This window comes from Podarcis raffonei, chromosome 9 (genome assembly GCF_027172205.1).
Source record: "Podarcis raffonei isolate rPodRaf1 chromosome 9, rPodRaf1.pri, whole genome shotgun sequence".
NCBI lineage: Eukaryota > Metazoa > Chordata > Lepidosauria > Squamata > Lacertidae > Podarcis > Podarcis raffonei.
Window position 1 is genome coordinate 23656082 of NC_070610.1, and position 71514 is coordinate 23727595.

General features: G+C 43.1%; 2 protein-coding genes across 5 annotated transcripts; one reads left to right on the forward strand and one right to left on the reverse strand.

Moving 5' to 3' along the window:
* The first annotated feature begins 11040 nt into the window (after nt 1-11040).
* Nucleotides 11041-34627, forward strand: GUF1 (GTP binding elongation factor GUF1). 4 transcript variants are annotated; one of them, XM_053403364.1, is made up of 18 exons: nt 11041-11112; nt 14588-15003; nt 16466-16577; nt 18583-18731; nt 20392-20472; nt 21770-21847; nt 23877-23960; nt 24306-24370; nt 25387-25590; nt 26722-26861; nt 27761-27884; nt 28061-28193; nt 28267-28410; nt 30410-30543; nt 31565-31666; nt 32617-32736; nt 33812-33848; nt 34257-34627. In XM_053403364.1, the coding sequence occupies exons 2-18, from the start codon at nt 14779-14781 to the stop codon at nt 34392-34394; spliced, it is 2070 nt and encodes a 689-aa protein (XP_053259339.1). In that variant the 5' UTR covers nt 11041-11112; nt 14588-14778; the 3' UTR covers nt 34395-34627. The 4 variants fall into 4 exon arrangements, with proteins under 4 accessions (XP_053259339.1, XP_053259341.1, XP_053259337.1 ...); XM_053403362.1 differs by lacking the exon at nt 11041-11112 and adding an exon at nt 11337-11532; XM_053403366.1 differs by lacking the exons at nt 11041-11112; nt 31565-31666 and adding an exon at nt 11321-11532.
* A 418-nt stretch (nt 34628-35045) lies between these two features.
* GNPDA2 (glucosamine-6-phosphate deaminase 2) lies at nt 35046-41960 on the reverse strand. Its single transcript, XM_053403369.1, has 6 exons — nt 41708-41960; nt 38742-38843; nt 38414-38596; nt 37722-37906; nt 36368-36542; nt 35046-35945 (listed from the first exon to the last, which is right to left on the reverse strand). The coding sequence occupies exons 1-6, from the start codon at nt 41829-41831 to the stop codon at nt 35884-35886; spliced, it is 831 nt and encodes a 276-aa protein (XP_053259344.1). The 5' UTR covers nt 41832-41960; the 3' UTR covers nt 35046-35883.
* Between the last annotated feature and the right edge of the window lie 29554 nt (nt 41961-71514).

Sequence of the window (71514 nt, forward strand, 5' to 3'; positions counted from 1 at the left end):
GCAGCGCATCTGGATGCCTTCGTCTGCCCCAGATGCAACAAAACATGTTTCTCCTGTATCGACCTCTCCAGCCACAGCAGGCGCTGTAACCTTCCAAGAGTTTGCCTTCACCCCAAAAAGCGCACTCCTCCATTGTCTCCAAAGACAGACGGATGACAACCAATGCTTCTGCCCAAACACACATAACAATATAATAACTGCATTGGTTATTATTTCTGTTACAGCTACAAAAGAAGTCCTTTGGGCCTTCTCGTCTGGATTCCTTGTGTATGCCAGAATTCCTTTCACCAGTTGGGATAGGAGAATGAAAGCAACTAGCACACCTCGGAAACTGTGCGGCAACTGCTGTTGGGAATGATGAGAAACACTGCAATGTCATGCTTCCCGCTTCCTCCCAAATCATGACACAGGCCTGATGCAATTGCTCCATTTCTCGTCAACAGCAACATTCATCATGGTTGATGACCTTCCTTGTACTTCTGCTCCTTAGGGCTGCCTGGACTTCACAGGTCCTTTGTTGCCAGTGTAGGTGTATATAAATTGTTAAAGATCGGGGTAGGGGGGCACCTAAATCCTAGAAATTAATAAATGGCAAAAAGGTAAAGGTAAAGGGACCCCTGACCATTAGGTCCAGTCGTGGCCGACTCGGGGTTGCGGCGCTCATCTCGCTTTATTGGCCGAGGGAGCCGGCGTACAGCTTCCGGGTCATGTGGCCAGCATGACTAAGCCACTTCTGGCGAACCAGAGCAGCGCACGGAAACGTCGTTCACCTTCCTCCTGAAGCAGTACCTATTTATCTACTTGCACTTTGATGTGCTTTCGAACTGCTAGGTTGGCAGGAGCAGGGACCAAGCAACGGGAGCTCACCCCGTCACGGGGATTCGAACCACCAACCTTCTGATCGGCAAGTCCTAGGGGGTTTAACCCACAGCGCCACCCGCGTCCCATAATAAATGGTACGATTTTGATTAAATGGGATATGGATGAAAGTACAAGCTTCAGAACTGTGCCAGATAAGGAATCCCTGGGCTGCCTTATGCAAAGCAGCCTGGCTGGCTTAGCAAAGAGCAAATCTGTTAACATGACAGAAAGGGTTGATCGGGCCATCGGAGAGGAATCCTTTGGCCTGGGGAGATAGATGTTGCCAAGGTGTTTGAAGTGACAGGAGAAGAGAGTTTTTGTTCTGGGAAGGATGAAGGAGAAAGAAAGACTGGGATCCATCTTGGGCAGGCTGGCTGAAGGCTGGCTGAGAAAGCTGCACTGCTGTGGGGCACAAGCCCCTCTTCAAATGACCATGCTGTCAGATCTGGACTCCCTCCATGCAGACTGAAGGTGTAAAAAGGTGAACAAACCATATTTCATAAACCTATGACAGTTTCTCCCGTGTCTCTATTCTCCAAAGGAACACAGACCTGATGTGAGTGCCTGGAACCCTATGGGATGTTGCTACCGCTCGCCAGAGAGTTGGGGTGGCACCCAACTTTTGTAAGGGTATATTGGGGGAGGATCCGTCAGAGGGCAAGGCCTGTAGCTCAGAGGCAGAGAGCCTGCTTTGTGTGCAGGAAGTTCAGGTTGAATCCCTGGCATTTCCGCGTATTACTGCAAATGTCCCCTGCCTAATACAGTGGTACCTTGGTTCTCAAACGCCTTGGTTCTCAAATGCCTTGGTTCCCCAAAGGCAAAAACCCGGAAGTAAGTGCTCTGGTTTTCGAACATTTATCGGAAGCCGAACGTCTGATGCGGCTGTCGACTATTGTTTCCTGGGCGCCTGCACAATCAGAAACTGTGCCTTGGTTTTTGAACATTTTGGAAGTCAAATGGACTTCCGGAACGGATTAAGTTTGGCGCTTTTGTTTTTGCTATTTATTCTTGTTTTCATTTTGGAGGCTTTTTCTGTTACAGTCCTACATCGGGTTATAGACGCTTCGGGTTGTGTGATTTTGGGTTGCGCACCCTGCCGAACCCTGAAGTACTGGAACGGGTTACTTCTGGGTTTCAGCGCTTGCGCATGTGCAGAAGCACTAAATTGAACCTTGCGCATGCGTGGAAGTGCTGAATTGCGACCAGCGTGTCTGTGAACGCTACGGGTTGTGAATGTGCCTCCCGCATGGATCACGTTTGCAACCCGAGCATCCACTGTAGTTTGTTTTTGCGACTGTGTGGAACCCAGTTCAGCTACTGATTGATTGTATGGCTGCGGAAATGGATAAAAGCCCCCAATCCAAACCATGACTATCATATGTGCAGGTAAGAAAAAATAATAATTTTAATTTTTATCATCTACAATACTGTCTTACTTATTTTATAGTACAGTACATTGATTATCGCTTTCATTTTATGTATCAATGGTCTCGTTAGATAGTAAAATTCATGTCAAATTGCTGTTTTAGGGGTTGTTTTTAAAAGTCTGGAACGGATTAATCCATTTTGCACTACTTTCTATGAGAAAGCGTGCCTTGGTTTTGGAATGCTTTGGTTTTGGAATGGACTTCCGGAACGGATTAAGTTTGAGAACCAAGGTACCACTGTACCTTGCAGTAGTGATACTAATCAGTGTAGGTCATGCTGGATGGATGGACAACTTCCTATATTCTGCAGCACAGCTGGGGAATTGTGCTTTTTCCTCAAATCGTGCAGGTGCTCAAACTCAAGATTCAAGTCAGGGTGTGTGTGTGTGTGACTAATCTTAAGGCAATTTAATCCTTTGTGCTTTCATCCAAACTACTGATTTATCTCTGTGCCATTTTGCAACACATCGTATGCAAACTGTCTCGAAGATTCAGAACCTTCTTGAAAAATTAATGCCATCATGCGAGAAGGAAAACACACTTTCAAATGTCACATTACCATGTGGGAGAGGAAATGTGGGGGGAGATTCATTAGCAGTAAAACTCTCCTCATCAATAATATTTAGGTTTTTTTCTTTTTTCTAAAAAAAAAAATTCACTTTCAATGTGAAACGTCTTTAAGATGATGCTACCTGTCATTTCAAATAAATTGCCTCGGCTTTTCTTGTGATTTAGCCTGGCTCTTTGTGTACCAAATTGTCAGGTGGAATATCGTTGTGCAAGACAGTGGTGAGGAGACTCCAGCCTAGTTTGGCCCACACGGCTGCTTCCCAAAAAACATGCGCACCTGCCTTGCACCTGATGTCATATGGGACATCAGGTGTAGGGCAGGTACAGATGGAGCTACAAAAGGAAAAACTGACAACTCAAAGCGAGCTGCCAGTTGTTAGGACTGACAGGGAGCCCCTGTGAAATGGTTCACAAACATCAATAGGCCATTGCGGGGGATGCATTCTTAATTGCCTGGTGGAGCAGAAAAGTTTCCAGTAGGAGTTAACGCCCGTCACACAAATTTTAAAGTGTGTTTTGCATCACTAAGCATTATGGGAATAGTTGACATCGAGTGATTGAGGCATATAATGACACCATCCATGCAATACTCTTCTTTAATCCAGCAAATGAAACAGAACCTACGGGGAAGGGCGCCACTTTGCAAGTTTGTTGTGGTGCCTAAATTTCATTTTCAAACTTCATTTGGAAGAAACTGAAATTCACTGTTGAGTCCGAGCCAGCTGCTTAAGGAAGGAAATGTTGAGCAGTTTCTTTCGGTGACCCGTTCATTAGCTTACACGCTGACACAAGGACTTGTGATGCCATCCTGAGATTTTGCAAACGAGGTCCTACACTAACTTGATTGACGGAAACCTTTTGATTCTGCCCTTGGGAACCTATTCCTGCAGATGATTATGTTCAGGCACTATTCTGCCTTCAGCCTTAATCACACCTGCTTGACCAGATGCTGATGAGATGCTTGAAGCACATTCGTAGGCGACAGAACGTGCCTGCTAATAACATTTTGAGCTTTCTCTTGAAGGGTAGAATTATATTCATATTGTGCACATTACAATGCCATTTCATTTTATCATATACTCAGTCAGGTGGCTGGTTGGGCTAGGGAATGTTTTGTGGGAAATGAACACCAATGACTTAATTTCAAATGCTTTTTTGACTGGTGCCCATTCAATCTGAGTAGGAAGAAAAAACATTTCAGCCTTTCTGTGTCTCTCTCTCTCTCTCTCTCTCTCTGTGTGTGTGTCTGTGTGTAAATTATAACAGCATATTAGTTAGCAGAGACACTGGCTCCTATGTGGTCCACCTTCAGTTCTATGCAGTGCTTTCCCCCCTAAACAAATATTTAGGGGTACTCTCATTTTCCTACTCAGATTGAAATACTGCCCCTCAATGAGGCCAAACTTAGATTCACAAAATATTTAGGGGTATGCGTACCCCTGCGTGTGCCCCAGAAAAGAAGCACTGGTTCTATGAATACAGTGGTACCTTGGGTTAAGTATTTAATTCGTTCCGGAGGTCCTTTCTTAACCTGAAACTGTTCTTAACCTGAGGTACCACTTTAGCTAATGGGGCCTCCCGCTGCGCCACCAGAGCACGATTTCTGTTCTCATCCTGAAGCAAAGTTCTTAACCCGAGGTAGTATTTCTGGGTTAGCGGAGTCTGTAACCTGAAGTGTCTGTAACCTGAAGCCTCTGTAACCTGAGGTACCGCTGTACTTGTTCCATGTCATCTGGTTTTACCTTGTGCACAGTTGACAAAATGCAGAGCAGAGTTTTCCCTCACCTCATTTGTGTTGAGTCCAAGTAAGTACAGAGTGGGATGTATTAACTGTTAGGTAGCAGACACAGTAGTGTCCCAGTAGTGATGTATGGAAGTGAGAGCTGGACCATAAAGAAGGCTGATCGCCGAAGAATTGATGCTTTTGGATTATGGTGCTGGAGGAGACTCTTGAGAGCCCCATGGAGTGCAAGAAGATCAAGCCTCTCCATTCTTAAGGAAATCAGCCCTGAGTGCTCACTGGAAGGACAGATCCTGAAGCTGAGGCTCCAATACTTTGGCCACCTCATGAGAAGAGAAGACTCCCTGGAAAAGACCCTGATGCTGGGAAAGATGGAGGGCACAAGGAGAAGGGGACGACAATGGACGAGATGGTTGGACAGTGTTCTCGAAGCTACCCGCATGAGTTTGACCAAACTGCGGGAGGCAGTGGAAGACAGGAGTGCCTAGCGTGCTCTGGTCCATGGGGTCACGAAGAGTTGGACACGACTAAACGACTAAACAACAACAACAAAGCAGATACATATGTTTTATCACAACGTCATCAAAATGATGAACAGCCCCAAATTTCAGCCAGGTCGTATTCTGTACACAGTTGATCCTCATATTCTTTACAGGGCTTTGCTATCGCAGAGCCACCTTCTCCACAATGTTTTCTGGAATGGTGTTAGCGCTACATATTGTGGGACTCTACATTAGTACCAATGTGAGCATCTTTCTCTCCCCTCTCTGTGAAGCCTAACAGCAGCCCGGAGAGTGGAAGTGGGTGGGTTATTTTGTTAGGACTTTGGTGGAGAAGAAAAGGGTTAAACCCTCCACATATGCTGTGGTCTGGATGAAAATCGCCCCCTCCCCACTTTCACTATTAATTAAGAAAAATAATCAGTGATTTGCCTCTATGTGAGCAAGGTTACTTGGCACCAATTCTCTGCTACTAATGAACTTAGGAAAAAGAATTATTTTCTGCCCCACATCACTAGGGTTAAGCACTGTGCCCCTGTTGTTTTTATTCTGCTTCCATATACAGATAGGATGTGTCATGTGTGTAATATAGAGTTATAGCAATGCAAAAAAGGGGTGGTTTGACAGATGTGCTTATTGACAACCTCTCCATATAACTTTATCATACATTTAGAGTCTGGCTCCAGGAGAATGGTGCATAATGCAATTATGTCTCATTCAAGGTTCCTCATCACCGACATATAATGGATGTTTTGAAAACTGTAGGCAGACTATATTGTTTCTTTGAAATCTCTGGACATTCTCCTGTGTAGACATTTTTATAGGGCCAGGTGTTAGTAGAAGCAGGTGCAATAGCAATAGCAATAGCAATAGCACAGAGCTAGTGATTTGTATAATGTTTGCTATAATATTGAATCACATTCTTCAGCTTTATATTTTGCTATGCCAGGCAAGATATTATTCCTCACCTTGCATTTCTACATTCAAAGCACCTTGTCATTTACCTCATGCTCAGGTACATAAAGTCTCTGGCATATACTCATGAATTAATAAATCATCACTTGAACTACCTTTTGGTTCTTCAGGGAATTTTATCTAACAAAATAGCTCAGATAAAGGCAGAGAGTGTTTGAGGTGACTAGTGTTAGCTGTGGGAATCTTGATTTGAAATCAGGATTTGAGTAAGAGTGATGGGCAAATCATGCTTAGCAGCCTAGTCTACCTCTCTGTAGTGCAGGATAAAGTAAGTTAAAATATGTGTCGCATCCTCAGCAATTTGGAGAAAAGGCAGGATCTAAATATCACAATGGACAAACCATCGTTCTGTTAAAAACAACAGCCCGCTTACAGTTATTTACAGCTGTGACTCCAAGCACAATTTAAGTCTTGTGCTGGCTAAGCTAAAAATTGTTTACCTATGCATTGTTTTAATGACCCGGTTCATTTCTCAATCATGCCCTTGGCCATTCTGTCAGAAGCATTAGCAGGCCATTACTGTGCACACCAAGGCCACAAGTTTATATTGGGAACCATAAAACCAACCGGCACGAGCGTAAATTCAATTTCTGCTCTAGAGTCTTTTCTGCATTTACAACAGTCACACGGGACACAGATCTGCAACTCTCAGGCAGCAAAATAAAACAGACCCTTCAAGTTCCCCTATTTTCCAGGGACAGTACCAGATTTACTGTAGCCATCCCGATTTCTGATTTGATCCAGGAATGCCCCACCTTTCCTTAGGATACCCCTACTTTCATTGGAGAAATGTTGGAGGGTATGGAGTTATATGACCCACGAGCCAAGAAGATAAGTAACTATACAACCTTTAGAAGACATCTGAAAGCAGCCCTGTATATGGATATTTTTTAAAAAAATGTTTTACGTTGTTTTTATATGTGCTGGAAGCTACCCAGAGTGGCTGGGGGAACACAGGGTACAAATAATAAAACTGTTGTTGTTATTGAATAGGACGTCCCTATTTTCATCAGAGGGATGTGGGTGGTGCTGTGGGTTAAACCACAGAGCCTAGGACTTGCCGATCAGAAGGTCGGCAGTTTGAATCCCTGTGACGGGGTGAGCTCCCGTTGCTTGGTCCCTGCTCCTGCCAACCTAGCACTTCGAAAGCACGCAGTGCAAGTAGATAAATAGGTACTGCTCCAGCGGGAAGGTAAACAACATTTCTGTGCACTGCTCTGGTTCTCCAGAAGCGGCTTAGTCATGCTGGCCGCATGACCCGGAAGCTGTATGCCGGCTCCCTCGGCCAGTAAAGCAAGAGGAGCACCACAACTCCAGAGTCAGTTACGACTGGACCTAATGGTCCGGTGTCCCTTTACCTTTACCTATGGGGACCCCAATGCCTGGTCCTGCAAGAAAGGCCATGGTGTATCTGCAGCAGTGCATCCGGATGCCTTGATCTGCCCCGGATGCAACAAAACATGTCTCTCCTGTATCAACCTCTCCAGCCACAGCAGGCGCTGTAACCTTCCAAGAGTTTGCCTTCACCCCAAAAAGCGCACTCCTCCATTGTCTCCAAAAGACAATAGAGAGAAATGTTGGAGGGCATGAATAAAATGGAAGAATAGACTATATCACTTCAGGATGCATGTTTTTTTTTGGGAGGGGTGCTACCCTAGGGTTGCCATATTTCAAAAAGTGAAAATCCGGACAGAAGAGTTGTTGAAGGCAAAATAATGGGATGCTTTTGAGCAAGTTTTGTGGGAAATTGGCAAAAATGAGACTGCCAACATCCCAGACATTTAGCCGAATTCCGCCCGGACTCTGCTTTCGACTGCAGTATTCTGGATATTGTCTGGGAAATTCTGGAGGTATGGCAACAGTATCATTACTGCCCATGCCCCTGAAAAACCCTTAACACATAGTCAGCAGTTGTTCATTGGGGTGGCTGGCTAGAGGTAATGTCATCATTGTAGCAATAGTTGAGCTACTAGCTACTAGGAGGCAGCCATGTTCTGAGTCCCAGTTTCTGGAAACCCCAGGAGGGGAAAGGGCTCTTGCGCTCGAATCCTGCTTGCTGGCTTCTAGTTGGCCCCTGTGAGAACAGGATGCCGGACTACAGTGGTCTGATCCAGCTGAAGGCTCCTCTTATGTTCTTATGCTAGGCTTATCAGGATATTGGGGTGGGGTGAGGCAATGGGGATACAGCAGGGGTGGGCAACCTAAGGTTTGTAGGCCGGATCCGGCCCAATCGCCTTCTCAATCTGGCCCACGGACAGTCTGGGAATCAGCGTGTTTTTACATGAGTAGAATGTGTGCTTTTATTTAAGATGCATCTCTGGCTTATTTGTGGGGCATAGGAATTTGTTCTTCCCCCCCCCCCAAAATATAGTCCGGCCCACAAGGTCTGAGGGACGGTGGGCTGGCCCACAGCTGGAAAATGTTGCTGACCCCTGGGATACAGCAATGGAGGATCTGGTTGGCTCAGTTGGCTAGAGCTGATTTACACCAAGGTTGCAGGTTCAGTCCCCTTATGGGACAGGTGCATATTCCTGCATTGCAGAGGGTTGGACTAGATGATCCTCAGGGTCCCCTTCCAACTGTACAATTCTATGGTCTTCCTGTCCTATCTGCATCCAGACGGTGGGGAGAGGAGCCACTACACTTCCTCCACAGCCCATTTCATGCTGACACTGGTTCTAGCTAAGAGAGTTCCTTGCTGAGCTAGGGCTTTTGAGGTTTGTTTATTTATTTATTTCATCAGATTTATATGCGGCTTGATTGTAAGGGGGGGGGAGCCTCAAGGTGGTTTGTTAAGGGGGAAAAAAGATAAAACAAATTTATCACTAAAAACTTAGAAATTTTTTTCCCCTTCCAGTAGCACCTTAAAGACCAACTAAGTTAGTTCTTGGTATGAGCTTTCGTGTGCATGCACACTTCTTCAGATACACTTCATTTTTTTTTTATAATATTTTTATTAAACAATTTTTATATTCATACAAACAAAACATACATAAACAAACAGAAGACAAAAACAGAACAAGAAACAAGTACCATTTCATGTCCTAATTTCTTAAACCTTTCTTCTTCGACTTCCTCATGCCTCCCGTTTCTGTATTCCAAATTCTAATCAATTGTTCAGCAAATCTTCCCTTATTTTGCTATAAATTTAAGCTAATCATCCTTATTCTCTTTGTCTTAACCATTACTAATAGTAACCATTTACTTTAGTCCAACATCATTCTAACTGTCATTAATTTTGTAATATTTCTTTAAATAGTCCTTAAACTTTTTCCATTCTTCTTCCGCCGCTTCCTTTCCCTGGTTTCGGATTCTGCTCGTCATTTCTGCCAAGCCCATGTAGTCCATCACCTTCATCTGCCATTCTTCCAGTGTGGGTATCTTCAGATACACTTCAGATGCACACGAAAGCTCATACCAAGAACTAACTTAGTTGGTCTTTAAGGTGCTACTGGAAGGAGAAAAAAAAAATTGTTTTGACTATGGCAGACCAACACGGCTACCTATCTGTAAATAAAAACTTAGAACCATAATTAAAAACATAAGAGACCTTTGAGGGTTTGGGGTTGTCTTTTTTAAAAATAATAATAATAATAATAATCAAGCAGTGTATCGATTTTATGAAATAATAAATAAAATTAAAAGCAGAATAGAATGCACCAAAATAAATTAAAGCTTCAGTGACAATTAAAGCAAATGTTTTATGAATCTATTCAAAGATTGGATTCTTCACTTAGCACTGCCCACTCTTAACATTTCTGCACTAGCCCTAATTTTACTCTACGGTCTTTCGCGTGGATTAAAAATAAAATAAAATCCTGCATCACTTGCAGTTTTGAAGGACAGGTCACACTCCCCGCCCCCGCCCCCCGCCAAATAAGGTAATACCCAGCACATGGCCCCGCGCATGCGCCCCTCTTTTTAAAACGAACTGCCGCAAGAGCCTCTCCTCTCCCCAGGACAAGCCCTGCCCGTGAGCTTGGCCAATCAGAGGTTTCCCAGTGCCTACAACGCACGCGCAGTACGTTCCTCTCCCTCGGAGCAGCAAGTTTTACTGCGCAGAGTGGTAGGTTCCTTCCTTTTTACCCCTCCCCTCCTCGCGTATAGCCTGTAGACTTTTAAAAGGTTAGACTGCCAGTTTCATAGCCTGGAAGCGCACTTCCGGGTTAGTTTTCATACCCTTCATCTTCGCCCCTCTCTCTCTCTCTCTCTCTCTCTCTGGGATTAAAAGTGACAACTCCACGTGGAACCTTCGCTTCTATAAGCCCTTTGTCAACAACGAATTGTCGCTGTTTTTTGTGTTGAATATATGCTATATGGTAATTTATGGACCAAATAGGTATCTAAAGCCATTTGCACGTAACAAAATATGTGTTTTATCCAAGTAATTGTTGAACTGAAATACAATTAAGAAGAAGGATATCAATAGTGAAATAATTATTTAGTTCCAACTTAATTGATTTTTTATTCATAACAAACTTAATAATGCAAACACATTGGCATTTGGCAATAACAAAAGTTCCTTTAGAAACACAATTTACAAAGCCTCATAATCTAGTCTCTAGAAACTTGCTATAACATGAAATAATAATAGCAAACCAGTGACATTTTAGGGAGCAGGCTAGCAGGTGGGGCCCATTATTTATACCAAAAGAGCCTACACAACACAAAACACTTGCTGTATGTAGGTTTTATTTTGTTTGTTTTGCATCTTGTATTTTGGAAATGTACATCCCGTTGTTTTTTTCCTTTAAATTTTTTGGGGCCCCCCCAAAAAGTGGGGCCCTAAACTATAGCTTGTTTATACGCCCTGGTCTTATTCCAGACTGTGTTAAGTGGAGAAACGACCATATCAAAACAGCAGAAACTCTAAACCGTGCGCTATGGACGTACGACTCTCTATTTGTATCTCTATGCGCTCCGAAAATCCCATAGAGATAAGAAACAAACAGAATTATTTCCGCCTCTCACTTCCGGTACACATCGATTAGTTCCGTGTCAAGGGTCTCGGAAGTCTGTGATGTCCGAGTTAGTAATGGTGGGTGATCCCCTTTTTCCTTTTCCTTCCTCACCTCGTTGCCTTCATAAGAGGACGGCCAGTATCTTACCCGGGGTGCTAAAGGAGGCGGTGGCCAGGGGTTACTCTGGGGTCTGTGATAAGTGATGCAGGGTTTTATTTTATTTCTAATCCACGCAAAAGACCGTAAAGTTGGGGCTAGTGCAGAAATGTTAAGAGTGGGCAGTGCTAAGTGAAGAATCCCATATTTGAATAGATTAATAAAACTTTTGTTTTAATTGCCACTGAAGCTTTAATTTGTTTTGGTGCATTCTGTCCTGCTTTTATCCGTGTACTTCCATGTCAAGTGCAGATGAGATTGTAAACATGGAAAGGATGGCGAGAAGAACCATGTGCAGCCATGAAACTGCCAGCCCATTTCGCAAAGCTAAGCAGGATCCGGTATGGTTTCACATTGGTTGGATAGGGAACCAACACATGTTGTGATTCCTGCATATTGCAATGGGGGTTGGGCTAGATGACCCTCGGGGTGCGGGTCCCTTCCAAATTTACAATTCCATGATTTCTATATAAACTCCTCCTCCGACTGCCCTAGTCCCTGCAGAAGGGCCCGCTAGCAACTCTTCGCAAAGGCTGTGTGTGACTTTTCATCCCTTTACAGTGGTACCTCAGGTTAAGAACTTAATTCGTTTCAGGGTTTCAGCCAATGCATGTGATACAGTGGTACCTCGGGTTAAGAACTGGAGGTCTGTTCTTAACCTGAAACTGTTCTTAACCTGAGGTACCACTTTAGCTAATGGGGCCTCCCTCTGCTGCTGCCGTGCAATTTCTGTTCTCATCCTGAAGCAAAGTTCTTAACCCAAGGTACTACAGTGGTACCTCGGGTTACATATGCTTCAGGTTACAGACTCTGCTAACCCAGGAATAGTGCTTCAGGTTAAGAACTTTGCTTCAGGATAAGAACAGAAATCGGGTTCCGGCAGCGCGGCAGCAGCGGGAGGCCCCATTAGCTAAAGTGGTGCTTCAGGTTAAGAGCAGTTTCAGGTTAAGAACGGACCTCCAGAATGAATTAAATACTTAACCAGAGGTACCACTGTATTTCTGGGTTAGCAGAGTCTGTAACCAGAAGTATCACTGTATAATATACAGTGCCTCTCCTTGGTGTGTATCTTTATCTCATCCTCCCCTTTTTGTCCTTACAGCAACCCTGTAAGATGTGTTAGGTGAAGAGACATAGTGACCTACCAGCCCAAGCTCACCCAGAGAGCTTCGTGATTTGAACCAGGATCTTTCATAAGATTTATTCACAGCACTTGATTGTAAAAAAAAGACTAAAAAGGCTTCAATGCGGTTTACAAAAGATGAAGCAGTAAAATCAAGAAAAATGTACAACCCTACTTTAAAACACACAAAAAGATAAAATACTAAAATAATCTAATATTACACACTGACTTGATCTCAATAGGCAGGGAGTTCCAAAGTAAGGCGCTGCCATACTGAATGGTTGAGTTCATACAAATGCAGAACGGGTATTATGTGGCACCTGTAACAGTGTTAATTCAGCTGACCGAAGTGTAGTGTAAGGCGATCTCATAGGTAAATTGTTCCCAAGCAGTTAAGGGCTGAATAGACTAATAGTAACACCTTAAACTTGGCTTAGTAGCAAATAGGCAACCAGTGCAGATCTCTGAGTGCAGGTGTTAAATGCTGACAAGGCCTCACTCCCGTCAGCAATCGTGCAGCAGCATTCTGCACTAACTGAGTTTCCAGATCAAGCCCCACATACAGCTAATCCAGTCTTGAAGTAACCTACCCAACCTTAGCCCCCCACACTGTCCCATTATGACTGACCAGATTTGGTGCTTAGAGAGTTCTGATATAACTTGTCTGTGGCCTTTTGTAATGAAAGAAGGCAAGTCGGAGACATGTCTCTGAATTTGCATAGTTTTGCTTCTCTGGAAATTTTATGTGTTGCAGATTTCCTACAAGGATGACGTGTCTACAAGCTGTTTCATATGTTTACTACACCTGCCTAAACCCTGTGTGTTGTTGTCATAAATATGATATATGTGAGCAGTGTAACATAGTGGGAACATGGAAAAAATCATCATCCAATCAGGCTTGCATGTTCCAAATGTATATTTTATCATCCTAGAAGTTGCTGATGCAATCTTCTGTGTGCTCCCACTTTGGTGCTTCTTTGCCCGTGTTGATGCGAACAAAACCATAAACATTATGTCTACACCAGCTGTGAAACAATTCTATGCATTATGCAGAATGTGGTATAACTGTACTACTTCAGACTGCAGAGAGAGAAAAAGAGAGTTCCATTTTAAATGCCTGCCCCTAAACTAGCATATGCAGGAAAACACACAGACACAGAGTTTTATGTGGAGATGCTTTAAAAAATATTTTCCCCCACTAGAATTCTATTGTTTTGCTCTACCACTATAATTTCCTGTTTCCAATATTAAAAGGCTTATTAAAGGACACCACCCACATACAAGAGGGAGATAACAGCAGGTTTGGATTTGCAGAAATTCGTATTTTAAAACCTTAATGGGGAAGATCCCACCAAAAGCCCAGTGAAGGCTGAGTGTGTTCATTGTCTATAGATGATGACAGACTGCTGAGGAATAAAAGAGTCAATGGGATGTGAGCAGTAATGGAGTATTGTGTTGGAGGTCATAGCTGACTGCCTGGAACAATGTTTTGTTTCAGGTCCCTTGTGTTCTGCATAATGTGTAGATTGATTCCTACACAGAAGTCTATTAAATAGTTAATAGGCCATGCATGTAGACTTGTGGAACAAATTCCTGATCAGTGGACTATGAAACTCAAGTCACATAAAATTATGTTTAGTCCAGCCACGGGAGAGTATTCTGAAATAATGCTCATTTCTGCTGTTGTAAACAGGCAGTCTGCATCTCTTGACTCTGCCAAAATTTAAAATAATGTGCATTTAAAAATAATGGCCATGGAGCACATAGGTCAGGATGATAGAAGGCATGAGGGAAATAAGAAAAGCTTAGCAATTTTTTCTAGTCTAGCATTCTGTTTCCAGCAGTGCCTAACCAAAGCGTAGGAAGGGTTACAAATATCAAAGCAACTGCCCTCTCTTCTTTATCCCATCATTTGGTAGTTGAAGGAATATTGGCTGTGACTTGGGAGTTTCTACCTAGCTACCCTGGCAATTAACTGTTGATCGGCTTATCCTTCAGGGACGCATCTAATACTCTGGCTGGTGGGCAGAAGTGAAAGAAAGAGCACTGATGAGTTTGAGTTGCAATAAACCTAACTGTTAGGACAAAAATTAAGTCCTTTGCAATGAAGGATGTAAGTTGATACAGGCAAGGTCTGTCACTTCGAGACTGCTTCGTAAATTGGTTCTCTCAAATATTAGTGGTTTGGTTGCAGCTGGGAAAAGAGCACACTTTGAGAACAAGTTCAGTGTACTGCTTAAAAAACTAAGTTCAACCTTTCTCTCTCTTCACAGGTGTAGCCCAGTGTCTTGGTGCAGAATGGGAATAAACAATGTAAACCTTGGATCTTTCTGCCCTGTACAGAGAACACATGCACAGCTTCATAAAACCAAGTTTCTCCAACTTTTGGAAATGTATTTTTGTTAAGGATTCCTTTGACTGATTATAGGAGCGAGAAAACTATGCTCAGCCAGTGGCTGCATTTATGCCCTGTTCTGAGCACTTTGCTTATCACACCACACTCTGGACGGTGACTGCTTTTAGTTCTCCTAAAAGCATGTCTGCGCTTATGAAAAGGGCATTATGGCTTGCTGTCAGCCTCAAGAGGTCATATCACGCTGGCATTTTTTCATCTCTTTCTCTGGGTTTGGAAAAGTCTCCCGGACATCGTGTCACATTCCTCAGGCGATATTCCTCCGAGACTGGCAAGGTGACAGTTGTCTTGTCTACTTACAAAATACCGTAATTGTTATTGGGTTGATTTCAGCATGATTAAGTTCACCTTGTAAATAATGTAGCTGAGAAGTAAATGGGTGGCCAAAAAATTCCATAGCAAATTGCAATCCAAGTCATTGGATTGGGTTCTGAAGTAGATGACAACAGGTAGCTAATTCCTGCTACTACTTTGCAAACATAATGATGTTCCATGCCCGCCTGATATTTTTCTCCGCTCTTACCACTTTTTTTTTGTTAAATGAGTATCAGGAAGGTCAAAGGTTTATCAAAAATCCCAGTCATAAGACCATATCCTTGGAAGTAAGTCTCATTCATTTCAGTGAAGCATATCTCCCAAGTAGGTATGTTTTGAGTTAGTCTATTTATTTAGTAGGGATGCAGGTGGCGCTGTGGGTTTACCACAGAGCCTAGGGCTTGCCGATCAGAAGGTTGGCCATTCGAATCCCCGTGACGGGGTGAGCTCCCGTTGCTCGGTCCCTGCTCCAGCCCACCTAGCAGTTCAAAAGCACGTCAAAGTGCAAGTGGATAAATAGGTACCGCTCTGGTGGGAAGGTAAACGGCATTTCTGTGTGCTGCTCTGGTTTGCCAGAAGCGGGTTAGTCATGCTGGCCACATGACCCGGAAGCTATACACCGGCTCCCTCGGCCAATAAAGTGAGATGAGCGCACAACCCCAGAGTCGGCCACGACTGGACCTAACGGTCAGGGGTCCCTTTACCTTTAGTTATTTAGTAAATTTGTATGCAACATATGAGTTCACAACAGTAGAGTGGTTCACAGCATGTAGTTGCCACCTGAAACATCTCGGTTAAGAGTGACTATCAATTGACTGCGTAGCTACTGTATGTGTATGCGGTGACGAATAGTAACTCTTAACTGAGATTTTACAAGCTGCAACTTAAAACACATTGTGTGTGTGTAACATAATTCAGTGTTCCCTAGGCTAGTGTTCTCCAGGTGTTTTAACTTGGCTACTGTCTACTTGCCTAATGTGAGCTGCACCACTTTGGAAAGAACAGCACAGTTTAAGTTACTCTTGTTGAGCTATAAAGCCCTAAGTTTCATCTTGGGACCACCATAGGGGCGGTCTTTTCTGTTATGGTGCCCAGTTTGTGAAATCACCCCCATCCCCTGAAATAAGACAACCACCGATTTTATTACTGTTCCTTAAATTTAACAACCTTTCTGTTTGCCTGTGTATTTGTTGCTTATTAATGCAGATGGAAAACAAAAGCTATAAGGGCACTAAAGGGATTTTGCATCAGAACCTCAAACTTTCATTGGCCTGGACCTCCTCCCAGTTTTGTACCTTGGAGCAAAAAATGCGAAATGGTATCTTTTGGGTTTTTAATGAGAGTATAAATACATTGGCAAATACATTGGTCCACCACCCCAGACTATTCATGATTTGTGACCCTTTTTATTTATGTGCTTTAGGATACATTGGACATGTCATTGTTTCCTGTTGAAAACATTAGAAATTTCAGCATAATAGCTCATGTGGACCATGGGAAAAGTACTCTAGCAGATAGGCTGCTGGAGATAACAGGTGAGATAATTTTACAGTATGCTTTATTTCTCATTCTGCTGTGCTATGATTTATTTCTTTGGGTACTGCCTGTGGGGTGTAATCCATTGTAACAGTCAAATATAACATTCCTTATTTTCCTAGAGTGGACACAGGCAAGGGAACATCCAGTCAGTGTAACTTCCTGTTCCACTGGTCTGGAGTGTCTTCCCCCTGCATGTGACCTGGGAGATGGGCATGGCCATGGTTTCCTCCATAAAAGAGCTGAGTCACGCAGCCATATTTTCTCTCTCTTGATGTCTCTCTTGCTCCCCTCTCTTGCTTGCTGCCATGCTGCTCTCCTGCAGCCATTTTGTTCTCTTAATGTAATTTTGCTGTCTGCTGGCTCCCAGCTAGCAGCACATGAGTTCAGTCTCCATGTGAGATGAACTCACAGATTGTTATGTAACTACTAAGTCAAGCCTGCCTATCAGGGATCAAATCGTGAACTGAAACGTGAGTAAACTTCTTGTTACTTTTAGGGAAAGACTCTTGTGTCTTTATTCTATTAAGAGGGATAAAAAGGGACACCAGGAATAATGGGCAAGCCAGATTGGATTACTTAACTCAAGAGATTCAAATGAATCTGCAAACTATCTTCCTGCTATATTGAGGGGAATCTGCTGTGAAGGAAGGATAATACTTATTCAATATATCCTTTCCTGCTATCCTTGACATTCCCACACTGCCTTTCATTTAAAATAAATACCGAGGCAGAACATGTAAAACAGCGACATAAGACAAAACAGAATAATAAAAGCCATATGAGTAAAACGTCAGAATCAGTTACGATAGCGAGGTCCTATTAATAGTCAGGAAAAGCTTGGGTGAAGCAGTCTGATTTCTCTTGCTGTTGGAAGCAAACAACATTTAGCAGCTTCCTGATCTACACAAGGGAGATGCCAAAAGGGAGAAAGCCCTTCTTTCCACTGTGAGGTGGTGACCTGTAGGCCATGGAATGGCTACCAGGACCTGCTTCACAGATTGTGGTAATCGGCTTTGCCTTACTTTGTTATTTGTGCACAGCAATTATGATACTAATGCCAGTTTTATTTTCTATGCTGGCCATTGTTTATTGATTCAGTAGAATACTTGTAATGTTTACTGTTTCCATACCTAAAATAGAATGCATCATGATAAGGGCTCGTAAATTGTAGGTTTTCTTTCACTACCTGAGTGTGCATTTTTGTCACAGAAGTGGGACGCTAAAGTTTCCATTCTATTTTATTGTGTATAATTTGGGGGACATCTGTTCTGTGAAACGGCAGTCAGTTTGCATTTAAAAAACGTGTTAACCTTACTACCAAAAGAAGTATACACATTTCTCCTACCAGCTAAACATTCTCAGATTTTCAAAGCCACAGAGGCAACATATGATATGCACACATATGACTTGTGTAACTTGCCTTGTTTGCTGAATCCGCCTTTGTCCATTGAAAGCGTGCAGCTCTTAGCTCTTTTTTTCATAGGGATCTTCAATACAGACTAGCATCTGTACAGATGACAATGTATCCAGCTCCCTTCCTACCATTTTCATGCGTAGCACCTATTTAGGTCTCTGATTATAGAGAAGTCCTGGTAAGTCAGGACTACATGTACTTTGGAGTTTAAGACAGGACTGGGAAAGGCACGGACACAGGTATTGAGACTTCACTTCAACATTTGGGCATTTGGGCTATGCCACTAGAACTCAAACTCAGGTGTCGAAATTAACAATATATTGCATCAATTTTGAGAGTAGACCTTTCACCAATCAGTTGCTCGAATATGTTTTAGATGAGTTTCCCTGAGTATTGTCTGCCTGCTCTGCTAAACTTTGGAACCCTAGCTTTCTTGAAAGGAATAGACTGAGAAAGATAACACATGAAAATTGATCTTGGTTGGTTTTTTTAAAATAGCCATAGGTCTACGAGAATTAAATATGGCTATGCAAAAATGGACACTTACCACGATGTACATTAATTATGGAGTATTTTTGACCCTCTAGGAACCATTGCCAAAACTGACCATAACAAACAGGTGCTGGATAAATTGCAAGTGGAACGAGAAAGAGGAATCACCGTTAAAGCCCAGACTGCCTCTCTGATTTATAACCACAAAGGAACAAATTACCTCTTAAATCTCATTGATACACCTGTAAGTTAATCATCAATGTTGCTGAAATAATACAAAATTGAACTATTGTTGTTGTTTTGGAAAAAGAAAATATTGAATGCTTCTAGATTATTGTTTTTTGCATTATTGTTACTTCTTGTTGCTGGTTTTTTACTTTGGCTTTATTCTGCTGTTGCTTTTATTTTGTTTAGCTTTTAAGTGTATGCTTTATTTGTTTACTTTAAGGTTTGTCTGCTTTGCTCAGAGGGGAGACCCATTGAAATGAATGAACCGAAGTTAGTAATGCCCATACATTTCAGTGGGTCTGTTCTGCGAAGACCGAACAGTTGGAAAAAACCCTCTGGTTTTCACTTTTTACAGCAAACTACCCAGATAATTGACGCGGGTGGCGCTGTGGGTTAAACCACAGAGCCTAGGACTTGCTGATCAGAAGGTCGGCGGTTCGAATCCCTACGATGGGGTGAGCTCCCGTTGCTCGGTCCCAGCTCCTGCCAACCTAGTAGTTCGGAAGCACGTCAAAGTGCAAGTAGATAAATAGGTACAGCTCCGGCAGGAAGGTAAACGGCGTTTCCGTGCACTGTTCTGGTTCGTCAGAAGCAGCTTAGTCATGCTAGCCACATGACCCGGAAGCTGTGTGCCGGCTCCCTCAGCCAATAAAGCAAGATGAGCGCCGCAACCCCAGAGTCGGCCACGACTGGACCTAATGGTCAGGGGTCCCTTTATCTTTACCTTACCCAGATAATTGGGTGGCGTGTAAATATTGTAAAATAAATATATAAATAACCGCGGACCGGAGCAAATCCATGGCTGTGATCTAGTAACTCCGAATTGGTTGTGTAGCTCAGTTCAGGCAGGGGTACCGTGTTCTGGTATATTAGCGGTGAGAAATCCTTATGCCTGCTTTAGGGGTTGGATAAAGCTCCATTGTTATCAGGCAGGAACGAAGCAGAGCTGCAATTAATCACTGGACACACTGCAGTTGTTAGACTAATGCAACTAATTTATTAAATAGGAGAAGCTGAGTTAATGAGGGGGTTTAGAAAGATTGAAGCAAATGAACTGGATGAGTCATCCAGAAATTTTCATCGCCCGGCACAGGGAGGAATTTGTTGACTCTCACGGTCTCTTCAAAAGAAAGTACAAATACAAGGTGCCACAGGCCTAAGACCCTATGCAGATGCATCCCAGATAACTTGGACTACAATTCCCACCCACCCTAGCTATCTTGGCCCAATGGTCATGCCAGGGATGATGGGAGTTGTAGTCATCGCGGAGAACACCAGGTTGTAGATACTTAGTCCCTCCTATACTTAGTTCCCTCCTCCCCACAAAATAAAAGTTCTGTCATTTCTTCAAGAACTACAGTTAACTAATTACAGGTCAAGAAGCTTTTATAACTAGTTTCCTAAAGGGGGTAGGTTGCCATTTTGATGTTACGAGCCGTTCCTCCCAGATAAGTGAGTCTCTGGCATAGGGGTGTTGTCCGTGGACCCCTAATTAGGAACCACTGATTTTGACAGTATTAACAAAATAGCAGAAACTAGATTCGATGCTTTCTGGTAAGTTGTCAGACAGTGGGTTCCACCATGACTTCATGGTGTTCTTTTGATGGTCTTTTTAACCGGACCTTGAGATGCCAAGTTCTTGAAATGTTTGCATTGCTTGTTTCCCCCCCCTACAGGGCCACGTAGATTTTAGCTATGAAGTCTCACGGTCGTTGTCTGCTTGTCAAGGCGTCTTGCTTGTAGTGGATGCAAATGAGGTAGGGTTTGTAACTGACAACTGTAACTTCTGCCTCGTCTTTGTTCTTCGTGGAGTAATGAAGAGCTTGCCTCTCCCAAATGGTTTGAGGGAAGATTCGTCTATCGTTGTAGATAACTTTTAAGAAATATGGAAAAGACCAGATAGATTTCCACCACAGGCAGTTCCTGATGAGCCAGTTATGGGATTGTTGGCTCTGAGAGTTGGGTCCTGTGTGTTGTCCGATATTATGAGTCTCTAGGTGCTACAAGCGCTAAGGATCTTAGCCTACAATCCTAAACATACTTACAATACAATCCTATAGACTTCTCCTCAGGAACAGGCCCCATTGAGTGCAGTGGGTCTTAACAACAACAACAACAACAACAACAATAATAATTTCTTTATACCCCGCCCACCTGGTTGGGTTTCCCCAGCCACTCTGGGCAGCTTCCAACAGAATATTAAAATACAATAGTCTAGTAAACATTAAAAGCTTCCCTAACCAGGGCTGCCTTCAGATGTCTTCTAAAAGTCTGGCAGTTGTTTTTCTCTTTGACATCTGATGGGAGGGCGTTCCACAGGGCGGGCGCCACTACTGAGAAGGCCCTCTGCCTGGTTCCCTGTAACTTGGCTTCTCGCAGTGAGGGAACCGCCAGAAGTCCCTCAGCGTTGGACCTCAGTGTGCGGGCTGAATGATGGGGGTGGAGATGCTCCTTCAGGTATACTGGGCCGAGGCCGTTTAGGGCTTTAAAGGTCAGCACTAACACTTTGAATTGTGCTCAGAAACGTACTGGGAGACAGTGTAGGTCTTTCAAGACTTACTCCCAAATAAGTGAGTACTGGATTGCAACCCACTAGAGACCAAGCTCTACTAGACCTAATGATCCTTCTGAACGAACACTTCGAGTTTCTGCAGATATTACCTTCGCTTGATAACTGGGGTAATAGATTAGGTAACCTGTTATGCTGCGATAGCTCAGCCCGTAGAGCTTGAGTTTGAGCCCCATGTTGGGCGAAATATTCCTGCATTGCAGGGGGGGTTGGACTAGATGACCCTTGTGGTTCCTTCCAGCACTACAATTCTGTGATTCTAACATCTACTGCTACATAAACAATTTTCCATGACCAGTTGATTTCATGGGCAGGGGTCTCTCCTAACCTACCTGGAGATTGAAACCTGGGACCTTTTATGTGGAAAATATCCGCTCTGCCTCTGAGCTATGGCCATGTCTTTTTTTCCTTTGGGACAATTTGGGGTGGGGTGGAGAGACTACATTCACAAACTCTCAAATGTTTAATAATGATGTTTTTCCTAGGGTATTCAAGCTCAAACGGTTGCGAATTTTTATCTTGCGTTTGAAGCACAGCTGTCAATAATTCCTGTTATAAATAAGGTAAGACTTGCCACGCACAGTATTAAAAATTCTTAGATAACTTTTGACTGTAGAATAGCAACTTGCACTCGCACGTCTGAATGCAGTTGTGACAGAGGTCAGCCACGGAAGGGCAAGTGGCCATTCTGGTTGTGTATCATCTCTGTAGTTGTCTCTTCCGTGATTTACATCATTCCGTCAACATAATGCTGTATTTTTTGCTCTATAAGACTCACTTTTCCCTCCTAAAAAGTAAGGGGAAATGTGTGTGCGTCTTATGGAGCGAATGCAGGCTGCGCAGCTATCCCAGAAGCCAGAACAGCAAGAGGGATTGCTGCTTTCGCTGCGCAGTGATCCCTCTTGCTGTTCTGGCTTCTGAGATTCAGAATAGTTTTCTTCTTGTTTTCCTCCTCCAAAAACTAGGTGCGTCTTATGGTCTGGTGATACAGTGCTTAACTTTTAAGGTCCTTTATGCGCTTCCTTTTTCTTTCCCATGGATTGTTCATTCGTTTTATTTTTTAGAAATCTCTATACCTGCCGGGGTTAAGGAATAATAATAACATCACGGCAGTGGACAGCATGAAATCCACAATGAAATTACATTAGTGAAACAAGTACATCACAAATCTGTAGGTCGGATTGATGCATCCACATAAACACCAATCCAGCAGAGAAAGCCTGGGTGAACAAATGAGTTGTAACCAGGTGACCAAATGCCAATATTGAAATTGCCAGCCTAGTGTTCTTTCAGGACACATGCCAAAGGGTAGGTGCTGCCACACAAGAGGCCCTCCCATCAGATGTCGAGGAAATAAACAACTATCTGATTTTTAGAAGACATCTGAAGGCAGCCCTGTTCAGGGAAGTTTTTAATGTCTGGTCTTTTATCGTGTTTTTAGTGTTCTGTTGGGAGCCGCCCAGAGTGGCTGGGGAAACCCAGCCAGATGGGTGGGGTATAATTAATAATAACAATAACAACAATTTATTAGTTATACCCTGCCACTCCGGGCAGCTTCCAACAAAATATGAAAACCAGGGCTGCCTTCAGATGTCTTCTAAAAGTCTGGTAGTTGTTTTCTTTGACATCTGGTGGGAGGGTGCTCCACAGGGCGGGCGCCACTATGAAAAGGCCCTCTGCCTGGTTCCCTGTAACTTGGCTTCTTGCAGCGAGGGAACCGCCAGAAGGCCCTCAGCGTTGGACCTCAGTGTCTGGGCTGAACGATGGGGTGGAGACGCTCCTTCAGGTATACTGGACCGAGGCTGTTCAGCACTGACACTTTGAATTGTGCTTGGAAACAATTGGAAATTATTATTATTATTTATTATTATTATTATTATTATTTATTTATTTATTTATTTATTTATTGAGAGCATATAGCACTACTAAGTGGTCTCTCTTATTCTTTATATTGTGCTCAATTTAATCTTCTGGGTAGGCCTCCTACTTCCTCAGTGCTGCCTTATCCTTGAGCTCAGAAGTCGCAGTTCTGTGCATTTACTTGGGAGTAAGCCCTGCTGAAAACAGTGGCACTTATTTCTGAGTAAACATGCACACGGTTTTGCTTCACATCTGTCTCCTGATGCCAAAAGAAAAACAGAATTTTGAACCTGCTTATTCTGTCCTGCATTTTCTTTTACAAATACTTCAGCTGGTTTTTTGTTCCGGATGTATTTTTTCTGTGGTTTCCCCCTTTATGCATCCCCTCCCTTCCCCTTCCCTTTGTATTAGGCAGAGGGTTTGTCTTTTAAAAATGGTTTGTCCCGTGCTCAGTAACTTTATGTGCTTTATAAATAAAATAGGGTGACAACGAACCCCAGGTTTCCAATTTTGAATAAACTGCTCTCAACAAACTCCATCTTCTTGACTGTAGGTCCCAGGTCTTGTTCTTAAGTCACAAAAACTTCCCAGGTTACTAGTTTAAGATGAGGAAAGTGAAAGTGTAAATGCAGTTCACATTTTTGAAGCTTCTCTCATTTTTGCTCTAACAGAATTTACTTCTGACTTCTGTTACATTGGGTACATTTTTCCGACAATAACTTTGTTTTGCAGATTGATCTAAAGAATGCAGACCCTGAGCGGGTGGAAAATCAAATTGAAACCGTGTTTGATATCCCCAAAGGCGACTGTATTAGAGTAAGACACCTTTTCTGGTGTATAAATATGTGTGTAGTAGCTGCTGATAAAACTCTCCTACATGGAAACCTTACCAGGTTATTTTTATTAAATGATTATATTCTCACAGTGCACAGTGTTTACTTAGAATTAAGCTCCATTGAGATAAATGAAACTCAGCACTTTTCCCAGAATAAAGTGCCTTGCTTCCTTCTCCTGTAATCATTGAAGAAATGTATTTGCTTACTATTCAGAGTAAAGCATTTTCAAATATAACTGCATGAAGCATAATATATTGAGGTGACAACAGCTTACTAGTTAGTGTGTGCTGAATTAAGCTCTCTTTCCCTTTTTAATTTGCTTTAGATTTCTGCTAAGCTGGGAATAAATGTCGAAAGAATACTTCAGGAAGTTATTGAACGAATCCCTCCGTAAGTTTATTTTTCTGGCATCTTATATACAGTGGTACCTTTACTTGCATTCACTTCCGGTTACGTATCCTTTGGGATATGTACGTGGCAAACCCGAAAGTATTTTTCCAGGTTTCGCCGTGTGCGCAAGTGCAGAAGTGGTCCCTCCAGTTGTGGAAACCTCGGGATCCGACTGGAGCTCCAGAATGGATCCCGTCCGCAACTGGAGGTACCACTGTACTATTGAGAAATGGACTGTCTTGCAGTTACGCTGAGCCATCTGCTTGAGCCAGTTACATATTTGCGTCTTTTTAATAATCTCCTTAATTTAGTGAGTTAACATCTCTCTCGCTCACTCGCTCAAATTTTATGTTTTACAATTTAAAATCTTCATTTTACATCCTTAAGATAGCAATAACTTCCCTTCTTCTCTTTCCATGGTTCATTTTCCATATCATAAATCCCTGCATATTTTACAAAAACTGTACCATTCAGTATTCCATTATTGCATCCATCAAAACTTATTTACACTGTTGAGTTAATCTTAATGCTGCCCACGTTTTCAAGTGTACACAATCTCCCCCATATATTCAATAAACATTTTCCAGTCTTCTCTAAACGTATGTTCTTCTTGTTCTCTTATTCTATATGTTAAATCTGTAAGTTGTGCATATTCTGTCAACCTAAGTTGCCATTCTTCTTTGGTTGGGACCTCGCTCGCTCTCCATTTTGGGGCTAACGAAACACGGGCCACAGGAGTGGCATACATAAATAACCCTTTTTGACACCTGGGAATTTCAGTCTGAATTGAATTCTTGATTGAATTCAGATCAGTAGATTTCTCTGGTAAATATAACATGACGATAAAGCAGAAACAAAGGCATTCAATGTTCTGCGTGCAGTGTGTGTTGCTATTTGCTACAGTAACTGGAACTATATTTATGCGAGCACTTGGAAAACAGACATTTGGTACTGAAAAATAACTCTCAGTATGTAATTACACAGTAACCATGATATATATGTCTTTCTTATAACAGGCCCAGCGCAAGCACACAGGATCCGTTGAAGGCTTTGGTGTTCGACTCCACCTTTGATCATTACAGGGGTGTGATTGCCAATATTGCACTGTTGGGTGGGGAGGTTCGCAAAGGCCAAAGGATAGCATCAGCTCATACGAAAAAGGTTTATGAAGTTAATGAAGTGGGAATTCTGAAACCCAACGAGCAGCCAACGCACAAATTGTAAGTTGCAAGCGTTTGAAATAAATCAGAAACTCTTATTTGTTTGGCCTTTCTCAATATCCGTACCAGAATTTCCCAAACTTGCGTTTCCAGCTGTTTTGGGGACTGCAATTCCCAACATCCCTGACCGCCGGTCCTACCAGCTAGGGATGATGGGAGTTGTAATCCAAAAACAGCTGGAGACCCAAGTTTGGGAAACCCTGATCTGGATTCCTACTGCCAGCAGCAGTAAGACAGATTTCCCATCAGCTTTGCACTTTCCTTTGGCAAAACGCAGAGCGGAAGCATCTTCTTGCTTAGCTCAGCGTGCGGAAGTGGCTAATGACATATAAAAAGGTAAAGGACCCCTGGATGGTTAAGTCCAGTCAAAGGCGACTATGGGGTTGCAGCGCTCATCTCGCTTTCATGCTGAGGGAGCTGGCGTTTATCCATAGACAGCCTTCTGGGTCTTGTGGCCAGCATGACTAAACCACTTCTGGTGGAATGGAACACTGTGACGGAAGCCAGAGCGCACGGAAACGCCGTTCACCTTCCCGCCACAGCGGTACCTATGTATCTACTTGCACTGGCATGCTTTCAAACTGCTAGGTTGGCAGGAGCTGGGACAGAGCAACGGGAGCTCACCCCATGGTGGGGATTCGAACCACCGACCTTCTGATCAGCAAGCCCAAGAGTCTCAGTGGTTTAGACCACAGCGCCACTTGTGTCCCATGATGGCATATAGGAGCTGTTTCATGGTGCCTCTGCCCCAGGACAAAGCACTGTTGACTGACTAATGTATTTTTAATCTTTGCTGGAAGCAAACCCAGCCAGATGGGCGGAGTGCAAATAAATTATTATTATTATTATTGTTGTTGTTGTTGTTGTTGTTGTTGTTGTTGTTGTTGTTTGTTGTTGTTACATTAACATTTCAGGCAAGAGTAAAATGCTCTGCTTCCTGTCCATTTGCCAAGGCTGTGTGGCAAGTTTTGTAAAGATTGCAGCACACAAATATGGGGAAAAGGATTTGACATAATTGTAGGCATTTGATAATGTGCGATTAAATCCCTAAACAGCTTCTTCTTGCCAAGAAAAAAAGGCTTGAAATATCTACTGTGATAAATATTTCCGCATGATGCTGGTTTCGTTTAGATATGCCGGCCAGGTTGGCTATCTCATTGCTGGAATGAAAGATGTCAAAGAGGCCCAAATAGGAGACACAATCCATTTGCATAACCAACCAGTGGAGCCATTGCCCGGGTTTAAGTCGGCAAAACCCATGGTCTTTGCAGGTGAGGCACACACATTCAATGACAGGAAGTACTTTCATGTTTACTTATACCGGTAGAGTGCTTAGGTGCATTTAGGAATCGTCGTTAACTGTAACAGGAATGCCACAGATTCCTGTATAAATTGTACCCCTGTTACAGCACCAACACTTTTTTGTGCTCAGAAACATACTGGGAGCCAATGTAATTCTTTTAGGACTGCTGTTATATGGTCCTGGCAGCCGCTCCGAGTCACCAGCCTAGCTGCTGTATTCTGGATTCGTTGCAGTTTCCGAATCACCTTCAAAGGTAGCCCCACGTAGAGCGCAGAATCTTCTTGTTGACAATGCTTTCATTTTGTGTTGATGGTGGGTTTCTGTAAATTCGGTGAGGTGGTGCTTCAGTGCCCGTCAAGATCACTGCTTATTACAACAGCGGTTTGGGAAAGGTGGTTTATTTTTTGTTGACAGAACAGTGATTTTGTACAGGCTTGTGAATCGCTATGCCTTTTCACAGTTATTCAGATAAACGGCTTTACTTGATCAGATTTAATTTCAAGGAATGATTTCCTCACATGGATGGGTACCTTCGAAAATTTCAGTCAGTTTACTCTGATGGAAAACTTCCAGGAGGAGAATATTTTTGAGACTTCCTTATGTTCATGCAATTGATCTTTCTCTTCCCCTCCTCCCAGAAGAGAAGGATAAGTTATTCAAGCTGCCTACTGCTCAGTCAACCACTGAATTCAGCCCTTATGTGGAACAAGACTGACGACTGATAATTTAAGAACCTGGTATATTATTTGTGGGCTGGCACCTTGTCTCCTACAGAGAAGCGTCTTAAGTGTTTCTGAAGAAAATGCTGGATGAAATATATGAGGATCAGCTGCTTTTACCAGCCTAAGTTCTGTGTTGTATTGACAGGAATGTACCCAGTAGACCAGTCGGAATATAACAACCTGAAAAGTGCTGTAGAAAAACTGACTCTTAATGACTCCAGTGTTTCTGTTCATCGTGATAGCAGCCTTGCCTTGGGAGCAGGATGGAGGTGAGACTTGCCCTATTCAATCTTCAGCACCACAAAGCACAAACATTTTCTCTTGATTTCTTTTGGCCAGGAAGTTTAACATGCTTAGTTGGTGCTTTTTTGGGTGGGGAACACATTTTTTAGCACTTTGTGATTGACAGGGAAGATTGAGTACCGTGTAAACGTTGCATTTACAGGTTGGGCTTTCTCGGCCTTTTACATATGGAAGTTTTTAACCAGCGTTTGGAACAAGAGTACAACGCATCTGTCATTTTGACAGCACCCACCGTACCCTATAAAGCCGTTCTTTCCTCAGCAAAATTGATAAAGGTAATGGTATGGTTTTGATTTGGCTTTTTGAAATCGGGGAGGGGCCATGCTGACTTTTTTTTACCTTTTGTAGGAACATGGGAAAGAGGTGATCACCATAATAAATCCTGACAAGTTTCCTGACAAGTCAGTGGTGGCAGAATACTTGGAGCCTACAGTTTTGGGCACTATCATAGCACCTGATGAATATATTGGAAAAATAATAAGTCTATGCCAGGTTAGTGAAATATTTTTTACGCTTGGGTCTCCTTTCCGCCTTCAGGGTTGAGATGAAATGAGGCAGTTTTAATTTTAACAAGCCAAAAATTAATTTTAATGGGCCGGTCACGCTCTTAGAGAGCCACTTGTCTGCTGAAGAACCTCACCTATTGCAGAGGATTCTGGGGGATATTCTTTGTTAACATCAGAGCCTCAGTCAAGTATCTTGAGCCTCCTTATCCCCGGTGTGAACTGAGCATTTGCCCTAGATCATGCTCAACCCGCAATGCAGAAAACATCTGTGGTGGCAGGCAAGCTTTTCAGAAAACGCAGGTTCCTCACAAGAGAGTTTGGAAAGCCAGGAACATGTTTGATTTGGGCAAACACGTTCACATGGATTAACTTGCCATGTGAAGTTGTTCAGAGCTGTTAGCCTGTTTTATCCCAGTAATCCTTATTACAACCCTGTGAGGCACTAGGCAGCTTCCTTACAGATTGGAAACCGAGCTGAAATAACAGTGGCTGGCCTAAGGCTATATATTCAGTTTGTGACAGAGATGAAGTTTCCGCTGACAACTTCCCGGCTCTCATCGCTCAGACTCTAAGCCACTGAAGTACTCTGTCTCTTCAAATAAAATCCATGTATATGTATAAATTGGTTGAGAGGAAGTTATATGTACCAAAGTTATTCATTTAACTGGTTAACTAATTAAATGAACAAATGTGGATTTAAAATATGGAATTGGTTGATAAATATATTTAGGCTTATGCAGCAACATGATAGATATATATATGAAAACGCTTATGGATGAGTTTTATAGCATGGAGACACTCAGTTGGTTGTCTTGTCCAATGATTTCTCTCAAACAAAACATCCTTTACAAATGCTTGTTTGATCACCAAGAAAGAAGATGCCACCGCTACCTTAGGCTTCTTGATGCAGTGCTGAACTTCCTAGATTAAGTGCAGTTTCTCCTAAGGTTCATAAAAGGTAAAGGGACCCCTGACCATTAGGTCCAGTCGTGACTGACTCTGGGGTTGCGGTGCTCATCTCGCTTTATTGGCCGAGGGAGCTGGTGTACAGCTTCCGGGTCACGTGGCCAGCATGACTAAGCCGCTTCTGGCAAACCAGAGCAGCGCACAGAAACGCCGTTTACCTTCCCGCTGGAGCGGTACCTATTTATCTACTTGCACTTTGACGTGCTTTTGAACTGCTAGGTTGGCAGGAGCAAGGACCGAGCAATGGGAGCTCACCCCGTCGCGGGGATTTGAACCGCCGACCTTCTGATCGGCAAGTCCTAGGCTCAGTGGTTTAACCCACAGCGCCACCCACATCCCTTATAAGGTTCATACTTAGATCTATATTAGTACAGTGGTACCTCGCAAGACGAAATTGCCATCTTAAATTACAATTTATTTCACTCTGTACAACTTGGTCTCCTGAAGCCATTTCTCACCCTGCAGGCAAAGGTATAGGAGATCAAGCAAAATAGATTTCCATTACAGTGGTACCTTGGTTTATGAACTTAATTTGTTCTAGAAATCTGTTCTTAAACCAAAGCGTGCTTTCCCATAGCCACGGGGGACTCAATTTACAAATGGAACACACTCAACAGGAAGCGAAACATGTTCTGCTTCCAAGGCAAAGCTCACAAACCAAAACACCTACTTCTGGGTTTGCAGCGTTCTCAATCGAAGTTGTTCATAAACTAAGCCATTCTTAAACCCAAGGTACCATTGTATTTTCATGAAACTGTTGGTACCTTAGCAATAAGAAAAGTGAATAGTCGGGAGAAAGACTCACAGAAGAATGTGCAAACAAGATGAGAAAATAAATATCTATTCCATAAACAAACACTGGAGCTTTTATTGCTTAGTTATGTTAATTTACCAGGTCCCGGTAATATTGGTCCTTCAGTTTAAAATTCACCCATCATGTTTTAGAATGGAATATTTACTGAAGATTTATATCATGAGAAATTCTAGTTGACTGTCAAAACTACTGTGTTGCTTGTCAGACTCGAAGGGCTATTCAGAAGGACCTGATATACATTGATGACCACAGAGTCATGATGAAATATTTCTTTCCACTGAATGAAATTGTCGTTGACTTCTACGATGCTCTGAAATCCCTCTCATCTGGATATGCCAGGTACAGTAATGTATTTTTTAAAAAATAAAATAAAATTAAGTGGGACATTCATTAATAAAATTAAGTGGGACAATTCCAGTTGTACTGAATTTCAAGGTTTTGCAGAAGAGGTGGAGTCTCTCCAAAGTGCATGAAATAATAATAATAATAATAATAATAATAATAATAATAATAATAATAATTTTACTCCACTCATCTGACTGGGTTGCCCCAGCCACTTGAGGAATACAATGTTTTTGCTGCTGTTGTGGGGCAGAATGGGCAAGTTTATGCATCTTGCAGCACCATTCTATACATGTCTGCTCTGAAGTAAGGCCCATTGAGTTCTGTGGGACTTCTTTGCAAGTACATGTGTATGTAGTCTATTCCTCAGGTTTCCCTGCGACATGTTTGAGGACAAATAGGTGGGGGAGGCTGTCTTTAAGGCCTTGTGGGACATAAACAGGTTATTTCCTTTCTCCACTATTTTAAGTCCTCTAGCAAACGCTAGTAAACACTGGAAGAATATTTTGAAAGGGGAAAAACCCTCCCGAGAAGATTATTTCAAGTACAGTCAAACCTTGGTTTCCGAACGCCTCCGTTTCTGAACATTTCAGCTCCCAAACACCAAAAACCCTGAAGTAAATGCTCTGGTTTTCGAAGCTCCTGCAGCCAATCAGAAGCCAAGCCTTGGTTGGCGATTGTTTTGGAAGTCAAATGGTCTTCCAGAACAGATTACGTTCGACAACCGAGGTTTGACTGTATAGAAATGGAAGAGCAATGACTTATTGGATCAGTGTCTATATAGCTGGGTGAATTTAATATACTAAACTGGGAATAGATCTATATCTGTATGTGATTAAGAATAGGTCATGTATTTATTGTTATTTGCAATGGGGACTTTTTTTTCTTTTTTACTGAGGGACAACAGACCTGTATCTTTATTTGAAGAATTAATGCAAGTATTATATTAAAAACACTGTCTTTAAAAAGCTGAACCCATTTTGAGTGATGAATTTAATGTTTTTCCTCCCCTCTTCAGTTTTGACTATGAAGATGCAGGATACCAGCCTGCAGATCTTATCAAAATGGATGTTCTTTTAAATGGGAACCCTGTAGAAGAGCTCATAACTATTGTTCATAAGTAAGTAAACTAAAAATGCAGCCCTAGACTGCAGAGGGTATCTTTAAGAGATGGTGTGGCTGGAAAAGTCTGTGGCAGAAGAATTGCCAGTCCCTAAACTCTACTGCATTTACACTCACTAGGGCAGAAAGTGGGATGCGGGTGGCGCTGTGGTCTAAACCACTGAGCCTCTTGGGCTTGCTGATCAGAAGGTTGGTGGTTCAAATCCCCGCGACGGGGTGAGCTCCCATTGCTCAGTCCCAGCTCCTGCCAACCTAGCAGCTTGAAAGCACGCCAAAAAGTGCAAGTAGATAAATAGGTACCGCTTCGGCGGGAAGGTAAACAGCGTTTCTGTGCGCTGCTCTGGTTTCGCCAGAAGCAGCTTAGTCATGCTGGCCACATGACCCGGAAGCTGTACGCCGGCTCCCTCGGCCAGTAAAGCAAGATGTGCGCTGCAACCCCATAGTCGTTCGTGACTGGACTTAACTGTCAGGGGTCCTTTACCTTTTAGGGCAGAAAGCAGGCTCTTTTTTCCTTGTAGCAAGTTCTTTTCTTTTTCTAAAATCCCACTGATTACATTGGGAGGGACTCACTTATCAGGTCCATGTTGGAAGTAATGGGAAGGTTTGTGGATCTGAGCCAACCCTTGACCCCACTGACAGCAGAGGAATAATAGAAAATGCCACTGGAAGGCCCATGGTATCTTCTGACCCCTTTCAGGTACCATAGGATTGTGCCTGAAGTGCAATTTCCTGCTTTTGGTTACATTCCCAAAACTACCTGTCTGGATTTTCAGTTTCATTGTACAGGTTGGTGCTGTTCCAGTACAACACAAGTTCTTCATTTCAGCGATTCCATTTCATTGTGGAACATTAATCCTTCTCCCCTTTATATAGTTAAATGGGAAAATCTAATCGTAAACCTTGTTTTAGACTTTGACATCCCAGTCTTTTCCTCTTTTTTTTTTAAAGGGACAAAGCATACACTGTTGGGAAAGCTCTGTGTGAACGTTTAAAAGACGTTATCCCAAGACAGCTATTTGAGATAGCTATTCAGGCAGCTGTTGGGAAAAAAGTCATTGCGAGAGAAACGTGAGTTGTTTTGTGTTTTGCTTTGTTCTAAAAAAGTCATTTGTTAGACAAGTGCTAGTTTTGCAAAGCGAATAAAAGTCCCTCCCCTCCCCCTTTTATCACTTGTAACTATTAAAGTTGTTTCCAATATTTACTTGAGAAAACGACATTCTAGTCCAGGCAGAGGCAAACTCGGCCCTCCAGATGTTTTGAGGCTGCAATTCCCATCATCCCTGGCCACTGGTCCTGTTAGCTAGGGGTGATGGGAGTTGTAGTCCCAAAACATCTGGAGGGCCGAGTTTGCCTATGCCTGTTCTAGCCTCTTAGAAGGTTACAACTAAAGTTAAAATCAGTGTGGTCTTTCATTTAGGCTACCCACTTCAAGAGCATTTCAGAATAGTCTCCATTTGTTCTAGCGGATGCCAGCTTTATTTCAGAGAAGGCATCTAGACAAAGGCTCTGCGTGGAAATCTCAACATACAAGGATATTGGAACGAGAGCTGTTCACAAAGGCCCCCTGGATCTAGGCCGTTTCATAACTTTAAAGATCAGCACTTTGCCTTTAGCCTGGAGACTAAACAGAATTTTGACTTTCTTGTGCCTTAGGTGGCTGATATTAGTCTGCAATTGCAATCTGGATCACCAGAAGTTTCTGAACTGTCTGAAAGGGTAGTCCCACATAAGATGCAGAATACGGGGCATAGTTGAGGCAGTAATCAAATAACTTCCCATTCCGAATTAAAGGAATGGTCTCACGAAAGGAAATATAATTATATTTCCGTCATACCACTTTGTAATTAGGAAGCACATAGTAGACTGAGTATTAGAATTCTCTCCAATTTTCCTCTTGGATATGGGAAAAGTAGCCATGGAGTAAGGCTGACACCCAGTGGTTAAAATGAACTAGAAAATAAGATTTCATTCAAATTGAATACTTGTAGCTGATCAGTGCAAATGGGCATTTGCCATTTGAAGTCACATGCCGATTACAGAGTTGCCTTTTGTGATACAGCACTAGGTGATATCATGTAACATTTTTGCAGGGCATCTTGTGAATATGCACTTTGGTTTAAGCATTGAAACTTATTTCTTCCAGAGTGAAAGCTTATAGAAAAAATGTCCTGGCAAAATGTGTAAGTGTCATTCTTTTCTTTGGTAATGTCTGGTGATTGTAGAATAATGCCCCCGCCCCCTGGTTTTTTGCTTCCTCTATTGTAGGTACTGGTGCTAAGCTATATACTCCTGTTTTTCTGTTATGTTTTAGGTTCGTGTTGATACATGCACATTCAGTAAAAATGACAAGTTTGCTTTTGGTGGCAGTTCCACAGTGTGTGAAGTTAAGAGATCTGGTTTTTATAAGAGTTATGCCACTTATTTCACCCAAAGCTCAGGGTAGCAGTTTTACATTTATCTGTCTTTTTAGTTGCTTTGGGTACTTGAAAAACAGTAGAACTGTTTTGACCAGAGTATGCCGGCCAGTATTATAGATATTCATATTGTAAAACACAGAGAAAATAACCTGTTTGTTTCCCTTTAAACAGTACGGAGGAGATATTACACGGAAAATGAAGCTATTAAAGCAGCAAGCTGAGGGAAAGAAGAAGTTGAGGAAAATCGGAAACGTGGAAGTGCCAAAGGATGCCTTCATAAGTGTTCTAAAGAGACAGACTGACAAGTAGTTGGAAGTCCACAATTACGGATTTTTTAAAGTAAATATTTGACAGACTAGTGTTTACAATGTGGATGCCCTGTCTAGAATCCGATATATCCTGTGTGTACATACGGCTCAAGACTCTGAAATGTCATGAATGTAAATGTACACTTTTGACAAGTGTTCTGATTTCAAGAACGTTTATAAATGACGAGTGGCTAGAAAGCCTGCAACTCTTTAATAAAGCATTCTGGCTGGTAATCAATTTTTTTATGATGGCATTATGATCCTGCAACTTACCGGCTGCCATAACTTCGCTCGCCACCTTTTATTCCATGTGCATTCCTGACATGCTCTGATTGTAGAATTGGACGGGGCCCAAGGGTCATCTAGTCCAAACCCTACTGGAATGCAGCAATCCCGCCCACAGCCATCCTTGGTTGGCCTCAAACCTCCAACCTTCTAGTTAACAGCCAGACACGCTGATCCACTGCACCACAGAGGTCCTTAGTGAAGCGCATTATGTACAGTAGAGGCAGTGACCATTTTGCGCAGGGATTCCATTCCTGGCCCCTGTGCGCATTGGCAGAGCGTACACAAGCCTGTTCCTCCCTCTCCCAGGTCCCAAAGGACCTGTGTGTGCACCAGTGGTTGTGCATCCATTGAATTTTAGACAGTATAATAGCTATGTTAGGCTTTACTTAAGCTAGAATTACAAGAGTGTGGCATTCTTATGGAAAGTTAACAACAAGGAGGTAATACTTCGAGATGTGTATAATTCAGTTTTCTTCCGCCTTGCAGGAAGGGCAGCTAACCTTCAAAAATCTAGCTTCGTTTAATGAAACTGAGTGTTATAGCAGAAAGACAAAGATATACATACACACACCCCATGACTGTCCAAGTTCATATTCAAGGTGCCAAATAATTTCCTTGCTGTTTTTGCTGCAAAAGGCCAATACTGGCTACACCTCCAGAATTCAACAAAACATGGCCAGCAGCTTAGGGATGAAAAGTCTTTCACCTTATTTCTGTGCCCCATGCGGATTCCCAGGTGTAGATTTTAAGGCACGCAGCTGCTGAGGTTTAGGTCTGACAGTTATGTGCAAGTCTCTCAAAGTAAAGTGCGCAATTACCAGTTTGTAGGTTGAAATTACACAGCCCGTGACAAAAAGAACTTTTATATATACTTGAATTTACACAGAGCTCTCCTCCTGCAAACAGCTTGTCTAGAGCTACCTTTAAAGTCTGGACTACTCTTCCATTGGCTTCCAGTAGCATACAGGTAGCGTGTAATAGGCAAAAAAGATCTGGACAAGAAAGCAGAGAACAGTGCTTGTAACAGTGCTAAGAGGAATGTATGTTTGCACATTTGGACCTTTCGAACAAAGACAAAACCCCACAGTTCTTTAGATTCTCCATTTTAGCCAGTATTCCAGCATATTGCATAGCAGTACATTCATCTGCTACCTAAAACCACTGCCAGGATCAGCCAGATGAGTCCAACTTTGATTTCTCCCTCAGTTTTGCTCTTTCATACTGTAAAGTGGGTCCACGAGTTTGTTGTGCACATGCATTAAACCTTGAGAAAAGAGAATCGACGTTAGCAACACTTCAGTGTAGATAAACTCGTTCTGTCTTTTCTTATCCTCTCTATCAACAGGCTGTGGAATCCAGCTCCTATTTATTGCTAGTCACCAGGGCCAATTGTCAGGGAAGGGAATAATAGCAGTAAAGACAATACCAAGGAAATTCTGCAGTACTAATAGGTAAATTTGCACTTCAAGGTTCAAGAATCATGCAATTGTAAAGCTGGAAGGGTGAGCTCAAACTACCAACCTGGCTAACTGCCAGACGCACTGGCCCATTGTACCTCTAAACACCCCATCAAGGAATAAATTGCTGTGTGTGTGTATTAAAAAAATAAGTAAACCATTATTCCTTAAAATAACTTGGGAACGGGAGACTACTCTGGCAGAAGCCTGGTGTACAAATGCAGCTCACCTTTAAAATACTTGACCGTTTTAACTCTTAGTTCTAAGGTGGCGTCTTCATCGCATACAAAGATAGTGTGAGGATGTTGCTGAAAAGCAGAAACTGTCCACATGTGATTGACCCCCTCCTCAATTGCCTTGTACAAGGCAAAAGCTTTGTGCGCGCCAGTGATTAGAATCATCACCTGGAAGAAAAAAGCACCATCATTATGCTAAGGAAGATCTGCAGACAGTTGTTATGGCAGATGACAACATCACCTTCGTTGGACTGGTCACATTGTGCGGATGCCTGATTATCATCTTCCAAAGCAACTATTCTATTCCAAACTTAAAAATGGAAAGCGTAATGTGGTGGTCAACAAAAGAGGTTTAAAGACTGTCTCAAGGCAAATCTAAAAAAAAGTAGTATAAACACCAACAATTGGGAAACACTGGCCTGCGAGTGCTCCAATTGGACAACAGCCTTTACCAAAGGTGTCATGGGCTTTGAAGACACTCAAACTCAGGACAAAAGGGAGAAACATGCTAAGAGGAAGGCACGCTTGGCAAATCCACACTGTGATCAAATCCCGTCTGGGAACCAATGTCCCCACTGTGGAAGGACGTGGGTACAGAATTGGCCTCCACAGTCACTTACACATTGTTAAAATCCGTGTTTATGGAAGACAATCTTACTCGGCTACAAGTGATCGCCAAAGAAGAAGAAAGAAGATGGCAGATATTAAGCACACATTTCCTACTGACACTGTGTTATGCTTCTGTAAGAAGACACTGCCAAAGTCGACCTTGTACAGGCAGTAGAGAACATAAACTTGATGGGATTGAGATGGAGTGTCCCCATTCAAATAAAGTAGTCCACCTAAAGTATGCACTGTAATTGGAGAGAGAAAAATATTTTGTCCTCTACAATCATAGTGTTTCTCAAACTTGGGTCTCCAGCTGTTGTTGGACTACAACTCCCATCATCCTTAGCTAGCGGGACCAGTGTGAAACAGCAGCATCTATTTTACTGAGATTACATGCATTATCGGCTCAAGAGGAAGCCAAATCTAGAGAGTTTTATTTTATTCAGTTCAATCAGGATGTTAATTGACAGTAAGAAGGATACTAATGGATTGGGAATAAAATTACACCTCTAGCCCCTTGTCCAACTTGGGAGGAAAAAATTGTTTACCAACATCATCAGTTACACCGCACAAAATAAATAAACATGCATTATTAGCACAGAATGTTTGTAGCAATGATTCACTTTGCAATTCCATTGTTTTGCAATGAAATGGACCTGCTATGCTTCACAGATACACTTCTTGTCTGAAAGCAGCACACTACAAAAATATCCAGAAGAGATAGAAAAATATTCTTACTTCTCTAGCATCCATCACAGTTCCCACGCCAACTGTTAACGCCATAGTAGGAACTTTAGCCAAATCTCCATCAAAGTATTTTGCATTTGCCAGAATGGTGTCCATTGCTAGCGTCTTCAATCTCGTTCTTGATACCAAACTTGAGCCTGGTTCATTGAAAGCTATGTGACCATCTGGACCAATGCCTTGAAAGAGCACACACAAGGAAGACAATGTAGATGGGAATGTCTGGTAATACTAAATAACTTTATGCAGCAGTAGATTGGTGGCATTCATTCTAAGCTATAGTTGATAGTTTGCTTTTGAGAGCATCAGAACAACACAAAGCATATCTTTATCTTGGTAGTTTAGTTCATAAGATGCGCTCCAAACTGCAAGTTGAACAACTCCGCAGCACAGAACTGAGTGCATATGTAATATAAACAGATGGTGTTTATTATGAGCCAAGCTTACAGGCTACTCCCACTATGTTTAATAAACCATTCCAACTATTTTTGTTCCACCCAGATACTTTTATTAGGTTGCAATCCCCCCCACTTGCCTGAGAGTAAATCTTATTGAACTCAATGGAATTTTTCAGAGTAGACCTGCATACAGAATTTTGTCTGGTAATTATGCATTACTGATTTGAGCACTCACTGAAAAACTCATTTTTTGCCACCACTGTTGAATAATATATATTTATATATTACCTCCAACAAATAAATCTATTCCGCCAGCTTCCTCTATCTTTTTTTCAAACGCATCACACTCTGCCTTTAGATCGGCAGCATTTCCATCGAGAATATGAGCGTTATTTGGATCTATATCAATATGCTTGAAAAAATTGTTCCACATGTAAGAATGGTAGCTTTCTGGGTGACTTCTGGGAAGCCCTGGAACAAAAGATTCAACACAAGTGCTAATTTACATTAGTTATCCAATTACTGGACTGCAAACAATTTTTCTAGGTTTACATGGCATACATGTAAACCACCCAGTCCCACCCTATTTTGCAAAAAACATTGAAGACAAACCTACCCACATATTCATCCATATTGAATGTCTTCACATACTTGAAAGAAAGGTCTCCTCTTTTGTGATATTCTATCAATTTTTTGTAACATCCCAGAGGTGTACTTCCTGCAAGAAGCAAGTTCTCATTATTTCATGCACTCTGAAAAAAATACCTTCACTGTAGTCACAAATTGCAAAATAATCACAAATCTAGTTGATCTCTAAATCTAGGTTTGAAGGGTTGTCGAGTATACGTGTGGCAAAACCTCAATTTATACCTTCCAGTATTTCACAAATGGAAATAGGACATGTGTTTACTTTATTCTTACACTATGTTTCTCTCTTAACATCTACCTTTTATTACTAGTAAGGTAAAAAAGGTAAAAGACCCCTGGACGGTTAAGTTCAGTCAAAGGCGCCTATAGGGTTGTGGCGCTCATCTTGCTTTCAGGCCAAGGGAGCCGGTGTTTTTCCATAGACAGCTTTCCGGGTCACGTGGCCAGCATGACTAAACCGCTTCTGGTGCAGCGGAACACGATGACGGAAACCAGAGCGCACAGAAATGCCGTTCACCTTCCCGCCACAGCAGTACCTTTTTATCTACTTGCACTGGCATGCTTTTGAACTGCTAGGTTGGCAGGAGCTGGGACAGAGCAATGGGAGCTCACCCCGTTGCAGGTATTCGAACCGTCAACCTACAGCAGTAACCCAGAGAAGCAGGAAGATAAATACTTGTTGCAGCAACTTGCTGGCCACAGGACTGGACAAGTTGCCAAGCTAGGTGTAGGACTGTCATGCAATAGCGGAAGAAGTGTGCATGCACATGAAAGCTCATACCAATAACAAACTTAGTTGGTCTCTAAGGTGCTATTGGAAGGATTTTTGTTTGTTTGTTTTGAAATACAGTGTGTGAGTAACTGGACCTCAATGCTTTTTGAAATACATCTGAAAATTTTTAAAAATGGTATCACATATACCTACCCAAAAGCAAAAGAGAAAGAGTGATTTAGGGATCGTCCTTGATAAAACAGGAGCAGTTGGAAGATACTATCCCAACTCAATAATTGCTCTAAAAGTAATCACGGCTACTTTTACAGTAACAGCTGTCTACTGGTTATTATAGAGATACACTACCTCCAAGATCAGAGGCCACATGACTCGGGTTTCCGAAAGACATCTCTGGTTGGTAAGCAGGCTGCCAGACTAGACATGCCCCTGATCTGACGCAGAAGGGCTTTTATTAGGTTTTTATTCTATGCAGTTCGAAAGCATGTCCAAGTGCAAGTAGATAAATAGGTACCGCTCCGGCGGGAAGGTAAATGGCGTTTCCGTGCGCTGCTCTGGTTCGTCAGAAGCGGATTAGTCATGCTGGCCACATGACCCGGAAGCTGTACGCCGGCTCCCTTGGCCAATAAAACGAGATGAGCGCCGCAACCCCAGAGTCGGCCACGACTGGACCTAATGGTCAGGGGTCCCTTTACCTTTATTCTATGCATATTTTTTTAGAAGCTAGTCAGTACACATACCGGATTGCAAACCACCTGGTCCCCACAAAAAACACCTAGGCACAGGTGATTCTCAAAGCTGACTTGCTCTGGAGACTCCACAGAGATAGAACTTGCTCCTCTGCATGTAATGCATCCAGAAAAGAAACCTTTCTTTAGAAGCCCAAGTCGTTTGAAGGTGCTCCTACCATTCTTACTCCCGCCTTCAAAAGCCAGGGACCCGTTGTCGCTACACAAAGTTCAAGGCTTCTAGCCATCTTTTTCGGCAGTCACTAGCCCCCCTCACCCTTCTTTCCATAACAGACTCACTCTGGAGAGCAGGAAGAGAAAGAAATCAACATATGAAGTAACCCTTACACAGAAGCAAGCCCCACTGAACCGTGCAGTAGCTGCCTCCGAGTAAACCTGGTCAGGACCTTGTTGAAACTTTTAAAATGTGCTACTTTCTTGCCACATGAATGTGTAAAGAAACTCCAGAAGCCATTTCCATTAGGCTACTCTGGGAGCAGGCATTTTGCAGTACATGTGTTTATGTGAACCTGCCATTTTCCTTTGGAAAAATGCATCTGGATCCTGGGGAGGGGGGTGGTTTGGAGAAGTTGGAAAAGAAAAACATCCTATGTTCTTTCCTTTACAGCCCCTCCTGAGACTATTGGGCTTACTGGGATATGTGTGTATCTGTGGACCCACTTTAACTGCGTTAAACAAATAGGGGAAGTGAATGTCACATGGTTGAGAATAGATAGCAGGATGAGGGAGGAACTCACAAGCCTGGCCGGAAGGAAATTATCCCACAACAATACACAGGCAGTTGAAGGATGAACAGTGGCTTCCTGCGCAGCGCAGGGTCATGTTCGGTGCCCACTTGTAGAGTTGGAAGGCATCCTGAAGGTCATCTAGCCCAACCATAGCTGTCAACTTTTCCCTTTTTTTAAGGGACATTCCCTTATTCCGAATAGGATTCCTCGCAAGAAAAGGGAAAAGTTGACAGCTATGAGCCCAACCCCTGCAATAGAGGAAACTGAAGCATCCATGACAGATGACCATCCAACCTCTGCTTAAAAACCTCCCAGAAGTCCATCACTTCCAGAGGCAGCACGTTCAGCTGCCAGAAAATTATTCCTGTCGTTTAGCTGGAATCTGCTTTTCTTACAACTTTAATTGCTTGCACAGTATTGGTTTTCATTCTCTGACATTGTGCTAGGAGCGCTGGATTTAGGGCAGTTCCCCTGCACAGGGCGCTGAGCCAAGGAGCCACAAAATAAAATAATAATAATAATATCTATATTTATAGAGGTGGCAACTCAAAGTTGGGTGTGTGCGTCCAATTTTGTCCTCCTCACTCAGGGCACCCTGTTATGTCTCTAGTGCTGGATTTTAATTCAGAGAGCTCCTGATGTGTGTGTGAGAGAGAGGCAAAAAAAACACACAACCCCCCCCCCGCAATTTTTAATAGATAAATGCCAAGCAATTGCATTCATTTACCTGTTGGCAAGCCCAGAGTGAAATACCTGCTCTGGCTCGGTTGGTACTGGATGATGCGGTTGCAGATATACTTCGCAGCCCACTCGCTGGCCAGGTCGTAGTTGTCAAGGATCACCAGCCTCATCCTCCTCCTCCTTCCTGGAAGATGCAGCGGAGAAGCAGCGGCGGCCAAGGCGAGCAAAACAAAACAGCAGCAGCAGCAGCAGCGACTCACTACCCGGCCTATGGAAGAGGGCGGACTTCCGGCGCCCGGCGCGAGCCCCGCCCCTTTCGGCCGCCGTCGCTGCTGCTTCGGCAAGTTCCGCGGTTATGGGAAAGGGGCGCGGCCCTCTTCCCGAGGGGCTCGGAGAAGGCAGCGCGCGTGCGCAAGTTCGGCTATAAATACCTGCCAGCCGAAGCTCGTCGTGTTACTCGCGTGTGGGGCGCGGAGTTTGAGCTTCGGCGTATTTAGAGGGGGCAGGGGCAGGGAGAGGAGCGTTTCAAACGCTGCTTTGAAAGGGGGGAGGCTTTTTAGACGAGTTTACAAACAGTGCAGGGAGAAAAGAAAAATGCAACCTGAGGCAGTGCTAGGGGTGGGAAATTAAACCTTCCTTACCCCCCCCATTGTTTGTTAAACGAGGGAAGAATACTCTGCCAATGCAGATAAAATTGGATTGTTTTACATGTATTGCAAGGGTAGGTGGGGAATTAACTTGGCGAGTGGGCTATATTATGCCAACCCTGCAAAGTTATCTATTCCTTACTTTGCTTTGGTGTATGTGGGGGTGTTAGGTTAGCCCAGTAGTATTTTGGCGTAGTTTATTGGGAGAAGGGCAGACTTTGAACTTAAAACTACATAGCTACTCGGGCTTCAACACTGATGCAATCACAAAATGCTGGAAATATGCTGAAGACTTGTTCTCTGCAGCTAGTTACGTATTTAGTTGTATTGCCTTATGTGTGCGCGCGCACACAGCGCCCTTGCTGCAAAAAAATTCTGTGAATGCTTGGGGGTTTTCCTAATGATGCAAGCAGCTTGCAATATAGTCTCAAAAATAAATAGGATACTCAAACTTGAGCTGAAGGAAACAGCATTTTAAAGTTCAGGGGGCTGCATGACAGGATCTTGTAAAGAACCTAGGTTGCTTTAGGGAAAGGGGTGAAAATGCAGTACCTAATTATTTTTTTGCTGGTAGGCCAATAAATGAAGATTTCTCAATGTTAATTGAATTTATTTGCATGCTACTTTCCTACAGTGAGCTGTGCGCATAGCAGCTGAGAGCATACATTCAAAGCAAAGTACAGTTAAAAGAAAAAGTTTTTTTGGGATATTGTTTGCCTTTCTCTGCTGTCACTGGAAAAAGTAATTTGATAAGACAAACTTATTTGTAAGCTAATAGATTAATCACCATGACTTAAATTGGGCATCCATTATAGAGGCACAAAATAAGAATTTTTGGGACAGATACAAATGGCAATGGAATAACTAAATCCTTGACTTACAACTAGTACTTAGCACTACATTAACAAATAAGAGGGGGCAGAATATATCCTGTTAAACTCAATCTTACGTAGACAAGATTTTGATGGAGTTCTAAAATTAACCATAGTATCTTAGATCAAGATTTGTATGGGCTTCTGCCTGTGTGACAAGCTCTGCTATTTATACTTACTGAGTTGAAGGCTGAAATCAGATTTATGAAAGCTGTGAAAGATTCTTGGAGAGTCTTTGTGTAGTTTTAATTAAATTGCAAAGGACATAGTTAATAGTGTTTCTAGTTTTATGGAATCCAAATTGTGCCTCTGATACCATTGGCTGAAAAAGATAGCTAGAGTAACCATTGCTATTTTTCTAGAAAGAGGCGCCGGAATTCACAAATTCCTCCCTCGTTATCCTATAATGGCAATGGCACCCACCTGAGAGGTGCCAGAAGTGTGTTCCTGTGAGTTGCAGCTGAAAAATATTTTTATTTGAGGGATCTTTCAAATACCTTTTAGGGGCATTAGGGAAAGGGACTTCATTGTGTCCTTCATCCTGGGAGCGGTAGAATTTAAAGAATCTGTTGTCAAGTCTTACGAGGTTTGTTTTCAAAAACTCTGGGTCTGGGAACCAAATACAAGAAAGATTTTCATGTGGAATTATTGTCAGCAATTGAATGAATCCCCCCTCCTTTCCCAAGTCAATGTCCACATGGCCAATTAAACTCCTGGGCTGTAAATGAGATTTGGCTATACACGCCAAGCACAGAAATCTGTAATTTGGCTTGGCCTGGGTATTTGTCAGCTTTGTTCCATTGCAAATGGTTCAACTGATGAATGAATAAACTTTATTACGGTCACAGACCAGTATAAAAAAACAACATATAAATAAAATAGCAGTTAGGATTTTTTTTTTTAACTGATAAATGTTAGAGCAAATAAGGACAAAGAAACAAGCATAGGATAAAACATCTGAATAAAATACAAGATTAAACATGGATAATGGATGGATAAAAACTGATAATTAAAACAGATAAGAACTAAAAACAAGCAGTTAAAACAACTAAGCGTAAGAACTAAGACTCACAGCTAAAACAACTATAAGAGGCTGCAGAGTAGAAGCCTCTGAAATAGAGGACACTTACAACATTAGAAACTGATGTGCAAATATGGTTAAAACAGACAATTAAAACAATGTACAACAATAAATTTAGAAACAATGTGCAACAATAAACTATCCCAGGGAGTTGACTCAGTCACCCATGGAACCGAGTTTGGGGATTTTCATGCCGGACTATTTTGAGTTGGACGATGGTTTGCCCCTACAGATTTGTACACAGAATCTGGCGACCATCCAGGTTTTCTTCTGATCTTTGCCTAACAGCAAAAGGTCAATTTTTTGCTTTGGCGGGAGGTCGGCGAGCCACACCAGTAGGGGATCAATGAACTTACTACGTGCCTCTAAGCAAAAGGGACATTTAAAGAGCAAGTGTTCTGGGCTTCCTGTCACTCCCAGTGGACAGGTGCAAAGTCTCTGAGCATACGGGACCCTTCTAAAGGCTCCATCCAGGACCGGCGAGGGAAGAGCTGTGCTTCTGGCGAGTGTAAAGGCCCTTCTTGCATTTCTAGATATGAGAAAGAAGAGATATGCTGCCGGTGCGGCTATATATCTCACGATTTCTCCAATTTTGTAGTCTGGGAACCTTGCGTAGTCCAGTTGTCTCTCGGTATCTAATATTCTTTGCCTGACCATGGCTTTTGCCTGGCCCAACCCCAGACTTACAAGGGCTTGAGGGCAAAACCCAGTTTCTGGAGGGTGTTCAGAACTGCAGTCCGACTGGAATTGGTCACAGAGGATCAGTGGGGCTATCCCTCGGGGGGACGGGACAGATTCAATGTCAGCAATTTGTAGATTGATGTTAAGTAAATGCTAGCCTCCACTCTCATCATCCCCGTTTCCAATCTCACCCATGCGTTTGAGACACATCTAGGGACTTGGAGGAGAGCTCTAAGAAGTCTAGATTGAACTCTCTCAAGGGATGAGAAAGCAGAGGAAGGAACCATCCAGGAGTTGTGCCAAAGTTTTGGCTTTGTATAATTTTAGAGCTGCGGAATTTAAGAATACAATTTGCGTTTTTTTCTGCTGAACTCCCGATGGAGTTTATGTGTAGTTTGTTGGTTCCTGAGGCCTGTACCACCATTCCTAGATACTTGTAGTTTGTCACTTGTTCTAGTTTATGGCCTTGGAGTTCCCAGCTTCTAAGCTTTGGTTTTTCCCCAAAAGCGAGTATCTTGGTCTTTTGATAGTTGATTTTTGAGACATTCAGATTCACAGTATGCTGCGAGCTTTCTTGGTGCTCTTTTGAGTCCAATGAGGGTTCTAGATAGGATTACCGCATCATCGGCATATAGCAGGACCGAAATATGCCGATTTGCAAGCTTCGGCGGGTGGAGTTCTGAGTCATTGAGTGCAGATACTAAGTTATTTAGATAGAAATTAAATAGTAGAGGGGCCAATGGCACCCTTGCCTGACTCCTTTGAAGGTTTTACTAGGGTCCGTTAGGTGTCTTAGGCGGCTTTGTGCAACTGAGCTTGGGTGACCACCAGTATAGGATTATCCTTCCCCTTCTCCCAAACAGACGCACCCTGTGGTCACACCTTTGAGATTTATGCATCTGTCATCTTAGGTTCACTTGAGAGTGCTGAACAGACTGAATATCCTCTTTCCAGGTGCCAACTTGACCCAAAGTCCTATATATATTTAAAACATCCCACCTACTCAAAAAGGCCATAGAGAATTAAAAGACAAAGGTTAAAAAGTAATGTTTTTGCTTCTGCAGCCCAGATTTTGTAGTTGCCGTAGACCTCAGAAAAGTGCAGCCACCAGATGCCTCATTATTATTGGTGAATTAATGCTCTGTATGTACATTGCGGTCATGCAAACATAATTTAAAAATTTTTGCTCCCTCTCTTGGCTTAAAATTTCATTGATCGATAGGATTAAGTTTTAGGTTCAGGTATTGGGTGTACCTGTTGGCATCCAGTGTTCAGATGCCTTGTTTAAATGTACAAACAATATTTAAAATTGTGTGACACATATATACTAGCCACCAGATGGCAGAAAAGGCTTGTGAATGGCTGAGCAACTTGTAGAAAAAGAACACCAAGTGTGCAAAAAGCCAAATGTAGGAATTTATTATGATTGGCTTAAGGTAACCAGCAGTCTTTGTTCTCCCTGCCTATGCTGCTTGCCCTGATCTCCTGAAATGGGCAAGTCCTGATGTGTATAGCTTAATGGTTTGCTGCTGTTGAAAAAGCTCTGAAGAAATGAACCTATGCTGCCAATTCTCAGTAGACCAGTATAAAGTAAGCAGCACATGAGTGGCACACAAAACACTAAAAACCCATTCTACGTTCTAAATCTTAAATTAATAATCCAAAAATTGAGAGAGCTATGTACAAGATCTACTACAGAAGTCACAAGCAGAAAACTCTTTCAAATTGTGTCCAAAATGAAGATAGTCTTTAAATGTTCCTTTAGCCAGGCTCCTGTAGATCTCAACGAGAATAAGTTTGATCAAACGAAGTGTTGGTGATGTTACGCACAAGAGTTAAGAGAGGGTGGCTGCATTTGTCACCTGCTTCGCCCATGAAGAGTCTGGCTTCTTTAGTAAATTCTCATGGTTTTGATATATTTATAAACATTCAAGTCCATATGTTACATTTCTTAGTTTAAGCTACAATATTGAATTTCTTCAGGAAATTATCCCTCAAGATTTTGGTGTATTTACATACATTCAACTTGATATGCCAAGTTCTTTCTTGACTTAAGCATTTATTTGTTTATTGAGTCATGGCTGTTGAAAAAGCGGTACAGCGGTTACTTCTATACATGGCCGGCGCAGCCATTAGGCAGAGTGATGCAGTCTGCTCAGGCGATGGCCCTCCAATGGCCGTGTAAGATATTTGATCTGCACCAATGGCCAGGGCTGGGCAGCAAACCAGGACACTAGCCACCATGGGCATACCGATAAGAATATGGCATATATTGCAGGCGCTGGTGCAGTTTGATAAGTCCTTTTGCCTTAAAAGCCACCCATTCTCTGTAGAGGAAATGGGTGGCGTGTATATGTGTGCATATATATGTAATTGGCAACAACAAGCAATCTCAGTACAACCTTCTGTTGGCTACTTGCAGACTTGCTGTACTGCAGAAGGCATGCTGGGGAGACCACACATTACAAGGAACGCAAAAGAACTTTAGCTAGGTTTTAATAATAAAAAGTTTTACATTAATTGTAATATATCAATAAGCATGACCCATCCACCAGGGTACTGAGAGAGTTAGATGCTGCTCTTTATATACTGTACCCAACAGCTTAATCACCACAACCTAACAGCATCTGCTATATTGCTTCACATCTATAAAACTAGGTCACGTTATTTGCTCTGGCCCTTAAAGAAATACACATCTTGTGGAACAATAATGAACCTTCCAATTTAAAGAGACCATTCAACACCTTTAGATATTTCATCACTGCCTCGCGTACAAACTCAAGGAGGGACAATGTGTTCGTGAAATCCTTCCAAATTCACCATCCAGTTAAAAGATGGCACACAATCCGTTTACCAGGCTTTGATTTACCTTTTCTAGGATTTAAATACCAAACAGGGCAGCATGCCAAAAAGTCAAGTTGCAGGCCCTGGGGTTAGCCTTCAGGGTAGGCAAGTTAGACTTGAGAATACAGGCAACCATCCAACCCAATCAAGTGTTCATACTTAAAAATGCCTCTGCTATGGGAGCTCAATCTCACTGAAATGGAAAGAAAATTCATGGTATTCTTCGTTGGACATGAAGTGCAGTCACAATCAGGAGGTTCAGAAACGCAGTCCAAAGTCAGTTTTTGTAAAAAAATAAATAAAAAAATTAAAAAACCTTTTTAAAAAAACCTTTCATCTGGTTGCCTAACACAAAACGCATAAATAATTTTATGAGCAGGAGAGCAAGATGCCAAATGGGGTCTAAACAGGCACTGATCATCCATGATGAACTTCCGTCAGTCTTACCAGTCCTAACCCAGATTTAAGAGTGTTAACTGGGTGTTCACCCTTACCCCTACCCCAAAGGAATCAGTCGATTCTCATTACGGGCCTTGGATAAACAATATTGGCTTTGAGACTTTAATGAGAAACACTTGTTTTTGAGCTTATTATTCCAGAATTGCTAACAGCTTTCCACACAAACCCACAAGCTAGCCTTGAAAGTGGGAGGATGTTAATCAACAGAGCCACCATACCAGACAACCACTATACTGGCTTTTCTAAGAGCATTTATTACCTCAGGGATGACAGTGCTGTCATCTGGACCACCACCTCGCCGATGTGGCGACACAGGGCATAGCCCAAAAATGGCTGTGCTCCTTTATCTCTGGTTGGGGACAGAGGGTGGCACTAGGGAGGGAGATGTCATACTCTGAACACTGAGAGTACTACTTCTACTGATGGGGAATGTAAATTAGCCATAATTTCCTTCCTTAAGTTGTTTGCTTGAAATGCAGAACATGACTTGCTATAGTTTTGTGATAATCCTTATTGATAAGTTTGTTTAAACTATAGTGACCTATGATTTGCAACACCACACTGTTCATCGGCACTACAGTTACTCATTTGTCTTCATTCAAAAGCAAAAGCTTTCATTCATCGCCTCGGGGGATCATGAAGCCTGCAAGACTGAATAAAAGCAAACAACGTTCAGAGCAAACAATTCATAAGTCGCTAATAAACTGTAAGCAGTTCTAAAGATACTTCCTGAATACTAATGAACAGTATATTCTTTTTGCAGTTTAATAATGTGGGTTGACTTGTGAATACTTAACCGTGAAGAGTTCAAAGCAATACAAAAATAGGTCCGTCCCCCCCCCGCAGCTTTACTCCTGCTTGTTCCCCTGTGTTAAGATCAGCTGTTAAAAGGACAGTGGGCATTTAGAGTTGGCTGTTGCTCAGGTGTTTAATTTTGCCTTGAACTGTAGGCGCACAGCATAGCTTTTTATTCTGTGTTCACTTCAATCTGTATACAAACCCCCCACCCAATCAGCTCCATCTGTGCCATTTCTGGCTGCCTCCTAATATTTCTTTTTTTATATATATAATATTTTTATTAAAGAATTTTTTATAACCACAAAAACATAACATTACAGTACAGTAAACACAACAAATACACAAACAAACAAAAACAAAAAACAAGTACAATTTCAGATCTTAATTTCTTATACCTTTCTTCTCCGACTTCCTCATGCCTCCCTTTTCTGTATTCCAATTTCTAATCAATTATTCAGCAAATCTTCCCTTATTTTAATTTAATTTAATCTTCCTTATTCTCCTTGTCTTAACCGTTACTAATAGTAACCGTTTATTTTCTAGTCCAACATCATTCTAACTTTCATTAATTTTGTAATATTTCTTTAAATAGTCCTTAAATTTTTTCCATTCTTCTTCCGCTGCTTCTCTTCCCTGGTTTCGGATTCTGCTCGTCATTTCTGCCAGGCCCATATAGTCAATCACCTTCATCTGCCATTCTTCCAGAGTGGGTAGCTCTTGTGTCTTCCAGTACTTCGCAATAAGTATTCTTGCTAATAAATCCATTCATCTATTCTGACACCAGAACACCCTTGGTCCGCTTCAGTCCTCAAGTTCTAGCAGAATTTGTTGTCATTTAGTCGTGTCTGGCTCTTCATGACCCCCTGGACCAGAGCATGCCAGGCACTCCTGTCTTCCGCTGCTTCCCGCAGTTTGGTCAAACTCATGCTGGTAGCTTCAAGAACACTGTCCAACCATCTCGTCCTCTGCCATCCCCTTCTCCTTGTGCCCTCCATCTTTCCCAACATCAGGGTAATGGAAGTATCCCGCCAACTGGCTGACCATTGTTTGGAACACCAGCGACCCCTGAAGAACACTCCAAAACCCAAAGATCCTGCGGCATCCGACTGAACCTGAAAATGAGTGGAAAGCCTTAAAGTATCCTGCCAGAGAGATACTCTGTTACAATTTTCTAGAAAGCCAAGCTAAAGCTTGAGATCTCATTTTACTGCTTCTGTAAGGCGTACCCTATGATGCGGTAACAGCACCCTGCAGATAACTTAACCAACTGTGAGCAGAAAGGGTGACCCGGGGCTACCACCCGACAGGCAAAGTTCAAGTGGCCTAACAAGGACTGAATTTGCCTGAGTGTTACTTTTTTTGAGCATGAGCAGTTGAGAAACAGCCACTTTAAGAGCTGTCAGCTTGGCCTCAGGGAAATGCGATGTCTGGGCGACCGTGTTGAGCTCAATACCCAGATAAGACATAGTCGTGACAAGACCTTCGGTTTCTTCCGCTGCCAGGGGAACTCCTAACTCCACAGAAAGAGAGACAAGAGCATTAAGCAGAGTTGAGCATGAATTATTATTTGGGGGTCCAGCTAATAAAAAAAGATCAAGATAATGGGTCACCCCAGACAAACCAGTTTTAAAATGCAGGGCCCAATCCAAGAAGGTGCTAAAAGTTTCAAAGGCGGCGCGAGCGACTGAGCAACCCATTGGCATTGCTTTATCCACGTAATGGGAGCCCTCAAACTTAAAATATAACCAACGGAAGTCATCAGGATGTATTTGTAGGAGGCGAAATGCGGATTCAATGTTGCATTTTGCTTAATAGTGCCCTCTTTCCAAAAGACCGAATAAGTTTGATGGCATGATCAAATGAGGCGTATTTTACTGAGCAGAGTTCGCCTGGGATGACATCATTTACTGAGCCCCCTTTGGGATAAGATAAGTTGTGAATCATACGAAATTCCCCAGGCACTTTTTTGGGCACAATCCCCAGCGGAGATATGTGTAAATTTGGAATAGATGGACTAGCGAAGGGTCCAGCCACCCGCCCTGCCAATACTTCTTTTTCTATTTTCCTTTTTGCTACATCAGGCCTTTCGCTTAATGATTTTTGATTCTGTGATCCCCGGAATTGGGGGCGAACGCCACTGGGATTCTAAAACCCTTGGAGAAAACCTCCCTAAGGTAGATTGCTGATTTATTTATTTTTATTGAGGTGCAAGTCAAGAAGGGCTTTTAGCGCATTAAGATTTGATGGGTGAGAATGCCAGTGAAAGAGATTTATTGTCTACTCGCACCCCCTGGAGCGGGGGGTTGCCCACCCTTTCTACTCTGCTGGTGTGACCCCCTGCCTCCCCAAAAGGGCTGTTTGCCTCTAACAAGACACTACTGGGTGATTACCCAGGCACCTGTCAGACTCATGCAAGTACTTACAACTTTGCCTTTGGGATAATCCCTTGTTAAACTCCCAACATACCTTGCGGCGTGTATCCTTTTTTATGTCTGATTTTAGGAATTTACCCTGGTCCAGAGGTTTCTTTTCGATATGAGGGCCCACGTTTGTAAGCCAAATAAATTGTCCACTCAATCCCAGCGTGCAGTCGGCAACAGTGCAGCGTTTCTCCGGAAAGTCTTACCGTAATGAATGGCCGCTGCCTCACCAGCCATGGCATAGGCCGTCTTCATGAGTGATTAATAATTAAATGCATTGCTCTCTTCGGACAAGCAGCAGTTACTACGCAGGAAAAAACTTAGAAGCTGTTTAGCCAATTTTCAAAAGTTTCCTCAACCCTGGGTGACTTGTATTTCCTCCCCCCCCCCAATTTATTTTATTGATTTTCCAGAATTTTTAAACAAACAAACATAAATCTTAACTGTACTTAACCCAATTTTAGTAACATTGTAAAGTGACTTCCTCTAATCCCCCTGGCTGAGTTTCAGTGTATATCATTGTAACAGTTTTCCGAAACCAAATTTCTCATAAAATTAACTTAATCACTTAACATCATTCTTTGTTTTCATTTTAACTTTAAACATTTTATTCTCTAACATCACCTATTTAAATCCTAAGCCTGTCTGGTATTTGCAAGTTTTTCCAATTAAGTTACCTTAGCATATTTAACTAAATAGTCTTTGAATTTCATCCATTCCTTCTGGTACTCCTAGTCGCGGACTCTTCCAGTCAGGTCGGCTAGTTCCATCATCTTCATCCGCAATTTCTCCACTGTTGGGACTTGTGTTTTCCAATTCTTAGCTAACAAAATTCTAGCTGCAGTTGTGGCATACAAAAACAGTCTAACATCTTTTTTGGGCAATTCCAGACCTATTATTCCAAGAAGAAAGGCCTCTGGTTTCTTAGTAATTATTATTATTATTATTATTATTATTATTATTTATTTATTTATTTATACCCCGCCCATCTGGCTGAGTTTCCCCAGCCACTCTGAGTGGCTTCCAGTCCAGTGTTAAAAACAATACCGCATTAAATATTAAAAACTTCCCTAAACAGGGCTGCCTTAAGATGATCTTTTAAAGATACGATAGCTGCTTATTTCCTTCACATCTTTTTTTCCCCTGTCATTTTTTTTTTGGGGGGGGGAGTTTTTATTGTTAAAATAATTTCAGCATTAATACACACATATTGAAAATATACATACAAACATAAATTTCATACAATCCTTAAAAATGTTCCAACATACCTACACTCAATCCCACAGATAATTCCTTTTCCCATCACCATCCACTACCCCTCACCCCACCTTTGTGTTAAGACTTCCAATCTACTCAATTGCAATTTCTTTCCACTTCTATTACTTTCTTTCACACACCTTTAACCTAATTTCATGCTTTTTCTCTTACGCATTGTTATCCATCTTATTTAGTATTCCAGTATTTAAAATGAAACTTGTTTATTCTAATAGGAGTTCTGATTTTTCAACATGGTTTTGCAAGTATCCTTTAAACACCTTCCAATCCCTGTCTATTTTCTCTTTTGAGATCCTTCCAATTTCTCCCATTGTTTTGGATATATTGTAGTACTGCAATAATTTGGCAAGCCATTCTATTCTAATACCACTTTTCCAATTTTTCGCAATCAATAGCCTAGCGGCTACTGTTGCCTATAAATATGCTGTCTTGTCTTTTTCCTTTAGATTTCCTGGTACTATTCCCAATAGAAAACCTAGTGTTTTCCTAAACATTCTTTCATTTCGTTATATATTTCTCAAAATTGTTTGATGTTTAAATAATTCCACCATATATGTATCATAGTACCTTTTCCAGTGTTGCATTGCCAGCAGACATTGCTACAATTTTTATTTTTGCTATTCTTTCAGGTGTTAAATACCATCTATGTTGTATTTTGAGGTAATTTTCTTTCAATATATAACACATAATGAATTTCGTATCTTCTTTCCACAATTTCCCCCATTTTTCAAACATATTTTTCCAATATCTTGCACCCATTTAATCATGGATGCTTTAACCAATTCATCCTTTGTTTCCCACTCTTAAGATCAGATTATACAAGTATTTATCGAATTTTTATATTTTTCAAATCCTAACTTTTTATCTTTTGCTAATCTATACTTAATTTGAATATATTGGAACCATCCTTTAATTCCAATTCTCCATTTTCTTCCTATAATACAAGTTTATAAGTAGCCCAATTTTCGTTCATATTTAATTTTTTCACTATGACAATTTCTGCCGGCGATGCCCACCAAGGAGTTTTCGGTTCTAGGAGTCTTTTATATTGCTCCCATATTTTATATATAGACTTTCTGACTATATGCCCTAGGAAGCCTTTATGTACTTTGACTTTTCAATCTATTAGATAGGCATGCCATCCAAATCTCATCTCTACTCTCTCTAAATCCAGTACATCCGAGTCGTCTAATTTGATCCATTCTTTTAGCCAGGTCAGACCCACTGCATCATGATATAACTCCATGTCAGGGAGGTCAAATCCTCTCTCCTTCTTGTCTATCATTACTTTGTGTTTTATTCTTGGTTTTTCCCCTGACCACACAAATTTGGCCAAATCTCTTTTCCAGTTATTAAAAAAATTATCGCCTAGTATTTCCTTCACATCTGAAGGGAGGGTGTTCCACAGGGTGGGCGCCACTACCAAGAAGGCCCTCAGTGAGGTTACCTGTAACCTCACTTCTCGCAATGAGGGAACCACCAGAAGGCCCTCAGCGCTGGATCTCAGTGTCCAGGCTGAATGATAGGGGTGGAGATGCTCCTTTAGGTATATAGGACCAAGGCCGTTTAGGGCTTTAAAGGTCAGCGCCAACACTTTGAATTGTGCTCAAAAATGTACTGGGAGCCAATGCAGATCTCTCAGGACCGGTGTTATATGATCCCGGTGGCCACTCCCAGGCACCAGTGTAGCTGCCGTATTCTGGATTAATTGCAGTTTCCTGGTCACCTTCAAAGGTAGCCCCAAGTAGAGCGCATTGCAGTAGTCCAAGCAGGAGATAACTAGAGCATGCACCACTCTGGCGAGACAGTCTGCAGGCAGGTAGGGTCTCAGCCTGCATATCAAATGGAGCTGGTAGATAGCTGCCCTGGATACAGAATTAACCTGCGCCTCCATGGACAGCTGTGAGTCCAAAATGACTCCCAGGCTGCGCACCTGGTCCTTCAGGGGCACAGTTACCCCATTCAGGACCAGGGAATCCCCCACACCCACCCGCCCTGTCCCCCAAAAACAGTATTTCTGTCTTGTCAGGATTCAACCTCAATCTGTTAGCCTCCATCCATCCTCCAACCGCCTTCAGGCACTCACACAGGACCTGGGTGTCATCTGCATACTGATGGACACCCAGCCCAAACCCCCTGATGATCTCTCCCAGTGGCTTTATATAGATATTAAAAAGCATGGGGGAGAGGATGGAACCCTGAGGCACCCCACAAGTGAGAGCCCAGGGGTCTGAACACCCACCCCCAACACCACTTTCTGTACACGGCCCAGGAGAAAGGAGCGGAGCCACCATATAGCAGTGCTCCCAGCCCCTCTAGACGGTCCAGAAGGATGTTAATGGTCGATGGTGTCAAAGGCCGCTGAGAGATCCAGCAGAGCTAGGAAACAGCTCTCACCTTTGTCCCTAGCCTGCTGGAGATCATCAACCTGCGTGACCAAGGCAGTTTCAGTCCCATGGTGAGGCCTGAATCCTGATTGGAAGGGATCCAAATGGTCCGCATCCTCCAGGCGTGCTTGGAGTTGTTCAGCAACCACCCGCTCAATCGTCTTACCCAAGAATGGTAGATTTGAGACTGGGTGATAGTTGGCCATATTGGCCAGGTCTAAATATGTTTTTTTAAGAAGCGGTTTAATGACCGCCTCTTTCAGCGGGTCTGGGAAGGCTCCCTCACAGAGAGAAGCATTCATCACCCCACAGAGCCCATTACCTAGACCTTCCCAGCTCACTTTTATCAGCCAGGATGGGCAAGGATCAAGGAGACAGGTGGTTGGTTTCACTCGTCCAAGCAACCTGTCCACATCCGCGGAGGTAACAGATTGGAATTGATCATATGTAACAAGACTAGACAGGACTCTACCTCCTTCTGAATCTGGAAAAACTTTGCAAAAGCATTGCAGGAGATCTTGGGGTCCCTACTAGGCCCCAATGATGCAGGTGGTTCCGATAGACTGAACCACCTGAAAGAGTCTCCTGCTGCTGTTTTCTGCAGATGCAATAGAGGCGGTGAAGAAGGCCCTCTTCGCCGTTGCCATTGCCACTTGGTAGGCTCGACGTTGAGCTCTAGCCCGTGTCCGGTCTGATTCAGAATGAGTTTTCCGCCACCGGCGCTCTAGCCGTCTCAACAATTGTTTCATTGCCCTCAGCTCCGGGGAAAACCATGCAGCTGTCCAGGCTCCATGCAATCGGAGAGGGCGCTTCGGAGCCAGTCAATAGCCCTAGTTAACTCCACATTCCAGCGGGCCACCAGGGAATCAGCTGAAAGGCCATCAACTTGGGATAACACATCTACCAATCTCTGGAAGCCTATTGGATCCATTAAGTGGCGGGGCAGACCATCTGTAGTAATGCTCCGGCCACTCGCCCCTCCCTCACCTGTCCTACCATCTAGCTGGAGCCAACTGGTTTTCCCCAGTTCCTGAACTTTGCTGTTCTGTTTCCCAATCTTCCTCTGTTCGCAGGTCGCACAGCAGGAGTTGAAGTTAGAACTGGAGGCTTTTTTTCACTTAATTGGGGGCAAGCGGCTTTTATATTGCCAGGCTTTTTACAATAGAAACACAGTCCTGAACTAGGAGAAATTGTAGAACATTCCCCTTCCCCTACAGAAGAGTCTTTTGCAGGCATGGGAGTGGCCTTACTTTGGTCTCTGGCGGGAGGAGCAGACCTCCCAGCAGGAGCTGATGCCGTCGGTCTATTCCCGCCCGTCTGTCCCCTATTCGCCAAATGGGACTGGTTCAGCTTAAAGGATTCTGCGAGTTCTGTTGCCTGGTCCAAAGAGCTCGCAATCTCAGGGGGCAATTGGTGCATAAACTGTTCTTTTAACACCAGTTGCTTAAGTCCTTCTAAAGTATGGACTCCTTCAGCTGAAAGCCACAAGTCAAAGTTCTGGGGCATTTTCGCAGAAGACACAGAAATACTGTCTGAGGGGTTGGACTTATCCCCCTTCCGAAGGCCCATCTATAATTTTCGGCATGAAGCCCATGCCTTTGCATAATCAATTTTTTAAAACGCTCATAGTCATTGCTTGGGACAAAGGGAGATGGCCCATCAGCTCAGCTAACTCCCCACAAATTAAGGAGTGCAAAATCGGCATGTACATTTTCAAGGGCACCCCCATATCCCGGCAAGTCGTTTAATTTTTCTTTTAATGCTTTTTATTGACTTTTTCCAAGAAAACAAAATAAAACAATCTTTACAATCAATGTTAGTGTCATCTTATTTACTTTACGTAGAATCACGCCTCGACTTCCTTCCCAGTTGCGGTTTTCTTAATATACATCTTGCGGTTTGAGGACCGAATCCCCGCTTTGTGAAATGAAGACACGTGGACACGGAATATAAGGTTAATGGGCAAGAAAAGGCCACAACTTTATTGATCACAGCAAGTGAAAGGTATTGGCTTAGAAGCATTGGACCACGACAGATAGACTCCACCCAGTTGGAGAGGGGGTGAGCCCGAAAGGGGTCAAAATTGAAGGGGTAGGCGATGGCCACACCTAGCTCTTTCACACACCATGAACACATTCCAATGCCTAACCGCCACCAGAGCCCAAGAGGCTCGCCGCCAATAACCTCACAGCTGTAACCAATCCCTAATTCTGCTGATGATGCTACCTAACCAAATAACATTCCCCCAATCTGAAAGATGAACCCCATCATCCCGGAACAAGGCATGATCGCCTATTCAGATACCATCATGAGAAATAACTAGGCCATTCATAAAGTGCAGTTTTTGGGCTATCGCATGATTTAAGAGTTTTCTGGATTTTTCAATGGCTATAATGTTCTGCGCATCGCGCCAAACTATTCTCTTTAGGAGCGAGGACCAGAACACGGTTGTTTTGGGACATAAAGCAGCAAGCTCACCCAAGTCTTTTTTATGCTCCACAACAAGTCCACACTCCTTCTGCTGACGAGGTCATTCTCCCCCAGTTGAAGGACCAGGATTTCAGGGGGGCCAAATGTGGCAACTTTTCCTTTCAGCAATGGCATGAGTTCCTCCCAACGCATGCCTTGCTTTGAAAACCAGAAAACTCGCACCCCAGATGGCAGCCCGAGATTAGGGGTGAGGTAGCGGCTTGCTGACCGGACGTGGGCCCAATGAACAATACTGTGGCTGCAGATCCAAACACTTCTTCTGAAGACTGCGTCTCCAAGGTTCCACAGGTGCTCCGGAAAGGGTTTGGGCAACAGTTGAGCTCCAGGTGCTAACAATCGGAAGCAAGGCATCTGGAAACGAGACAAGGCATCTGCTATATCGTTATTAACCCCTGGTATAAATTTAGCCGAAAAAATAATGTTATACTCAAGGCACCGGAGGACAAACAACCGTAGCAGGGATGACACCCTCTCAGAACGAGATGACTGCTTAGCCAGTATGTTAACCACTGCCTGGTTATCAGTTCTGAAGCACACCCGGCGATCCCGAAACTCCTCCGTCCAGATATGCACTGCCACGACTATGGGAAAAAACTTCAGAAAAGTGAGTTCCCGCGTGATAGCCTTGCCCTGCCAACCCGCTAGCCATTGCTGAGCGCACCACCATCCTTTAAAGAACAAGCTAAAGCCCAGGGACCCTGCCGCATCTGATTGAACCTGGAAATCTGAGGACAAGTTAAGGACTTCCTGCCATAAAGATACTCCATTGTAGTGATTCAGAAATGTAATCCAGATCTGACTTAACTGACTTAGGAAGTCTGACCCTGTGGTGCGGATGTTTGAGGCCGGCTGAAAGCCTGGCTAGGCAGGAGCAAAAGGGGCATTCTGGGGAAACTACTCTGCAGGCAAAATTAAAATGACCTAACAAGGATTGTATCTGCCTAAGAGTGACCTTTTTTAACGTGATGGTCTTGCCGATTGTCTCCAGAAGGGCGTCTATTTTTTCCCTGGGTAAGTGGGATGATTGGGCGACTGTATCAGGTTCCACGCCCAAGTAGGTGAGGTGTGTAGTAGGGCCCTCAGTTGAAGGAACAATAAATTAAGTTTCTAAACATGACAGAAAAACATTTGAAAATCAACAAAGTGTACAGTACATTTTCTAAGAGTCTGGGGGACCACTCGAAGAAGGTTCCCTTCCCCTCTTTGCTTCTTGCTGAAGAACCTGTCCATGGTCTGCTGCTTCATCCACCTTTTCAGCACCTCCCTGAAAGGCGACATGACCCTTGTATCAAAAGTGTTCGCAAGGTCATGTGCCACGTGCTTGTCAGGGTGGTGCCGCTGTGCAAAAGCCTGCACATCCTTCCACTTCATGCAAATGTCCCTCAGTTCTTTGGAGGACAGCCGTTCCTCAGTTGCTTCCTCCTCTTCCAGCGAGGCCTGCTCCTGCGCAGCCTCTGCCTGCAGTTCGACCAGCTCCTGGGTGGTCAGCTCGTGGTTGTGCTCCTCCACCAGCTCGCTGACGTCCTCCTCTGTGACCTCCAGGCCCATGGTCCTCCCCAAGGAAACAATGCCCTGCACCACTGTTGACTCTGGTGCATCAGTCACTTGGTGCCACACAGTCCGGCCACAGGCTGCGCCATGCGCAATTCAAATTTCTCTGGTTGATCCCGTCCCAGGCCGTGGTGATCATTTTCAAGCAGGTGACTATGTCGAAGTGGTCCTTACAGAATTCCCGCAGGGTGATGTTGGTGCAATCAGTCACAACAACTCCATTTCCAACTTACTTTTTTCCAAAGCAAAACCATTTTTCTTATCTAATTTATAACGTTCGTTGATCTGGTAATAGTGTAACCAATTTATTTTATCTTTGATTTCATCAAATGGTTTTAATTTATATCCTTCTTTATCTTCCAATAACAGATCAGAATATCTCAACCATTTGGTTTCCATATTTAACTTTTCTGGGCCTTTGCCTCCATTGGCGAAAGACATCTGGGTGTTTTCCTTTCTAAGAGATCTTTGTATTTTATCCAAACATTATATAACGATTTTCTAATTACATGATTTTAAAAACCATTATGGGCCTTTACCTTCTCATACCATAAATAAGCATGCCATCCGAACATATTATCAAATCTCTCCAAGTCTAAAACATCTGTATTATCTAGTTGAATCCATTCCTTAACCCAGCAAAGAGCGGCAGCTTCGAAATAAATCTTCAAATCTGGCGGGGAGAATCCCCCTCTTTCTTTTGAATCCGTTAATAATTTGTACTTAACTCTGGGTTTTTCTCCCTGCCAGATAAATCTAGAAAAAGCTTTCTGCCATTCTTTAAAACATTTCACATTGTAAATAATTGGGAGGGCTTGGAACAAAAACAGCATCTTAGGCAATACATTCATCTTAACCACTGAAATCCGGCCTACCTCCTTCTGAATCTGAGCGATTTTATCTGCAAAAGCATTGCAGGAGATCTTGGGGTCCCTGCCAGGCCCCAATGTAGCAGATGGTTCCGCTAAATTGCGAACCACCTGAAAAAGTCTGCTGTTTTCTGCAGATGCAATAGAGGCGGTGAAGAAAGTCTTCTTTGCCATCGCTACCACTACTTGGTAGGCTCAACACTGAACTCTAACCTGTGTCCGATCAGCTTCAGAATGAGTTATCCGCCACCGGCGCTCTACCCATCTCAACGGTTGTTTCATTGCTCTCAGATCCGTGGAAAACCACGGGGCTGTCCGGGCTCCATGCAGTCGGAGAGGGCGCTTCGGAGCCAAACAGTCAATAGCCCTGGTTTACTCCGCATTCCAGCGGATCACCAGGGAATCAGCTGAAAGACCATCAACATGGGATAAAGCATCCCCTACCACTCTCTGGAAACCATTTGGATCCATTAAGCGGCTTTTATCCATTATGATAAAGGTGTATTGGCAACAAGTAATATGAAATTGAAATATGGAATAGATGGGAGGTTGGGTCTTTATAGTGTTAAGACCAATTTATGTTTTATTGTTTAAGAAAATTATGTGTTTATGGTTATTCCTGTGTGTATTTTGGTATTTGTGTTTTTTCTTGCTGTATCAATAAAAAACAAACATAAGGCTTGTACTCCATATGTAGAAGTTAATTTGAAAAAGAACAAAAAATAGATAGCTATCTATTTTTTAAATTATTTTTTCCCATTTTATTTATGTATAATGGATGTATCTACGTGATTGCAATAAAGAAATTAAAAAAAGGAATGGGAGACCACATGGTCTAGCTCAGGCTTCCTCAACATCGGCCCTCCAGATGATTTGAGACTACAATTCGCATCATCCCCGACCACTGGTCCTGCTAGCTAGGGATCGTGGGAGTTGTAGGCCAAAAACATTTGGAGGGTCCATGACTGATAACTTCCGTTTCAAAACTGATAACCTGAAGGGAGGGGCCAATTCCAGAGTACAGCATAAAAGCCCCACCCACTAGAGGCCAGATATTTTATTAAGCAAATTAGGCTTCAGTGTTTTCTCTGCAATGCCTAAACCAAATCAAACTTACACCTGGAATCAATACTGTTGTGGCCAATTTTTTAATCCCAGAACTTTGTCTTTTCCAGTTTGTTACCTTGGCTCAGGCCTTGATCCGGAGTGAAGGTTCACTGCGAGTTGGTCCACAATGCAACACAGAAAAGTTGCAAACAAGCATGCAACTTTTCTAATTATAAATTTAACACTAAAAAGCAGATCAAAACGAATTTCCAGTGGGGAAGAATAACAGGCCGCAGTATCTCCTACAGCCATAATTGTTAAAAGCTTAGGGTGAGGTCTAACAACAAGAACCACCTTTCACGTAGACCAAGTGTCCTTTCTCAGTTGTTGGTGAAGCTCATAAATATGAGACATTATACTGCTCCCAGCGGTCACATGGGGCACTGGTGCCAATTATATTGGGCCTGGGTACTGTGATGGCTTGTGAATGCTCTCCAGAAGAAATGCCTCTGCTCTCTCAGATACATATATACAGTCTTAATTTTACATATGTACAAGCAGCACATTACAATCATGCATCCGAATCTTCCGGTTCAGATTCTGGGAGTGCCTTATGCCTGCCCCTTCAACAGAAAAGGCATGGAATTTTCATGTGATATGTCTCTCCCCTCCTCTCTAACTCTCCTTTCCTTGGCAGACAGAACAGGCATTGTTTCACTGTCTGTGCCAGAACTTCCTGTGCGGTGTTGAGGCTTTGGTCCAACACCTGTGTGCTGTCCCTCCTCCTGGCTTTCCCTTCTTTCCTCCACCACCACTTCCTGCCCCCCGTCCTCTGCCTGTCTCTGCTCCTCCCCTTCATACTCCGGCAATACCATGACAGGTACCCACATAAAATTGTTGGGCTCAGCACCCACACCGCGGGGGCCTTCGACGTGACTTCTGGGTTTTTACAAAGCAGCAGACATCGTGTCCCAAGCCCTTTCGTGGCCTCTGATGCTGCTCCCAGGTGGCACATGGGATTGTCATGACATGTTACTGTCTGGGGGTCGCTTTCCTCAGTCCTTCCAAGCTTTATTGGTGTCCCTTATGGCACCAGCTACAGACATCCAACAGCAGTCTAATCTACAGCGTGTTCTCTCCCTCCATGCGGCAGGTTAACTCGACAAATGCCTCAATTAAATATTCTCTTAAATCCTGTTTCCCTTCTTCTGGGACACCTCTCCGCCTAACAACCAATTCCCTCGGTTTCATTTCCAAAACTGCAATTGCGTTCCAGGGTGTTTCCTGCATGGTGCAGGTTCCATCAATATCTACCCTTAATTGTTCTTGGTCTTTTTTCAGGTTCTGGGTCTCAGATTGCAGGATTTTTAAAGGTTTTTTCCTCCATGCCCTTTACTGATACTTCTTGTTGTATAGTGGGAAAGATGGGCGACAGACATAGCTCTTTTAAGCAACAGCTCTTCATTACAGCCGTTAGCACTGCTCTAGGTCTCTCTGAACAATAGTGAAGTTGGCTGCCGTATATAATGCTCTATAACTTGTAACAGTAATGAATTCCAACTAACTACCCAATTGGTGAAAGCAACTCTCAATCCTTCATTTGCATACTGGTGGCCCAGAGTGAGAACTGCAGCCAGTCTGAATACATAACACTTCCAGAGCAGAGGTTTTATTTGTCAAGGCTTTAATTTGGCCCGTCAAATCCAAAACTGATTTTGTATTCTTTTCGATTTGAGTTGCCAAAACATTCACATTTTCCTTCATATCTTCATATATCTTTCCTCAGTTCTGCTAAAAGCTCCGCCATCTCCGATCTAGATTCCTCCTCCTGAGCTGAAGACTTTCTGCTCTGGGTTGGTGTTTGTGGGGGGTTTTTTAGCAGCCATTCCACTCCTAATTTTCACTCAGATGAAACAAATAGACTGCAAAAATTAATCCATCTTTTGTGCATCTTAAGGTACCCCTTTACTCCCACCTTTCCTAGCCTCTTTATTATTTTGCTTTAAACAAGTACATATAAATATAGACAACCAAAATTACAAAGGAAAATTCCTTAATAGTAATGAAAAAAACTACAAAAAAATATTGAAGTACATGACACAGAACATAAGCAACTATGGGAAAGATAAAAGAAAAGAAAAATAGAAAAAAAGAAAAAGATGAGCCAAAGCAGGAAAGCGCATCTATTGTACATGTCCGTCAAGCTCACAACAGATCATTATTCTTATCAATTCTCTCTATCTACATTCCAAAGGAATCCCTCATCTTGGTATCGGGAAGCATTTCTCTATTCAGTATCATTCTAAACATAGCCAGGTCTTTCTTGTTAAGCCCTTGTCCCCTAAATAATTATTTAGACATTCCCATTCTTCTTTCACCATTTTTTAAGGTTTATCTCTTATTGCATCTGTCAGCTTTGTGAGCTCCAAGTACTCGCACAATTTGACTACACATTCCTCTTTAGTGGGTGTATTTTTATCTTTCCAGTGTTTTGCCACTATAACCCTTGCTGCTGACGTTGCATACATAAATAGCCTAGTTTTGTTTTTGGGAATATTATCTGAAACCATTCCTAGTAAAAATTCTTCCGGTTTCTTGCTAAATGTAGTTTTTATCAATCTCTTTATCTCTTCATAAATCATATTCCAAAATCTTTCATTTCTAGACAGGACCACCACATATGGTAGTATGTTCCTATCTGTTCCTTACATCGCCGGCACTCGTTATTGTTTATTTATTTTTGCAAGTTTTACAGGAGTCAGGTACCACCTATAGTATATTTTCACAAGATTTCCCCTTATAAGGAAACAAGCCATGAATTTTATATTTTTAGCCCATAATTCATTCCAAATATTGGGTTTGATCAAATGTCCCAGGTCCCTCTCTCATTTTACTGTAATTTCTTTGATATCTTCCTCCTTTCTTTGCCAATTCAAAAGTAGTTTGTACATTTTCGAAAGTGTCTTTTGCTTATTATATAAAATATCATTCTCCAGATAAGATATTTTTTTGTCGAATCCTTTGGTTCTTTTATCCTTTGCAAGGGCAGCTTTTAGTTGATAGTGTTAGGAGAGGCTCAGAACTTACAGGGTTAAGAGTTCTGAGTGATGACGCCTCACATTCTGAGGGCGGGTTTAGAACACGGAAGGGGTGTGGTTTTCTCTGTGTTCTTTCAGTGTGCGTGTTTGCTCCATTGAGCAAGCGAGATGTCCGCTCTGCCTCAAAGCAGAAAAGCCTCAGGTAGTGCTGCTGGCAAGAGTGGGGGTCAGCAATAAAGATAAGGAGACTGCTGCGTTTCAGCCTGAGTTATTGCCACCACACGACAGAACGTTCCTGCTTCTGCTTCTGCTGTGTTTTACGCTCTGCTGAGTCAAAGGTCCCAGGGGGGAAGACCAGAGCTGCGCAAGAGAAGTGTGCCGGACCCCTGGACGTAATTGACCCCACGACAGGTTATGGGGGCAGAGAAGACCAAAGGCAAGTTTGAAAAGTTTTCCATTCGTTGCTGTTTTGTTTGCGGTTCTCCGGAGCACCTGCGCCGAAGCTGTCCACAGCGAAACAAAGGGCAGGATATGTCCAAGGTCGTTTCCCATGGGAACCAGCCGGGTTTCCATGGCAACAGAGGGAGCAGGCGTGGGAAAGCTTATCAGCTGACTGCGTCTATGGCAGTTTTGGACAGCAACAACACCTGCAGCGAAAGCTCCAAGGTCGGGGGGAGCAGGAAGTCAGTTGCTAAGGCAACAAAGAAGGACAACTCCAGAGGGGGGAGAGTCCTACGTTGGGTTGTGGACTCGGCTGCGAATGCCCATCTGGTCACAGCGCCACCTGATGGACAAATGTGGAACTGCAAGGCTGTTTCAACTGAGAAAACAGTTAGATTTGCTACAGGTTCACAGGGACGTGTAACCCATGTTTCTAACATGTTTGTCTCTTTCTTGCAGGCTGAATTGAAGGTTTATGTTCTCCCTGAGATAAAACATTGCCTGCTATCTGTACCTTGCCTTTTACAGGAGGGATATTCTGTGAGTTTTGAAAAAGATGTTTGTACAATTTCCAGAGATGGGAAGGAGCTCGTAAGTGTTGGAAAGGATCAAAACAACCTCTTTGTTTTGGAAACACCACTGGAGGGTGAGGGGAATACTGGGAAAGCCACTGATCACACTCATGTGTCGTGTGCTTGCGTGTGGCACAAGAGGATGTCACATGGGTCCTGTGAGGACGTTCAGATGTTATCAGAGTGCACCAAAGGTTGCAAGGTAAAAGAATGTGGTAAACCTTTGAATTGCAAGGCTTGCAGAAAAGCCAGAAACAAGGGATTTAGCCATCCCAGGGTGGAGAGAGTGACCACAAGGCCTTTTGAGCTTGTGCATGCAGACCTTTTAGGTATGCCACAGCCAAGTCTGGGCAAGGCCAAGTGGCTGATGGTGCTGACAGATGATTATACGCAGAACGCATGGGCGTACACGCTGAAAACGAAGGAGGAGACAACGCAACTGATCAAAGATTGGGTTGCTGAGGTGGAACTAAGGTTCTCCACCAAGGTGCAAGGTTTCAAGTGTGACCGTGGTTCAGAGGTCACTGGGTCTGCTCTAAAGGGTTTCTTTCGCCAGAGGGGGATACGTCACAAGGTGACTTCACCTCAGAAGAGTGGCGTGGCAGAGCTTAGGAGTAAAGCTCTGGTTCGAGCATCCGAGATTCTACTGGATGACTCTGGTTTGCCTCACAGTTTTTGGGGGGAGGCGGTAAAAACGGCCAATTTCACGATGAACAGGTGCTACAATGCAGTGGTAGGTGACACCCCGTATTTCCTGCTTCATCGGCAGAAGCCGCTTGTGCATTTCTTTCGCACTTTTGGTAGTAGAGCCATGGTGCCTGTACCAAAGTTTCTGCAGCAGGAGGGTGGCCCAAGGTACCAGGAAATGATCTTCTGTGGATATGAGCCTGCGACAAAAGGGTGGAGATTCGCATATCCAGAAGGTGATCAGACCAAGCTTCTGGTCAGTAAACAGGCTGAGTTCTTTGAGCAGGATGGTTGGGCAAGGCGCAAAGTGCGCTCTGACACTGTCTCAGATTGTCTGTCTGACTCTGAGGAGGAAAGAGAGCCAGAGCCTGAACCTGCTGGTGGAGACCAGGTCCCTGAACAGAGTAGGGCGTCTCCACAGGTTGTCAAGGGAGTGTCCAAGAGTGAGCCCTCATCTCCTGTGCGCATAATGGAGAAAGCTCACAGAAGTGTCAAGTCAGAGGGGGAGTCTTCTGATGAGGAAGACACACACGCTGGCCCTAGTGGGTCAAGAGGAGCACCCCAGTTTGTGCCCAGGCGGTCTTCGCGGGCTACAAAGGGAATTCCACCTGAGAGGTTTCAGGTCACAAATGCGTGGGTTGGTTTCGCACAGTGCGAACCTGAGGTTCGTGAGGTTCAACAGGTGCCTAACAACGATGCCAGGAAGGGGCGGAAGGCAATGGGGAAGGTGTTGAACACTCAGAGGTCCTCTCAGAACGTGATTCGAGAGGGGGTGTTAGGAGAGGCTCAGAACTTACAGGGTTAAGAGTTCTGAGTGATGACGCCTCACATTCTGAGGGCGGGTTTAGAACACGGAAGGGGTGTGGTTTTCTCTGTGTTCTTTCAGTGTGCGTGTTTGCTCCGTTGAGCAAGCGAGATGTCCGCTCTGTCTCCAGGCAGGAGATTTATAGCTGTTGTGTTTTGCTAAGGAATAAAGACTTTAAAGATAAGGAGACTGCTGCGTTTCAGCCTGAGTTATTGCCACCACACGACAGAACGTTCCTGCTTCTGCTTCTGCTGTGTTTTACGCTCTGCTGAGTCAAAGGTCCCAGGGGGGAAGACCAAAGCTGCGCAAGAGAAGTGTGCCGGACCCCTGGACGTAATTGACCCCACGACAGATAGTACTCCAGCCAGGTTATTCCCTTCTGTTTCAGTTCCCTTAGGTCCTTTATTTTCGGATCAATACTTGTTTCCTCTACTAAATCCTTATATGTTAACCAATTGCTGTTCATATTTATCCTGTGAACCGACATAGATTCCATTGGTGACAGCCACCATGGTGTTTTGGTTACTATTGATTTTTTACTCCTCTCCCATACTTCATATAATGGCCTTCTCACAATATGATTTAAAAATCCTTTGTGGAATTTAACCTTGTCATAGCCTATGTAGCCATGCCACCCGTACACAATATCCCATCCCTCCAGATCTAGGACTTCCGTGTTTTTAATTAATATCCAGTCCTTAATCCATGTCCAGCTCGCTGCCTCAAAGTACAGTTTAAGGTCAGGGACCACAAAGCCCCCTTTTCCCTTCAACTCTGTTAGTAGCTTAAATTTTACGCATGGTTTTTTCCGTTGCCAAATAAACTTGGCAAGGTCTTTCTGCCATTCCTTAAAACACTTTACGCCTCTAATTATAGGTATTGTTTGGAACTTAAAAATCATCTTTGGCAATACCATCATTTTAACTGCAGATATTCTCCCCCACAGGGACAAATTCAATTTTCCCCAAATCTCTATTTTTTTTATTTCCTTCCACTTCTCATAATTGTCCTTATATAAGTTTATATTCTTATTGGTGATCCAAACCCCCAAATAATTTACCTTATTGGCTACATTTAAACCTGTTGTATTTTCCAGTTCCTCTTGTTCCGACTCACGTAAATTTTTCATTAATAATTTGGATTTTCCTTTATTCAGTTTGAACCCAGAGACCTTCCCAAATTCTTCCAGTTGTGCAAGCGTTTTTTGAATACTTTCCACTAGGTTTTCAGTGGTTACAATTACATCATCTGCAAAGGCTTTAATTTTATAGTATTGAGTTCCCAGGTTAATTCCTCTTATGTTTTTATACTTTCTTATTGCTATTAAAAGTTTCCTAGCCTCTTTAAATACCGTACTTTTCGCACCATAGGACACACTTTTCCCGTCTTAAAAACTAAGGGGGAAAGTCTGTGCGTCCTATGGAGCAAATGCAGGGGGGGAGGCAGGCAGGAAAAGCCCCCAAGGGCCCCACACAAGCTTCGCGCGGCTCTTGCGGGCTTTTCCCCAAGAGGGAGAAGGGACTGACACCGCCAGTCAGTCCCTTCTCCCTCCTCTAGAAAAGCCTTGCACAACCTCTCCGGGGGGGGGGGGGAGGCTTCGCAAGGCTAAAGAGGAAGCCAGGGCAGCGAGCATGATCCATCCCGTTCGCTGCTCTGGCTTCCTCTTTAGCCTTGTGCGCCCCTCCAGCGGGGGGAGGCTTCGCAAGGCTAAAGAGGAAGCCAGGGCAGCGAGCGCAATCCATCCCGTTCGCTGCCCTGGCTTCCTCTTTAGCCTTGCGTGCCTCTCCAGCCGCAAGAGATGTACCAGAGGTAGATCTTAACCCTTGCCTCACCGGGGAGCTTCTCTGGGCAGGAATTCCCTCAGCTTAAGTGGGGTGGGGGAAGTGTGGCAGGTAGGGGGGTACCTACCTAGACACTGAAGCCACATGTCTCTCAGATGAAAATTGGGAGTGGGCATTGTGTGAAGTGGCTGTGGATCTCCTGCTGCAGAACTGTAGGATTGTATAGAGTTGGGAGGGCCACCCGAGGGTCATCTAGCCCAGCCCCCTCACAATGTAGGAATCACAGCTAAAGAACGCCAGGCAGATGGTCCCCCAACCGCTGCTTAAAAGCCTCCAGTGGTGGAGACCCCAAATACCTTCCGAGGTCATAGAATTGCAGGGTTGGAAGGGAACCCCAGGAGTCATCTAGTCCAGCCCCGGTGGACAGCGGGCGCAATCTATCCCGTTGCGCAAGACTAAAGATGCTGCGCAAGGCTAAAGAGGAAGCCAGGGCAGCGAGTGGGATGGATCGCGCTCACTGCCTTGTCTTCTTCTTAGCCGCGCTGGAGAGGTTTAGCTCCTGGCTGGAGAGGTTGCGTGGCTATGGATCCCGCGTGCTGTCTTGGCTTCTTTGCTCTTTGGGGCTGGGGGGGGGGACCCGGGCCTCCCCCGCAGCCCCGAGAAGCTCTGGAAGAAGTAGGCTGCGCGCAGCCTGTCCGTTGCTCTTTGGGGCTGGGGGGGGGGATAATATTTTTTTCCTTTATTTCCCCCTCTAAAAACTAGGTGCGTCCTGTGCGTCCAATAGAGCGAAAAATACAGTAGTTAAAAAATCTCACACCAAATATAAAAAATGGTCTAGATGTTTCCCCCTTTGTCTTCTAGTTTTCCAAAATCCTTCGGTCAGTTTCAGTTCTCAAAAGCTCTGTCTCAAAGGAAGAAGAGCTATTTTAAACCTTATCACTGCACGTCAAGGCCACCGAGGTTGGTTTGCATGAATTACAGAGAGCCTTTATATCCTCTACCATCTGTCCCCCCTCTTCCCATCAGACATTTGTATTAATACAAATTGATATGTTTACAAACTTAAACTCTAACTTATAAATTTAAAGACAGTAGAAAGTGTATAAAATCAAAAATTGAAAGAAGAAACCACCTATTTTTCCCAGTAGGATTCAAATTAACAGAGGAGATGGGTCAACAATTCCTTTTCTTCAGTTCCATAGGAATCTGCAAAACAACTCAGATCTCCATTTAAATGTACCAGGTTTTAAAATAGCAGTTAATGTCTCCAATAATGACAAATGGAACAGATCTCCTTCAGTGCCAAGTCTGTCCCTGGTTTTAGTTCAGTTTTATTTGCCACAGTTAAGATCCACTTTATTGCTCTTAAATTCCAATCATAAGTATCCAAATATGATTGTAAATGTTGCTTTTTATTCACTCTGAGCTTGCTGCAGTTAGCTAAATCAGATACCAGCCTTACTTGTAAATCCAGGATATAGTAATAAATACAGAGTCTCGCATCACCTCTAAAGTTCCAAGAGTAGAAATAAATAAAAATGAGAAAAATAGCCCTAATGGGTTGCAAGTTCCAAACTCTTGAAGACACTCTTAAGTTTAGGTTCAATATCAATGTATTAATCCAAGATCTCCAGCTCACATCTCCCAAGTTTGTAAGCTTTTAATCCTGGATCTCAAGTTCATGTTCCAAATAATAATAAAAAGAGATAGAAATGAGGGAAAAAATCCCCAGTGGGTCTGGATTCCAAGTTCCAAGCTTGTGGAGAGAGTCCAAGTTCAGGGTTAATTAATCCAAAATCTCAAGATCACTTCTCAAGTTCATGTCTTAATAAGATTTATTAAAGAAGGGATTCGGTCTGCTTTTGTTCCAAACTTTTCATTAACAACGCTTTGAATCCAAAAGTAGAACAGAAGCTTTTTCAGTTGTAAAGTTTCCCCATGCAGGGTAAATTATCCAGATATGGGGGTGAACTTCCTTTTTAACCTCCCGTCTAGAGCCTGATTAATAAATCCAATTTAAATTCAAATTCTTTACCTTCTGAGTCTGCATTGAAAGCTTTTTGGAAAGATAGTCCGCTGTTGGCAGGAATTTGAAGCTTCGCTCTGCAGAGTTGCGTTGGAGCAACTGTGCGCTGGCTCACTCCCACTCTGCACCTTTTGGTACAGAGGTAGATGCAGCAGCCAGAAAGCCATTTCTGTGGGTTGCAGGACCTCTAGACACCTCAGAGCACCCCCTGAGGCTTTTTGGGGGATGCACCTCGCCTCCACACTTACCCTTCCCTCTGCGGAGCTCAAGTCCGTCGGAGCGCTCTGTCGGAGCCCTCTGTTTGCCATTACACGGCTATCCGGAAGTAAGAGAAGCAGGAGTTGATCAAACAAACAGGAAAAGTTTTATTAAACAAAGGAAGTTTATGACAAAAAGTGGGTTGGGAAATAAGCTCTTTCAGGTAGAATTCAACTTATAGCTAAAGGAACTAAGATGTCTCAGGCTTAAACACAATATTATAGGTACTCCTCTTCTTAAACTTCAGTTACTAAACATCGGTTGGTACACTTTAGGTAGATAAATATCCAGGTTTCCAGAAGAGATGGTAAAATGTTCAAATCTGTTACGTTGTGGGTGAACATATCAGACGACACAGTGATTCTTCAAACAGCTCTTGTTAATTCACAGGCCAGAACAGAACTGAACTGAAGGGTTCAGCCAGCCTGCTTATATAGAGCTCCACTAGAACGCAACAGTAACCATTTTCTGTAACTATCCAATCACTGAATTTCACTCTCAATCCCTTATTTGCATATGTGGACCTGAGTGAAAACTATCTACAGTATCCCCCTGCTGGCCCAGGGTGAGAACTTCAGTACATAACAAAATCAGTGTCTGTAACTGGGAGGATTTAACATCCACTGACTGGGAACGTGTATAGTGCTGGGCCTTAGTTGTATTATTATGTGGCCCTATCTCTCCTCTGTATATGGGGTGTACAGTGGTGCATCAAGGCTTCTGGGTAGCTGGTTAGCAGGGTGTGGTTGTGTTGCTCCCCCAATTCCAGTGGTGGTGAGTGCTGCTGGGCAGGGGAAGGTGCACCTGGGTGACCACCATCGGGG

Coding starts and splice junctions, on each gene's coding strand:
- GUF1 (XM_053403364.1), top strand. CDS start 14,779: ATGCCCTGTTCTGAGCACTTTGCTTATCACACCACACTCTGGACGGTG. Junction 15,004..16,465: donor ATTCCTCCGAGACTGGCAAG/GTGACAGTTGTC, acceptor TATGTGCTTTAG/GATACATTGGACATGTCATT. Junction 18,732..20,391: donor TAAATCTCATTGATACACCT/GTAAGTTAATCA, acceptor CCCCCCCTACAG/GGCCACGTAGATTTTAGCTA.
- GNPDA2 (XM_053403369.1), bottom strand. CDS start 41,831: ATGAGGCTGGTGATCCTTGACAACTACGACCTGGCCAGCGAGTGGGCT. Junction 38,844..41,707: donor CACTCTGGGCTTGCCAACAG/GTAAATGAATGC, acceptor TGCTTCTTGCAG/GAAGTACACCTCTGGGATGT. Junction 37,907..38,413: donor AATAGATTTATTTGTTGGAG/GTAATATATAAA, acceptor TGCTCTTTCAAG/GCATTGGTCCAGATGGTCAC.